The 72,089-nt window shown below is 38.8% G+C and overlaps 1 protein-coding gene across 1 annotated transcript; it reads left to right on the plus strand.

The window, feature by feature from the left end:
• The first annotated feature begins 258 nt into the window (after nt 1-258).
• Shprh (SNF2 histone linker PHD RING helicase) lies at nt 259-57,089 on the plus strand. The gene is made up of 29 exons (XM_051206192.1): nt 259-901; nt 3,302-3,431; nt 4,422-4,643; nt 8,399-8,477; nt 9,410-9,560; nt 10,908-11,016; nt 11,451-11,707; nt 14,328-14,981; nt 17,264-17,515; nt 18,207-18,285; nt 20,272-20,435; nt 20,544-20,800; nt 22,407-22,528; nt 24,371-24,459; nt 26,034-26,126; nt 27,440-27,547; nt 28,725-28,867; nt 29,650-29,823; nt 30,121-30,183; nt 31,152-31,377; nt 33,173-33,316; nt 34,554-34,655; nt 36,422-36,493; nt 38,652-38,840; nt 48,862-48,954; nt 49,615-49,701; nt 50,444-50,622; nt 54,130-54,210; nt 55,255-57,089. The coding sequence occupies exons 1-29, from the start codon at nt 287-289 to the stop codon at nt 55,349-55,351; spliced, it is 5,031 nt and encodes a 1,676-aa protein (XP_051062149.1). The 5' UTR covers nt 259-286; the 3' UTR covers nt 55,352-57,089.
• The last annotated feature ends 15,000 nt before the right edge of the window (nt 57,090-72,089 follow it).

Consider the following 72,089-nt stretch of genomic DNA (forward strand, 5'->3'; position numbering starts at 1 on the left):
ACATTTGGGTGACAAGCGTGAACTGTGCGGTGTTAATGTTTTTGTGTGAAAATAGCTCTTTATAGAAGATACATTATCTTTATGCTGGTAACCCTTCACAGCAAATGCATGTTGTAAGTGTGCTGGAGTTTGGATTTGCAACTGGTCGGAGGCATTAACCAGACTCTGCTGTGTGGGGTGTTCTTTTCCTGTGTTGCCGTAGTTTCCCAGGCTTTCTATCCTGCCTCATGTCCACTGTTCCTTATGTCATTTAGAAGTCACACTCACTAACCAACAAGGCGTGAAGATGAGCAGCCGGAGGAAGTGTGCTCCCCCAGTGAAGGTCGATGAGGAAAGGCGGCGGCAGCTTCACTGGGACATGCACGAAGACCTGAGGAATGAACCCCTGTCCTCGACTGTTGAGGAGCAGCCCTGCTCCGGTGCAGACTCTTCTTCTGATTACATCATCATAGACGATGACCCTCCTGAAGATGCGGTCCACAGAGATAAGAAGAGGCGTTCCGAGGCTGTGGGCACCTTAGAATCCACTGAAAGAGAGGCCCAGTTGTCTGTCAAGTTGAATGTTACGATTTCTCCCTGTGGTGTCGATCATTCTTGGAAAGCATTTCTGGGAGATTTTGCTCTTCGGCTTCTCCCTGAAGAGAGTTTAGTTGAAAATTTTTCTGAAAGGAGTTTTACATTGATGAATTCAGAGTCAAGCAATCAGTTCCTGATCTGTGTCCATTCAGAATGTAAAGATGCAGAGAAACAAGAAAGCGTATGCAGAGAACTGGACAATGTTTGTGGAAAGGGCCTTCGAGTGGAATCGTCCTTCAGTATCGACGTGTTACAGGATTTGGCCTGGCTGCAGAAGAAAAGAGGGATAAAACTTTATCAGAGACCAGAAGGAAATACGGTCAAGGTACTTAGTTTCTGTTGTGTCTTGTAAGGTTCTACACTGACGTTAACTTAAAAAGTCTCAAAACCCAGCAATAAGCTTCTCATTATTGTTTCAAAGAATACTTTATATAGGGCTTTAAACAACTCTGTCTCCCTGCAGTCATTTCTAGCCTAGGTGGCACTTTCCTAAGGAAGGTCCCCTGAGCTGTCCCTCCTGCCTCTGTGCTCAGTTACTTGCTTTGGTCCTCATCATCTTGCATCCTAATTCCTTGTGTTTTCAAATCCCTGTCTACATTGTTTCAGAAATGGTACGGCATGAATTAATTTCCTGATTGTAGAACTTAAGTATACCTTTCCTACTCTGACATACAGCTTTCTGTCATATGTCATCGACCCTTACCCCGCTTCACTTTGCTTTTTGTCTTGCTCCAGAAATTCCGAATTAAATTTGTTTCCCAAGAAGATTCTGTCTGTCTGCCTGTGCTTTCTCAGTTCCCTCTGCCCAGATTATTTTCTTCCCTATCTCTATGAACTATGTGCCATTCGCTGCTACTCTGTTCTCATGCATGGAGACTTCCCTTAAGCCCCAGGCGTGGTGGTGCAAGCCCTGACCCACAATATCTGATATATTGGTTTTTGTTCTGTTTTGTTTTCTTTCTTCACATTTTCTTTGGCTGCTTGAACTGCATTCACATTTTGGATCTTTCCTGCTTGCTAAACTGTGAAGTATTTATCTTCATTGCCTACTAAAGTGCCTGGTACCTAAATTATCAGCAAATCTGTGATTCGTTTCAAGATACGCATTCAGTAAGTTGGGTAAATATGTGAAAATCCGTCCGATGTTCTAATATCAACATTTTTTTCTTTTTGGTATGTATGTATACAATACCCATTCTTTTATGATAGATTATTCTGAAGTCAGTTGAGCTAACGTAAGTAGGTGTACTTTGAAAGGAGATATATATTTCTTTCAGCCTTATACTAAAGGCCGGAAGAAAAATTCTAAGATGTTTCTTCGTCTTTGTGTCACTGAAATGTTTCTTACGCGTTTCTTAAATTAAAAGCAATTGTATCAGTAGGTCTAATTATTATTTCTGGAGAGATCTGGTGTGTTCAGTGTGGAATGGCCATAGACATTTCAAAATAATCTAAAGAATAGAGAATGTTTGGGAACGTTACAGCAGTTAACTTTTCCCTGGACAGTGAAACTCATAACCATGCAACCCCCTGTCTACTGATTTTAAGGAACCGTATTTTGCTGAGTGATAGAGGGAATGTAAGAAATCATGGCTTGTATGTCTGTATTCCACCCTTAAAATCAAATCTTAATCTCTTGCATTTTTCTTGACCTTGACGTTTATAAAAATGTAAATATTTATCAATCACTATCACAGTAAGCCATCTCCAGGTAAACAAAAGGCAAACACATACAGTCCAGAAGCATAACTCACTTGTTACTGTGTCATGTTACTGGATTCTTCTGTTTCAGCAGAAGGAAAGGATTTCAGTCAGTAGGGAGTTTGGACTAGAATAGCTGGAGTAATAAAGAAAGTGAATTGTCTGCTGTAAAAAAAAAAAAAAAAAAAGCCTTAAAAATTAAACTATGTGTGCTGGCTCATATAGGCTTTCCAATTTACAAATGAGAACATTTGCGTCTAAATAAAAGTTATATTTCATAAATTCATTTTATTCTAATTATCACTGCCTATACTCAGACTTGAATATTTCAACTCTTAAAATTTAACAGCTACATTGTTTTACTTAACATTAGTCAAGCTCAATTTTCTTCCCTCTTTTCTTTCATGTTTAATCCGTTTATAAGGATTCCCAAACTTACCCACAAAAGGATGGACATGTGTGTTAGTTTTCTAGGAAATGCTTTCTTATAAGGGGCTTCCCTTGGTTATTCAGGCGCTCATTGGGTTTAGACACTAATGACATGGGGGTAGAATTGAGGTTTTCATAACATTCTCCTGTGTATGGTCCCAATGAAAGAAGTCTTTGTTTTTATTTTTCCAATAAATAATGTCTCAGAGACATTTACACAGTGTCTTTTTGAAATTAAAAATATATCTCATGCCTGTGGAGCAGACATTGTTTAAAAAAAAAATAGTGAATCTGGGGAGTGGAGAAAGAGTTCAATGGGTAAGAGTACCCAACTGTTCTTGCAGAGGACCCAGGTTGGTTCCCAGCACCCATCTGTCAGCTAACAGCCATCTGTAACTCCTGTCCCCGGAGATTCACTGTCCTCTCTTGGCCTTCATAGGCACTGCACACATGGTACATAAGCATACAGACAAAACATCCATATACTTAAAGAAAAGCTCATTTTTTTTTTCTTTAGGAATAGTGACTCTCAAGATGTTTTCTTTTGTCTTTATAAAGAATAGTATATTCTTAGTAAAACTTTAATTCTTTTTAGGTTGGAATTTATATCTTGGAAGCTGGTCTAACAAGACTAGACTTTATGAGTGATGCAAGTTCAAGAATGAAAAAGTTCAATCAGCTCATGAAGAGAGTGATGGAAAAGTTACATAATTTTATTATTCCAGGTAATTATTAAAGCAGACTTCAAAATTGCATTTTGTCATTGGTTTTCCTCAATTTGTGTGCATAACAAATTGAAAAATAAATGCTAAAAAATGAAGAGATATAAGTGATCTTCATATAGCACTGTATGACAGAATCTTATCTGGAATGTCCTCACTGATATTTATTTTTTTTCCCCACTGTATTTGCTTAGCATTGTGTCTAGCATTCAAGAAATGTTTGCAAAATTAATGCACAAAATCAAAAGGCAGTCAAAACACATCTGAACTGATTTCCTTTCCTCCCTTCCTTCCTTCCTTCCTTCCTTCCTTCCTTCCTTCTTTCCTTCTTTCCTTCCTTCCTGAGATTTGGTGCTACCAAAACCCACTCTTTCTTCTTAGCTTGATAATTTAATGAGAACCCTTGTCTTAATAAGCATTTTAAAAAAAGGGTTTTTTTTTTTTTTTTTTTTTTAATGTTAGGTTGTAAAAGTGAGTAAGTTAATTTATAAATCACAGATGAAGTATATATTCAGGTCTTCATAGTTACTAAAAACTTACGAGAACAGAACAAGTCAGTTTCTCTGAGCTTTGACAAATACATATACGAGATTGAGAAAGCAGATAGGTTACAACACATAGCTGTCGCCAAAGCATAAAAGCACACAACACTGAGAAGAACATTGGTACCGAGCAGCGTTTGAACTCTTTTAAAGAAGGCCTAGGCAGATATTTTGCAGGGAGGGATTTTCATCACAGAACACACAGCAGGACTGTGGAGATGAGTGGGTGCTTGGGGGTGTCCTGCAGTAAGGACTGGTGGCCAGAGGGCTTTGTAGCACGCGCACTTTCCCAGCCCTCAGAAAACTGAGACGTGAGGATTTCGGGTGTGAAGCCGATCCAGAAGAGTATGTGGTCTAAAACCCATGTGGGAGGGGAAGGGTTTGAATAGAAAAGCACTGCTTGTGACTTACAATGCGGACCCTGGTATGAGTATCTTTGTTGGATACACAGATGTGCTGGAAGAAGATGAGGAGGATTCGGAGAGTGAGCCAGAGGGCCAGGACATTGATGAGCTCTATCGCTTCGTGAAGCAAACACACCAGCAAGAAACACAGTCAGCAGTCCAAGTGGATGTCCAGCATCCTGCATTGATCCCAGTACTCAGACCGTACCAGAGAGACGCAGTCAACTGGATGCTACAACAAGAGCGTTTCAGAGGCGTCCCTGCTGGTGGCAAGTATCAGATGCTTAAAGAAGGGCTCGTTGATGGGGGAGGCACGATGTTAATAGTGGGATGTGCTGGGATGATGACAGATGATCATATTGGAAAGACAATAGTTTTCTAAGAAGTCTTTCAAAATAGAAATCTAGAAAAATATATGACTTTCCTCATTTATATAAGTCTAAACTTGTTTTTCCTTCAGCCTTAATGGGAATGTATTAGAAGTAAGAAATAAACTTAAATCATGGTCCCTACTTGTAATCTCGTTTTGGGAGGTAGTAGCAGGAAGATGAGGAATTCAAGTCATCCTGGGTCACAATGTGAATTTCAGGCCAGCCATTCCGGGCTGTGTGCCATGCTGCAGCAGCAGCAAGGAAGGAAGGAAAGGGGAGAAAAATCACGATTTTTCAGCAAAGGATTGCTTTTAGAACTTGATTAATTATGTGTAAGAAACTTCCTAATGACAATAAATGTTAGCAACAAAGCAGATTTGCAAATGTGAGTAATTTTCCTAGTTTATATTTTTGATTGCCCCACACAATAAATAAAACCAAGAGATTTATTGGAGGGTTGTAATATTTTTGTTTGTCTGCTTTGAGACAGTATCTGATTGCTGTCCTGGAACTCACTGTTTAGACCAGGCTAACCATAAACTCTACTGAGAATTCATGTTTCTGCCTCCTGAGTGCTGGGCTTAAAAGTGGATGCCACCAATGCCCAGCTTTGTTTTTAAGTGAGTAGACAAATTTTGAGATTTTATTAAATGAGTAGTTAAAGTTTTCGTTTTGGGCAGTATCAATTGATAGGCAATGTTTTTTTTTTTTTTCCTTATTCTTGATCCTTTCAAATATCAGTAAATTTATCTCCTTCAGAATTACTTTCCTCGCCTCTTTCACATTCACTCCCCCTGCCCTGAAACAAACTTCCAGCCCTGGAGTAGGATGCTCTCGGTCGAGTTTCCCTGTCAGTATGTTTTATTGCTCTTTCATTCTGTCCTTTCCTCTCAACTATTCCCTAAAATGAAGTAATTTTCTTCTGATGACATAGTTCCAGAAAGGTATAATTTATACACAACAACATGCTTTGAACTTAAAGGTTAAGTTTGCATTTTAGCACATCTGTATCCTTGGAGTCAGCAACCAATTTTTGTCGCCTTCCACCACAGTGACAGAGTGTCTGAGAAACCATTTCCATGGTTGAGAGGATTCAGTGCAAGATTGGCTAGCCTGATTGCTTTGGACCTGAGGAGAGATTAGATATTTGCTGGGAAGAAAATAACCCAATTTCAGAATCAGAGAAATGCTATCAAATGCATCTAGAATTTTTTTTTAATTGTAAGAATCTCTGCCAGCTATGGTGATTTAGAATTTTTTTTTAAGTATAAGAATTTCTGCCAGATATGGTGAAGCAAGCTAGTGCTTGGAAAGGAAACCTTCGAGCTTGCATATCAATACTTAATTATATAATCATTGAGTTGTAATGGTATGAATTAAGTGCATAATTATACAGTGTGGCTATGAAAATCCTGTGTGGCATTTTATACTGGAAATAATGTATAGATTATTCAGTGCCGTCTTAGTCATTGAGCATAGTTTTCATCATCGCAGTATCATGTGGCTGAAGAGCTCGTCATCTCACTGTAGCAGCCTGGAAGCAGAGACCATGCTATGAAGGGAGCAGGACTAGATACGTTCCCCAAGGGCAGTCCCAGTCGGGGCCAGCTGGCTCCTTTAACTGGGTCCTGTCTTCAGATCCCTGCCACTTCCCAGTGAGCCCTCCAGTTAACGAACCTACTGACACTAATCCGTGTATGAAGTCGGCGCTGCCGTGTCCATTCACTTTGCCTAGGCCCTCACCTCCAAGCATTGCTGTGGTGGCCAGCAATGAGGCAACACATGAGCCATTGGAGAACATATCAGATCCAAACCATGACACCGTTTAACACACAACTAGACTGGTGCCAAAGTAAATACTAGCTCCATATGGTTCTGGAGAGTTGAAATCCGACCTCCCAAATTGAAATCTGCTGTGAGTTTAAAATACACACTGGATTTCCTGTTGTACTGTAAAAAGGAGATAATGTAAAAACCCTTTAATTATTGTATTGGTTACATTTTAAGTAATATTTTAGGGTGAAGTAAACTGTTAAAATTATTTCATTTGCTTCTTATTTTATAATAAAACTGTAAATTAAAGGTTATATATGTGAATCCCATTATATTTTGTGCAATAGGACCGGTACAGACAATTCCACTGCCTTGAGACATTTGCTTATGGCCGAGTCAGCTCTGACCCACAAGAGGCAGCCATTGCCAGCATAGCTTGGCCTGGTTGGGGAAAATGAATTATTTTACACATGCACACAATTTGAACAAGGATTTTATTTCTTTTTATATGACATTTTTGAGGTGTGTCTATACTGTGTATATGAAGAACTCATTATTTTTTTAATCTATAGACTAGATTTTCGGATTAAATCTCCATGTGACATTTAGCAGTTCCTCTGCCCTGTGTGGCTTTCCCTGGATTGTATTTTTCCTATTATAAGCACTGTATCTTTTCCTATGGCATCTTTATTTTCTTAGAAACTGTTTTCATTTCATTGGTGGATAGAGACTGACTTTCTGTTTGGTAAATTAAAAGACTAAAGGGAAAGATTAGAGAGAAGGTTGAGATGAATGCAATGCTAAAATATTACAATTTGAGCATTCTTTTTCCTAAGTGAAGTGAGCCTTTCTTTTCACACTCTAGTCCATATAACAGGTAGGTTGCAGTTAAGATAAATGTTAGAGCCAAGTAGCATAGATGTATTGTATTAACTTAAAGTTGCCCATGATTCTCCTGTCTCTACCTCCTACAGCAAATCCTACCTTTGTGAACCACCACAACCCTGCTAAGTGATAAGCTGCCCAACGTGGGTCTTAAACCCCACGGCCCTGAGATTAAGAGTTACGTGCTCTACCAGATGAGCTAGTTGGGCTCCTGTAACTCAGAATCTTTCTCCGGTTGTGCAAATGAAAAATTAGTTTTCTCCATCAGAGTCTCAACTGGTATACAAAGCAATCTTAAGGGTGGGCCCTGTGCCTAGCAGTAGGTGGCGTTTCTGGAGATTCTTTGTGTGATAACATATAATGCTTTGTCACAGCTCCCCTCTGCCTTACAGGTCCTTTCCGTATATACTATGGTTTCTGGTTTTGTGCTTCTATGGGATTTCTGTGTGTGCAAAGGGCAAGCCTGTGTGCTTACTGTGCTTTTTCTTTGTCTCTTTTTCTTGTTTTTATCTTATTTGATTATTTTTTAGAAGTCTGATTCTAATGAGAAAGAAAGGGTGTAGATCCTGGGTGGATAAGGAAGAGCTGGGAGTTTGGGGAGGGGAAATCTTAAGATAGTGTATGAGAAAAAGCTTATTTTCAGCAGGAAAGAAGTTGTTCACCTCTCAGGCGCTTTGTTAAATAAAAGTAACCCTATCAGGCTGAGTTGCCGTTAGTTTTCCTGTTGACCCTAAGCGTTTGTTGTGCTTCGCTCTTCTGTGTTACTCCTTCCTTCTATGGATTTGGACCAAAGGATTAGAAGGATATTTTAAAAAGTGCACTGGAGGGAAGTGCTAAGTGAGAGGCAAATGTGTGGCTTCTCCTGAGTGAGCTTTCTCAAGGACTGGGTCTTCTGAGTCAGCATCCCACACCATTCCATTTGTTTCATTTTGGTATCAATATGTAACAGGAAGAATTCAAAACAAAGACTCTTATGTGGTTATACTTTCCTTTAGACAACTCCCTGCACTTCTTGTGGCGAGAAATTGTTACACCTGACGGTTTGAGACTCTACTATAATCCATACACAGGCTGGTAAGGCAAAATCTTATGATTTTTAAAATATGTACAGTAAAATCTGTGAGATTTTTAACACATGTTCACAATCTTGAAGAATGATAAATTACTATCTACTTCTATAGTGAGGATAGACTCAGAAGTAAAAGCTCTTGTCGTTTTTCAGTAAATGGATTTATCATGGTAGACAGAAGCTGCTGAGTTGTCAGACTGACAGATGGCTAGACATGGTAAGGCGTGTGCATTAATCCCAACACCTGAGGAGGCGTGCACAGGCAACCCTTTCCGTGGAGGCCAGGTTGGTCTACATATAGTTCCAGGGCAGCCAGGGCTATAGTGAGAGCCTGTCTCAGAAAGGGAAAAAATGAAGAAGTTAGGGGATTTATATCTCAGCTACTAATGTTATTATGTTTACAAAAGCCAACTTTTATATTTTCCATTAAATTTGTCAATTTATACATAAAAGAAATACAAGAATTTTTAATCATAATAGTAAGTCAGTAGTTATTGTCTTGTATTTTTCATCACAGGTTCATAAAGACAATAAAGGGTAAAATGCTATGATTACATCTGTTTGTTCTGTGGCCAGTGAAGGAAGAGGACAGTTTGCAGGAGTCTGTTCTTTCCTGTAGTTTGTCATGGGGCTTGGTGGCAGGGCCCTTCCCCTGCTGAGCCCTGGCCAGCCTGCATAACATATCTCTTTTATTACAGAAGAGATAACAGAGTTGACTATTTACTAGTACCATTCTTGTTTCTTCAGACCTAATTGTCTGCTTGGTTATTGTTATTTCACTCCTGTTACCTGTGACTTGCAAAATGGAATTGTTTTCTCCTAAATGAAGTTTGGATAAACTTCGTGTTAATTAATGCATTTCTTGTATTCTTTTGGGAATACCCATAGAGGACAGCATAACTTTCACTTAAATTCTTGGATTGTATTTTCCCCCTAGCATCATTCGTGATTTCCCACATGCTGGACCACAGTTGCTTGGTGGAATCTTAGCCGATGAGATGGGTCTTGGAAAGACAGTGGAGGTTCTGGCGCTGATTCTGACGCATACTCGACAAGATGTCAAACAAGATGGTCTCACCCTTCCTGAGGTACAAAAAAAATAGTGCAGTGCTCCAGAGGACGGGAGCACAGGATGTCAAGAGACCTTGCAGTGAACATTGACAGTTTGCTTGGCCCTCAGATTGACCTCTCTGTGCATTGTGTGGTAGTGGCTTGCTTTCGTGTTTGATTACCTTCACGTGACTGCAGAGAATGGGATGTTGGTCTCCCAGGTCTTTCTGAAGAGATACAGATGAATTAATAATGGGGTGTGTCTTCCCGCTAGTTAGCAGAGAACTGCTTTACAATACTTCCTACTGGTGCCTCAGATGCCATGTCAACATCGTAAGGTCCTTATTGCCACTGAGCATTTTTAAGAGCTGTCTATATTTACAAGTCTCAGATTCTGATAAGGAGAACTTACTGATTGACTGATGGCTTAGTAGTAATAGATTGTTAGATGAAATAGATTTTGTATAAGTATGTGAATTTCTGAGTTTACAAAAAATAAGGTGCTGTATTTCCCAGTAGCCTGTATTTATTTCCCAGTAGTGAAAACTGCATTCAGCACATTAAGCCCTGCTGACTTCAGCCCACTGATCAAAGGTAGAAGTAAGTAAGAGCCTTCAGGAAGTGCAGGCCCACAGTCTTAGCATGTGTGCAGTCTGCCGGAAAGTTCAGGTATAAAAAAAAAAATATATAAACCTTAAAGATTGCAATAGGAAATAGAAAAATGTATATATAAACACATTTTTATAAATGTCTATAAACATATATGACGGGGTTCCGGAGAGATGACTCAGTAATTAGGAGCTCTGAGCTCTGGCCTTTCTTCCAGAGGATCCAGGTTGTCTTTCCAGCACCCACCAACTGAACAACTACCTAACCATCTGTAACTCCAGCTCCAGGGATGTCCCTCCTTCTTTTGGCCTTTGTGGGCCCTGCATGCATGTGGTGCATAGGCACAGACATATATATGAACACAATGCAGTTGCACATAAAACAAAATTAAGTCTTATTTTTAAAAAAGACACTGTGTGAATGGGAGTATTAATAACTTCTTTCTGAAATGTTATGCTCATTACATATTTTATTTCCAAATGCGTTTCGTTATTATAAGTTTAATGTGTCAATTCTGTTTTAAAATGGGTTAAAAGTTACTTTTAAAATTTCCCTACATTTAGGTTATTTAAATAATTTATACAAATTAAAAAATGATGGCTAGTTGCAAGCTCCAAAGTTAAAAAAAAAAGAATGTATATAATGAATAGCATTTAGTTATCTCCTTTTATACTTATATAGGATGACTATTTTCTATTTTTTTAATAGAAGGGTTAATTATAGTATCATAATATTGACCACAAAATATTTTAATTACCAAATGTCATGCGTTTCAGGGGAAAGTGGTGAATTATTTCATCCCATCTCACTGTCCAAGGGGAAAAGTAAAAAATAGAGAAATCCAGGATACAGAATGTGAACCAAAAGAAAAAGTTCACTGCCCCCGTAAGTATGGTCTCTTCAAGTAGCTTCTTACAGTGATTGTCAATGCAATTTGTACTGTCCTCAGAAAGGTCTTAATCATCATGAATGGTTGTTTTTTTCAGTTGTGTATATTTAACATAAGAGCATGGTTACATTAACAAAAATAGAGAGTTCACCCCCATATTACTAATTCAGTCTATTATACTTAAAATTTCTTTGGTTTTGTTATTTTCAAGTGTAGCTACAATTTGTATTAACATATGAATTTTCTTTAGCAGTGGTAGCATAGCATATGTTAGGACATTCAAGAGTATAACAAATTCTTTGGAATGGTTCTTGACTGCCCTAAGTCTTTTCCTTACCCAGTACTTAATGCAGATGAAGACTGAGTTTCATTTCATTTGATTTATTTTGAGTAATTAGTGTATCCTTTTGTCTGCCCATCTGTACATTAGCTACCCGTGTGATGATCCTAACAGCTGTGAAAGAAATGAATGGGAAAAAGGGAGTTTCTATTCTCTCTATCTATAAGTATGTCAGCTCCATATTCAGATACGATGTTCAGCGGAACAGGAGTCTTCTGAAGCGGATGCTGAAGTGTTTAATCTTTGAAGGTCTCGTGAAACAGATCAAAGGGCATGGTTTCTCTGGGACTTTTACACTGGGGAAGAACTACAAAGAAGAAGATATCTGTGATAAAACAAAAAAGCAGGTAATAGCGTTATACTTAGGAACGGATTTTCTTTTCGTTGCCAGCTCACAAAAGAAGACACATAGACTTATTATTAATCATGAAAGCTTGGCCTAAAGCTTAAGCTAATCCCACTAGCTCTTACAGCTTCAGTTAACCATTTCTGCTCATCTGCTGTTGTCACATTCTTGTGGCTTGTACCTCTCCTGTATGTCTGTCCCCTGTGTGTCCACTTGTGACGCCTCCCTTCTTCCCAGAGCTCTTTCTGTCCAGAAGTCCCACCTATATCCCCTGCCTGGTTATTGGCTGTTTAGCTTTTTTTAAGCCAATCACTGTGTCACATCTTCACAGTGTGTGTAGGAATATTCCACAACATTTCCCCCTTTTTGTAAAAAAGAAAGAAAAAGAAAAGAAAGAAAGATTTTCACTCTCGACACAGTAAAACTATATACAATAAGAACAGTTATCAGGTAAGAATTACTTTTACAATGCCTAGTCCATTTGTATTTGGCAAATTTATAGAAAATACTCTCTTGATGAGTCAAAGCATTTTCTTAGATAAACAGTTTAAGCTTTTGTCTCGGTCAGCTTTATAAACTTACATCTCTTATGTAAGTTTGGCAGTGGCTTTCTTTTGTGTTCTGCTTGTCCAGTTGTGACAGCATACTGTCAGCAGTCAAGGCAAGGGCAGTTTCTTGATGAAATGGCTCGCTTTTGCCACAAAGAAAGTAAACCTGCATATGGATGTTCTTTGATGCCCATCATCCTTTTTTTTTTTTTTTTTTTTTTTTTTTTTTGGTTCTGGCAGACATAAACGTTTCTCAATGTCATGAAAAGTCTTACATTATTAAAACATTTTAAATGTCTATTCTTAGATCTTCCAAGTGTTTAAAGATCATCTAGCTATTTAAAATATATCTCTACATGGCCATGAAAACATGACTATTAAGTTTGATAATTTTACATAACTATTAACCTAAATAGCTTACATAGGCTAAAACTTTACATTTTCAAATAAGCTGTTAAATACCTTAGACAGAAATAGAAATATATATACAGTATGACAAAAATCTATTGTACAAAAATCTATACCAATATAAAATATTTGAGATCAGGGGTTGCTTAAAAGTAGGCTCAATAATCTATCCTTTTATCCTATAATTTCTTTACTATTCCCCCTTTTTCTCTTCAGAAAGATCTCTGAATCTAATATCATTTGTTTCGGTTTAAGAACTTGTAACCAACCCCCACCCCCAAAACAATGACAAAAATCCATAACCCACCAAATGACCAAAAATTACCCACCCTACTTCTTGCCATACACAATAAATGGGTAGATCCTACCTTCACACTAAACCTTTCAAAGTTTGCTGATAAAAATAAAAAAACAAGTGAATAAAAAGCATTATGATAGTGAATTATGTTTTCTACTTTCTGAGTGTAAATGTCACAAAAGTAGCAACTTTATTTCAGTTACCCTGGAACCCAGAGAAATATGGTTGAGTCATTAGAAATACTCAGTGGAATGGACTATAAAAATTAGTTGGTTTCATATGCCTTAGAGTTCAAGATTTCTTGTCTATTGATATGCTGTCTGCAGTTTCAAACTTGGCTCTCAACTTTACAAATGTTATATATACCTATTTATGTTTCAAGTTTTTTTTTATATATAATATTATGTTCCCAATGCAGTTATCCTATAAACTTTGTATTTTGGTATGAAATTGTTTTCACTGGGCCAGTAATTTCAGTTTGCTTTTAGAAAACTAGATACAGAGTACATGTAAACATTATCAAGGAAAGACTGCTAACAACAAACCAAATTATGAAAGCCTTTGTCTTGACTACACAAACACACATGCACACACACACACAAACAAACACACATGCACATATTACACGAGCAGACATGCACATGTACACTTCATCTCTTGGAATAGGGAGTGTCCAACTTGTGCCCAAGCAACACAGAAGACTTCAGTGAGCTGTGCTTTTGTAACCCTGCTGCCATCACAAGAGGAAGCTCTAGGCAGTGCCAGGGTTTCCTTCCGTACTAATATCCCGGCTCTTCTGTTTGCCCTTAGTTCTAACACCTTTTCCAGGGAGCTGTTCCTGTCACCTACCTTGTTGTCACACCCCATCTGTGTTACATGCCCTTTGTAATAACATGCTTTCGCTTTTTACTGTTCAGAGAGCTGTTGAGACCAGATACCAGATGTACTTCGTTTTATACACTGGCATCTAAGACAATGTCTGTCTGGCTCAGAACTGACATTCAAACCATAATGGCTGGAGACACACATAGAAAGGGCAAAGATAGAAATTTGTTTACTGATTTCTCTTTCTTTGTATTTGATGACTTGGAATTGTATGTACTCTTAAGTTTCTGTTACTTGATTGACTTAAGCAGACTTTAAATCATAAACTGTTACTAATGAATGGGTAATCTCCCTTTATCTTTCTGATCTATCTGAACACTAAACAATACAGGGATGAAGTGGAGCCTTTGCTTCTCAGAGGGTAGAGTGTGTTTGTTCGGAACAAGTCTCCTTGTCCGTAAATCATATACATCAAGTTTAGAGTTTGATTTCAGAGTTACAGCTCTATTGGCACATGCTAATTAAACCGTTCTATTTCATAGGTGGTGGGAAGTCCAAGGAAGATTCAGAAAGAGTTAAGGAAGTCGGTGAACAAGGACACAGATTCTGAATACCTGCCATCAAACACTTCTGACGATGACGATGATCCTTACTATTACTACTGTAAGGCCAGAAGAAACCGTAGTAAACTGAGGAGAAAGCCTGTTTTACTCACGAAGAAGGAAAAGAGGCAGCCTATCAGTCCAGATTCCCATGTTTACTCTCCTGCTGCTGGTGACTCTGCGAACACCGATGCTAATGTGTCGGAAAGTGCACCTGCCTCCGAAGACAAGCAAACCCAAGAAGCAGAAGAGCTTGCTGGGTCTCAGCCCGCTACTGATGAGTCGGCACATTCTCACACCGTGAGTCCCTGTGAGACCTCTGATTACCGCTTTGAGTGTATATGTGGTGAATTTGACCAGATTGGCCGGAAGCCGAGAGTTCAGTGCCTGAACTGTCACCTGTGGCAGCATGCGAAGTGTGTGAATTACGAGGAGAAGAATCTGAAGGTGAAGCCTTTTTACTGCCCCCACTGCCTTGTTGCAATGGACCCAGTGTCAACAAGAGCAACTCTGATTATCTCTCCAAGTTCCATTTGCCACCAGTGGGTGGATGAAATCAACCGCCATGTGAGGTCATCCTCTCTTCGAGTTTTGGTAAGACCCTGTACCAAAAGAGGGGAGGGAACGTGTAACCTGCTTCTTCGTGATAGTTTTCATTGTGGTTTTTGCTTTCAATTTTTTATAATTGTTTATTAGTTTATTTACTTGGAGGGTAGGGCAGGGTTTCACATAGCCATGCTACCTTCAAGGATGACACTGAATTCTGATCATCCTGCCTGTACTCCAAAGTGCTAGTATTACAGGTATGTGTACCACATCCAGCTTTTTATTATGTAGGATTTTACTTTTCTTTTAAAGATTTTATTTGTTTATTCTACCTGCACGCATGCCTGCAGGCCAGAAGAGGGCACCAGACCTCATTATAGATAGTTGTAAGCTACCATATGGTTGCTGGCAATTGAACTCAGGACTTCTGGAAGAGCAGCCAGTGCCCTTAACCCTTGAACCATCTCTCCAGCTCCGATTTTACTTTTGCCTGTGGTTTTATTTTCCAAAGTTCTTTGCTAATGTTTTTATACTTTTTTTTTCCCAGTAAATTGAACTGGAGGCCTTGAACATGTTAGGCAAGCACTCTAGCACTGGTCACATTACCGTCATGTTTGTATAGTCCTAAAATTACTTGTTATGAAACTAATACTAGCTGTAGTCGAGCTTGAAGAGAATAGTGAAAAAAAGAAACAGAACAGTAGACTATATTCTTTTCTGACTTCAAATTTTCAGAAGTTGAAAATATGTTAATATGAAGACTTTTTAAAAAATGTTTGATTATCAAGATGAAAATGAGTTGGTACAGGCACTTGTAATTTCAGAGCGATGCATTTCCAGGGTAGCATAGTTTCAGATGCCCATTCTGTAAATCCATAATTATCACCTTGTAGATCCATAATTATCTTTTGGTACCTCAGCTACCTTATTAGTAGAATAAAAACATTCAGCAGATATTTATTTGGTACATATCATTTTCCAAGTATTCAGTTTGTACCTGAGAAGGGGGTGCAGATTGAGGAAAGAAACAGGCTAGAGACAGAAGATAGATTCGGGAGGGCATCCAAGGAGTACTGGGATCTGCCCTAAGTTTATTGGTCAAAGTTTTTGTATACCCTAACCAAAATAGGGGAGAAAGGCAAAAGAACGTCCTTACCAATGATACAAGGAGCAAACAAATGTAATTACTTCTTTGATTCTCAAAGCTCCCAGTAATCATGTCCTATTGCTAATCATCCTGCTGTTTGGCCTTGAGGAGTAAAACATTACTACCACACCAAATCAAACATCCTGTTATTTGGCCTTGAGGATTAAGATATCTAGTAACCACAGCTTAGATCAAGTATTCTGTTATCTAGGGAAGACATCCAGTGACCTCACCTTAGGCCAAACATCCTTCAGGAGCCAGTCTTTAGACCTTAAGGTCTTAGGCCTTTAACCTTGAAAGAACAAGGATAGGTTCGACCTCTCTGACCTTAAGCCAATATGGAATGGAGCCACCTCTGTGGGCCCCACCATCCAGAAACTATACTGAATTCTGAAAGTGGTCTCTCACAGGCTTGCTACGTAGATGAGATTAGTCGAGTACTGGCTCGTGGTCATTGGGTGTTACTATTGGCCACGTTTCTTCTTTCTCCCATAAAAACAGTGTGCATTTTCAATAGTCAGCCACTGTCATGGACATGGAGACTGTAACAATGAATAAAGCATTATCATCATCATCATCATTATTATTATTAATATTTGCCACTAAGAAGCTCTGCTGTGTTGTATGGGATTTTCAGTCTTAGCTCCTTCAGTTTTGAGCAGGTCATTGTTTCCTCTGTGGGAAAGAAGTAACGCATAGCAGGATTGCTGTTCAAGTTTGGAGACAGGGCTTTGCATAGTATCTGAAACAGAAATGGAACTTGCGAATAAAGCTGTGATTGTTCTGCTTCCCCACACCACTGTGTTTTCACACCCATCCCTAGTGAGTCCGTCTACAACCTGCCTGCATTCTCTCCTCTATTTTTCCATTTGAAAGAACCCTAAGCACTGCTTCAAAGTGTAACCAAAACATTAGGTCCCCTGAGTCACCATCGCCTGCACAATTGCTCTTTCCACCAATGCTGTCACAATTGCTGTATAAAATTTCTATCACGTTGTTTATGTCACTAGATTCCCACACTAGAACATAACCTTTCTTCAGACAGTTGTGCAATCTGTCTATAGTACGTGTGATCAAATGCAAATTTAGAAAGGGCTCAGTTCAGGAGGAATACAAATAAATGACTATTTCTGCGGCTTTTGCCAAGGTGTCCTATAATAACTTGGTTCTGATTATTTCCCAGGTATATCAAGGAGTAAAGAAAGATGGCTTCTTACAGCCTCATTTTTTGGCAGAACAAGATATAGTTATCATTACGTATGACGTCCTTCGTTCAGAACTAAACTATGTCGATATCCCACATAGCAATAGTGAGGATGGACGTCGCCTGAGGAACCAGAAGCGCTATATGGCCATCCCCAGCCCCCTGGTAGCGGTGGAGTGGTGGAGAATCTGTCTTGACGAAGCTCAGATGGTTGAATGTCCCACAGTAAAAGTAAGAGTCTCTACAACATCTTTTGCGTGCCAGTGAAGGAAGGGAGAATGTGAATAGTTCAGTAATTGCAATTTAGTTAACCCTCACTACTGATATTGTTTGAACATTTGTTGCTAACCACTCTTGTGTTATGAACTGCATGGTCCTTTAAAATTACTGATTTAGCCAGACTTCCAGCCCCAGGGACCCTCCTGCCCTTCGTCTTCCTGGTGCTAGGATTTAACTGCTGCGCGTGTTGCTTCTTACTTTGGTGCTGTGAATCCAACCTAAGGCCCTAGATTGCGTAGCAAGTACTTTACTGGCTGAGCCATCTCTCTAGTCCTGTGTTACTTATATTTAGTCTGTCTCCAGTGACCAACCTGTAACCTGAACTGAATTGATGAATCTTATGTCGTCATACAGAAGCTTATCCCTATAGTAGGCAGTGGTGAAGGGGATGCATTCATTCAGGATATCTTTTCCTTCTCCGCATTCTTGAACTACCCTTACCTCTCAGGATGGCTCATAGTAAGCTCCCACTGATGGGGACCACTGTCTTGGGTCATAGCTTATTGAGTGTGACATTCAGCAGTGACTCTGATAACAAATAAAAGCAGCTGAATCTTAACTTAAATGCAGCTGTTAGTGGCTATTTTCATGAGGAAATGTGTGGCTGATTTCTGTGTTTTATTTCGTATTTGTCTTTGATTAGGCTGCGGAGATGGCCCAGCGTTTGAGCGGGATTAATCGTTGGTGCATCAGTGGCACCCCAGTGCAGAGAGGACTGGAGGGTAATAGAGGCGTCCACAGTACCTTACTTGTTTGGGGGAAATGCTGCCGTCCTTAACTTGTGTCAGAATCTTTATTTATTTAAGTATATGTGTACTTAAAGTTTGCTCCTGATAGTTGAAAGCATTTATCTTTGTGAATTGAATTTGGGTGAAATCTTGAGATACATGAGACAGATTTGCTTTAAATTGGCCAAATATTGTACCCATTCCACAGTATAGGTACAGGTCTCGAGTCAAGATCTAGAACCTGAGAAGAAAGGAAAACATGAGGGAGAGAAAATTGAATTTTATAGTAAGGGATCCCGAAGAAAGTGATGGCCAGTTTGAGATCTCTAACCCTGATAAGTGAGTAGGAGAGGAAAAGATTCTCTGTAATAGAAGAACAAGACAGTTGAAGGTAATATGGCGGCTAAAGTACAGAGAAACCATGTGCATGCAGAGACTCAATAGATAGGTATACAGAAAGCAAAAAAGGACCTTTTAGACCATGATGTATTTTTATTATTCTTTTATGAAAAAATTGAAAGCTATTAGAAGAATTTAGACACAATGATTTATGCTCATATGATTTATGCTCGTCTTGGAGATAAATTTGTATTTCAAAAATTCCCTCATTGTAATGTGGGAAATGATTTAGCAGAGAACAGAGTGTATACTAGGATATCAGCCGATTGTCTCTAAAGATTGCTGGAAGCAGGCAGTACAAACACTGTGAATCTGGGTTAGGGTTATCTTAGACAAATAAAAAGAGTGGATGAGGAAAATTAACAGGGGTAGTGTGTTGACACATTTCTAACTCATACATTTCTCTGTAAATAATACTAAAGGAAAAACATCTTTGGGTAAGAAGATTGTTAGTTTGTCTTAGGCAGATAAAACTTGAGGGTTTTAAAACCTCAGTGAAGTAGACCATAAACAGTTGGACTGATATGATCTGAGCTATAAATCTGTGATTCTTGCAGATAAGCACATGTTAGTAATTCCTATGTGCTATCACAATCGAGTACTTAATAATTCTATCGCATAGCAAAGCCCTGTCTAAAAAAAGTAATTTCAGCCTACAATGTTGGTCATCTTCAAATGATGCTCTAGGTAGTTGTGGTTTTTACATTTTTATTAGTTCCCCTAGAGTCTTACCCAGTGCATCTTGATAATACTCACCTGCCTCCCCGAGTTCTTCCCCAGCTTTCTCACCAGACCAGTTTGTGCTACCCAATTATTTTGGGGTGTGGTCTTCCACTAGAGATGTGGTTAACTTACCAGGGGCTGAACTGTTAAATAAAAGTCTCTTCCCTTTCCCAGCAGCTAACAGTTGCCAGTAGCTCCAGGGCTGAGGGTGGGACTGTGTTCCCAGCTTTGCTCTCCAGGTTGGACTTCCTCTGGCTTGGAATCATGGAACTTTAAAAATAATTCTTACTCTTTTTGAAGAGGACATATACTGTATTTTTTTTTCAACTATTGATAGACAAAGGTGTAAAGAAAATTAGTGTTTAGGAGTGGCGGTTCACTAAGTAAGTTTTGTATTTCATTATTGTCTTAGGTTAGTGCCCTAGAAATGCGATTAGTGTATCATGAGGAACAGTAGGTCAGAGCATATTCTCCATATTGCTTGAGATCACCTCATACTTTTTTTTCATATTTTTCTCATTTGACAAGTCTTACTTTGATGCATGCATCTTAACTAAGCAAATCCACTGAAGACGTTTTCACTGCCAGGCTTTTGGGTTAAGTGCAAGCTTTGTATAGTAGTAGTTACATTTTTTTAAGTATCTCAGCAATTTGAGTAGAACCTAAAGTACAGTAGATTCTTAGAAGTGTAAATTGACCTGGAATTAAGTGTTCAGATTTAAGAGGCTGCAAGATACATTCTACTTCATGACAAGCTCTGTGTGTGCTTTGTTGGGTCTGTGGGTGATCTTACGCAGAAGAGAAATGAAGAAGTCGAGAAGAAATCACCCCTGGTATTCTGTGGTTTTTCCTTTGTAGATCTTTTTGGGCTGGTGGTCTTTCTTGGGATTGAGCCTTACTGTGTCAAACACTGGTGGATTCGACTTCTCTATCGCCCGTACTGCAAGAAAAGTCCTCAGCATCTCTACAGTTTTATTGCCAAGATACTGTGGAGGTCTGCCAAGAAAGATGTCATTGACCAAGTAAGTCAGTGTGCTGACCTTTTACTACGGATATTACAAGGAGGAAAGGCCGGGAGGAAAAGTTCAAACCTGAGGTTAAATGGTTCTGTGTCCAACTTCCCATTACAGATCCAGATCCCACCTCAGACTGAAGAAATGCACTGGCTCCACTTTTCCCCCGTGGAGAGACATTTCTATCACCGCCAGCATGAGGTGTGCTGCCAGGACGCCGTGGTAAAGCTCAGGAAGATCTCCGACTGGGCCCTGAGACTGAGCAGCCTGGACAGAAGGACTGTGGCCTCCATCCTGTATCCTCTGCTCCGGCTCAGGCAGGCCTGCTGCCATCCACAGGCTGTTCGTGGGGAGTTCCTGCCACTCCAGAAGAGGTTTTACCATCAGTTCCCTCCTCCTGTGGGGCTTGTGTTGCAATAGTAGGCAGTGTTGAAGCATTTTTGAGCCCGTTTTATTCAGGGACATCTGGCTAAGTATCAGTTTTTGTTTTGTTTTGTTTTGTTTTGTTTCATTTTTTTTTCCCCCTATGGAGCCACATTTGTCAAAGAGTCATAACAAAAGATTTTCTCATGGTTTTGAACATTTCTTTTAAGTTTTGAATAGTTACAACAGGCTTTTATGATTGCATTTTTGCTTTGGAGAGGTGTTTTGTTGTTGTTGTTGTTTTGTTTTTTTGGCTTGAACTTTTGTCCATCCCACCCGCAAGACCTGCCCTTCCTCGTGTTTATGCTCTTTTAGACCGGGTTTCTCTGTGTGGCCCTGGCTGCCCTGGAACTTGCCCTGTAGACCAGGATGGTCTCAAATTCAGAGATTCTCTAGTCTCTGCCTCCCAAGTACTGGTGAAATTTTTTGTTCTTAATGTACTTCTAGTTTCCCGTGTGAGGAAGCAGCTAGATCACTAAGTATTTTCTCAATAATCGTGCTAGTTATATCCTTTGATATGTCCTGTTGTTCCAGAATCCTTTTGTGTATTGGACTACACCTCAAAGTCTGGCCTGTTTTCCATACCTGTATTTATAAGAGTGTTAGCTGTCAAAGAGCTATAAAGAAGATTATGTTTGGGGCTTTTGAGTGGCTCATAGACAACTAGAAATAGCAAAGATGATAGTAACACACAATATAATCTGAACTGATAAAAGTTTTAAGAATTACAGATTGCTATGGAAACAATTTCTATTGGAATGGTAGTTTATGACATCCCCCTAATAGAAATGACATTTGGCTTGACTGTGGGAGCATCTCTTTTTATTTTATTAACTAAGAATTAATTTTACATTAAAACATAAATTTAATTAATTTGTAGTGGTGAAATTGATTCAGACCCAGCCTTACATTGTGATCCCTGTATTATCTCAAATGGATCATATTGTACTATGAACTTATGAGAAACTTCTAGTTCCTTTCTCTCATGAATAAAAGTGAGAAGTTAAAAGAAGGGAAGTCAGATAGGAGAATAGTTAATTATTAGTAACAATTAAGTAAAAGCAATAGCCGTGAAGTGGAAGGTGAAGGGACTGCAGATGGCCCAGCAGTTCAGAGCTTTTGCTGCTCTTCCAGAGGACTGCGTGAGTGTGCTTGCTATTACCCATGTCAGTGCCTTACAACAGCTCATCACTCCAGTGGACACACACAGGCACGCACACACGCAAATGCACACTCACCCACTCCACACACGCGTGCGTACACGCACGCACACAAATGCACACTTACCCACTCCACGCACGCACGCACACAAATGCACACTCACCCACTCCACACACACACACACCGCGCACACACACACACACACACACATATATATATCACGCGCACACACGGACACGCTCATAAGCCAAAAAAAAATTTTTTTTATAAAACTGCTGAAGACTTGTGCAAACACTGTTGAGAGCCCTGTTTCTGTCAGCTAGTGCAGCGTGTCTTTCCTGCTGTGATAGAGCCTGGAAGTTCCGTGCTAGTTTTGAGCTCTGTCTTCTCTTTTAGCACCATGACAATGGAGGAGCTGCTGACGTCTCTGCAGAAGAAATGTGGAACAGAGTGTGAAGAGGCCCACAGGCAACTAGTTTGTGCCTTAAACGGCTTAGCAGGCATCCATATCATTAAAGGTAGAAGGTGATTGCTCTAGTATATCTGACTCTTCCAGCACTTTTTGAGTAAGAGTAATTACAGAGTGACAATCTCACACACTATTGAGATGAGTTAAATGGGTTGGATTATACAGAGAACACATATGCAGAGCATGTAAAAACAATTGAACAATCAGGGTACATGGACCTTAAGCAAACATCTTCACTTACAGAAGTTAGAAAATTCTGGGAAATTACACTAGGAAAAAGATTTTGTCATATTTATATTAGTCTTTTATAGTAAGTAATCAAGCAGAACATTTAGAAATAGAAAAACGAGTAAATTTTAACACATTTAATACTTCATTTAACAATGAAGTATTGTTCATTGATTTTTAAATAATGAGACTTAATTCATTTTTTTATGCTGTATGCCAGGAATGATGTAGAAAGGAATATGCAAAATAAAACCTCAAATCTTGCATAGACAACTAAAACCACTGTTTCCAAAAACCACAACAGCAATTGATAGACCTGTTATGAGAATAGACAAATCTGTAATGGAAGTCGGAAGTGCCAGTGCCCCCTGCGTTACAGAGCAAGCAGGTAACACTGTGTCAGCACTTAACCACCAGAACATAGACTGGCTGAGGTGACCTGGAAATGGCTTGGTGAGCGCTGCACCCAGCCACAGAGGAATGTATGTCCTTCAAGTATACATCCAGGGTAGAAAGGTGGTCAGTAATCATAAAGCTTCAAGATTTCCAATGCGTGTTTTATTACCGCAGTGGAATCTCTACCAAGGGCTGGTGAGGGGCTCTCCTCAGTGGGTAAAGGCACTGCTGCCAAATGTGATGATCTGAGTTCAATCCCTGGGACCCACATCTTGCAAGAAGAGAACCCACAAGTTGTCCTCTACCTCCCAGTATGCGCCGTGTCATGCACCCCCTCCTAACTCACAAATAAATAACTTAAAAATACATATCAATAAGAAATAGCTAGAAACACTTCAGCTATTTCGGGGGGAGTAACACTGAGTATAAAGAGTAATTCAAAAGAGCAGCTGGGAAGTGTTCGGAAGTGAATAACAAAATATCAAGATTATGAGGTATAGCACATCAGTTATTAAAGGGAAGCTTGAAGCACAAAATATGAAAAAATGTATTTACAGTTGTTCCGCTACCTTAATCTCTTGTGACAATTTATATGCTAAACTTTCCCATAGGAATATATCCCTAAGAAGAAACTGTAAACATAGGGCTCAGTAGTGTACACTGTCACGCATTCACTGGGTGTCTTGGTATATAGCCCCTGCCGATGAATGAGAGGAGATTAGCTTCATAGTGATAGAGGCAGGGAGCCATCTTGTGATGAATAGCATTCCCTTCAATCCTCCACAAGTATCCCTCTTCTGCACCATCAAGTACCATGATGGTTACTAATATAGTGGTCATGGGAGATTTTACAGCTTTTAAAAGAAATCTATACTTTGAAATTCTAGAAATACTTGCTTATATTATAGAAATGTGTGATGATATATAATGAATACTTCCAGACCCTCAGTCAGTAGAATACCCTGTGGAATAAAAGAATGACAGTCACCTAAAAAAAAAAAAAAAAAAAAAAAAAGCCGGAGTAATCCTAATACAAGGTCAGATTGTTTAACCTACAAAAATAATGAATTACAGGGTTGGGACTGTTGGCATGGTGGTAGGGAACTTGTCCAGCATGTGAAAAACCCTGAGGTCATCCCCAGCACTGAAAAATCAATAATAATAGCCATAAGAAGAATTAGAATTGTTCTTTTCTGGTACAGCATTTTAGATTACAGGTGTTACTGGTGTGTAACTTGTGTCCGTTCATTGCATTGTAATTTCTCAGGTGAGTACGCCTCGGCAGCAGAGCTATACAGGGAAGTATTACGCTCCTCTGAGGAGCACAAAGGAAAACTCAAAACGGATTCGCTGCAAGTAAGTACAGCCTGAAAAGTGCCAAGTATGCATTCAAATTACTCTCAACAATGACTTTTCACAATGTTAAAGGGTAACCGTGAACTGAGTTACAATTACTAGCGATGGAAGCTGGGATTCCTTCTCTTAATACAGTGGAACTAAGTAAGATAAATGTGACCATTGGTCTGAGTTTGACTTGTAGAGGTCTTTTAGGAGGGTGTGCAAGTTTGGGTTATAACACTAACTGCTCTAGTTAGTGAGAAGTAAAGACACGTTTATCAATCTTGGCAAGCTTGGGCTTGACACCGAGGTAAGCTGACATTGTCATTCACAATGAAGACTTTAGAACGTGTATATTCATGTGATAGAGTACACATTTGGAAGCGTGTGTAAGAGGGGGCAGGGATGGGGCCAAGGGTAACTGAGGTTGGACCTTAAGCACGCATGGGCCTCATGGGAAAGATGCCCCATTCTTCAAGAAATCAAGATAGAACGAGGCAAGAAGACAGCTTGAGTGCCAAGTTTCTTAATTCAGAATCAAAGGATAAGTAATCAGCTTGCTTCTTGCTTTTCATTAGTTTTTATGTCTGCTGACTGGCAAAGGATTGATCATTGATTCCTTATTCTGGCCAGTCAAGTCAGCAATGCTATTCTGGGATAAAATACTACTTGTATCTTCCCTTCTAACTACTTATACAAAAACTAAGAGATCAGTTTCCACAAGAACACACAGAGGTAATGAAACACTTATCTCTAGTATCATTTTCACCTTTATTATTATTATTATTATTATTATTATTATTATTATTAAATCTGCTATGTGTTGTTTAAGGAGTCATGTTGGAAAGACCGAAGACATTTGACGTTGTGTAGAGTACACAGAGATTTATACTTTGGCTACTAATCTATACCCAGATAAAGTGAACCCTGAAAGTCTCATGTCATATTGCTAGAACTCTGTCCAAATCATCTTCAAGTTCTAGCTATCTTCCAAGATAAAATGATAACTTATCAGTTAAACTACTGTGATCTCACTTCATTTCTGCTCATTGCCTCTAGCCTCTAGTCAATGCTGATTCAGTATCAAGGTGGGAAGAAATTATGCATAATACAGAAATCCTCCTTCCTCTAATCTCTTCAACTCCAACTTTTCCCTTATCCTATTTCAAGCTTGGTGTGTTTAGATAACAACTATTTTCATTATGTTTCTTTTGTCATAATACTGTTGGGCTCGTTCAGACTCATTTGTAGAAAAAAAATCAAGTTAGTAGTTAGCCTTTGTAATTACTGTGCCATCTTGAGACTCCTGCATTTCTCTGTGTCGACTGTTGCATGTACAGTAGAAAAGGTATACGTATTTACTCTGTGCTCTGCTGAGTACATAGCCTATTGCAGGAAAATATATCTTTAATTGGAGAAAATTCATGTCATTATGATTTAAAACCTTTGCTGTTCAGTTTCCTCTGGGGGGGTACTCAAACATTTTTAGAAGAAAAGTATTTGCCAGTAGAAGCTTCAAATTCATGCTCAGTATGCCCCACGGTAGATCCACTGATTGCATCATAGCTTCTTCACCTTTTCTGTGTTTATAGAGACTTCATGCCACACATAACTTAATGGAGCTGTTGGCAGCCAAACACCCAGGGATTCCTCCCACCTTAAGAGATGGCAGACTTGAAGAAGAGGTAATTCTTTTCATTCTATTTATAAAAGTTTACTTTTTCAAACATTATACTTCATTTAGTTGTTAATTTTAGTGTATAACATTTAAGTAAGTGTAGCCAGCCCTGTTTTCCTGTTGTTTTGATGTTCCAAACTCTGCAGTGGTGGCAGAGAATATTGGACTCCATATTATTTTGTTTGTCTGGTGGTCTGCTCACCAATGTTACATGGCTTGTATATACTGTATTAATGATAATTTCATGGCAGGACTATAAAGTGTGTCGTTCAATAAACAGCAAACTTACAGACGTTCTTCCTATCTTTGTTTTTACCTAAGAGAGCTCAGAAACTCAAATTTTCAGCTGCATTTCTCTCCAGAGCATTGGTTCTCAAGCTTCCTAGTGCTGCGACCCTTTAATACAGTTCCTTGTGTCGTGGTGATCCCTAATCATAAAATTACTTTCACTGCTACTTGATAACAACTGTTAGGAATTGTAATGTAAATATTTGTTCTCTGATCTTAGCCCACCCCTTTGAAAAGGTCCTTTGACTGTCCCCCCAAGTGGGTCATGACCTACAAGTTGAGAACCACTGCTCTAAGAGGTTCCTTTTATCAAAAGGAATAATACTGTGTTATTTTGCTAAACATTCCTAATAACTTGCTATACTAAATCTCCCAAGGACTTTGGCCTTTTTTAAGATCAAAGAGAAAGAATATGACTAAATTCAAAAGAATAGATATATTTGAAATATATTGAGCCTCAAAGGAGAGTTTTTATTGGAGTCAGCAAGATAGAAAATTGGGATTTATAAGTACATTTATCCCTTTGTATTTGTTAAAATGAGTTAATTTTTATTGACAAAATTGCATGGAGTTTTAGTATACAAAATGATGTTTTGACGTATGCAGATATTGTGGAGTGGCTAACTCAACATAGGTAATCTATTCCCATTACCTCATGTGCTTAATTTTTAAAGTGAAAATATTTAAAATCTACTCTAGGTATATAGTGTGGCTAAAATCATTGTTGTATACTCCTTTGGCCAGTATCTCTTGCCTCACTTGTGAAATAGTAATGTCTTTTTTTTTTTTTTAATCCTATAAGGGATAAATCTTTAGGATTTTAAAGTTTTTGTGGCCGAGACATACGCATTTTGTTCTTTTTCGTTGTGTATCTTAGGAATTTCTCCAATGAATATATTTTATTTTTTTACACTATGTTTAAATCAAGGCACTAAAAATGTTTGGAGTGACCACATTGGTACTGAAACATCGTAGTAAATTATGTTCACGCCTTCAAGTAAAAGTTCATACTGACTTTGTATTTCCACACAGGCCAAGCAGCTCAGAGAGCACTATATGAGCAAGTGTAACACAGAAGTTGCTGAAGCCCAGCAAGCTCTGCAGCCTGTGCAGCAGTCCATACGGGAGCTCCAAAGGAAGGTACCAGATGTGTGGGCTTCTTTCTTGTCCTTGTCCCTGGGTAACAGCTTGGATCTATTTTGCTTGCGGGAAATGTTGAACTTCTTGTTCCCCTCTGAATTCTGAGCACCGTGTTGAGTGCTTGTATCAACACAGATGTCTTAGTTACTTTTCTACAGTTTAATCAAAACACCATGGCCAAGGCAGCTAATGGGAAAGACTATTTAGTCGGGATTGTGGTTTCAGAGGGTAAGCACTCCATGATGGCAGAGCAAAGACATGGGAGCCAAAGCGGTTGAGAGCTGTGTCTTGATCCACAAGCCTGAGGCAGAGACACAGAGCATACAGGAGTGGAGCGAATCTTGTGAAACCTCCCTCTTGTGACACCTCCTCCAACCAAGTTACACCTCCTAATCCTTGACAGACGCTTCTGCCAGCCAGGAACCAAGAATTCAAGCATAGCAGCCTGAGCCTGTGGGGGCATTCTCTTTCAAAGTCTCAGTTCACGGTGTCTGTCTGTCCCTGGAGCGGACAGATAAGGCTCAGCTCTATTTCTCTAATCTCCAGTTGATTCCTTTCATGTTGGGTAGACAATAGTTTGTTCCTTGGAGAAAGTATAAAGACTTCGAATCTCCTTTTGATCTCAGCCAAGTCTCTTCCCACATTTAGAATCACGAGTTTCATCCTTACAGACTCGTCATCATAACACCAGAGCAGAATCTATGTGGAGACAACACAAATGCATTCATTCTCTTTTTCTTAGAACTTTCTATCAGTTCTTCTACGTGTTATGCTTCCTAATTCATTAGTTATTTAGTGCCCAGTCATAATTTTGTTTTTATTCAGTGGAACCCAGTTCAGTATTCATTGAGTGTGTTGCCTTTTACACTTAAGGAGGGAGTTTTCTTTTTGGTAGAACACTTTTTAATACAGCTTTGATACACAAGTTTTATATAAAGTCTCATCCAGAGTATTCCAAAGAACAGCTCTCCTGTTATGAATACAAAAAGAGATATTTGCCAAATATATGCAGAATTTGTGTGTCTTTCTGTGTGGTGTGTGTGTGTGTGTACGTATATGTATAATATATACGTACACACACACAGACACACACATTTATCTGTTATTGTCCTTTGAGAGCAGAACTTAACGATATTTTTCATATCACCTTTCTCAAATTTGGCCTTTTTTTTTCCAGATTCATTCTAATTCTCCTTGGTGGCTGAATGTAATCCAGAGAGCAATTGAATTTTCTATTGATGAGGAACTTGTTCAGCGGGTGCGAAATGAAATAAGCAGTAACTACAAGCAGCAGACTGACAAGCTGTCTATGTCAGAGAAGTAAGAAAATAGTACAAAATAGAGTCACTATATAATTACCAGTGTTTAGATCATTTAGTATCAGGAGGTGCAGTTCAGTGTCCCACATGTACTTAGTTAGGAGCATGTAGATTTTGCACATTTTGTTGAGTATTTCAAACAAAAGTACTCTCGATATTAAGTCTAAACCAGAGACTTTTTTCCTTGTGTTAACAATTTGAAATGTGTTTCTTTTAGAGCTTTTTGGGGAGTCTGTTCTTGGTTGTTGTTGTTTCATACTTACTCCTTTTGTTGGTTTGAGACTGAGTCTCTTAGTAACCCTGCCCTGAACTCATTGTATAGACCACGCTGTCCTCCAGCTTGAAGATCCACGTGCCTCTGACTTCCTGTGCTGGAATGAAAGGCTTCCACCAATGTACCTGGCTTAATTACATTTTTATAATATGTGTCCATTTTTATTCTGAAAATGCCTTAGCCTATAGCCTCTACTATCCAAATAGGAAAAGAAATGTCAGAAGTTACAGGATATAGGGATCCAACCTTTAAAATTTAGTATGTATTAGTTCCGATCTTTGAAAGAAACTATTCTTAGTTCCCAAGAATAGAATCATCAAACTCTTTGGTATCTTTTTGTCACAGGCAATGCATTTTATTGTACTGGCAGGTACTGCTGGGTATACTCTGACAGGAAGTCTCAGCCCAGTGTGTGAACTTGATAGTGTCTACTGTGATTGATGAACACGTTCTAAAGAAACTGACTTGTTGCTCTTTGTGTTATGTGCTGTGCTGCTAATGGGAATAAGGTTCCGTGACTGCAGAGGTCTTCAATTCTTACTCACAACACAAATGGAAGAGCTCAGTAAGTTCCAGAAGCTAGTGAGAGAGGCTGTGAAGAAGCTGGAGAGACCTCCATCCCGTGATGTGATCGAGTCTGCAACCATCTGCCACCTGCGGCCAGCTAGACTCCCTCTGAACTGGTGGGTGATGGGGGAGTTGTACAGGGTACAGCGTCTTCCAGGAAGACTCGTTTGGTCTGAGGCAAGAACTAGTTACTCATAAGATGAACCATTTTCTCTTAATCCAGACAGATAGACAGATGTAGAGATGTGTTTTTAAAAATAAAGCAAATCAAGGATTATGTTGTTGACAACCATGTTAACATTTTTTTTAGTTTTGTTTGTTAGAAAAATAAAATATAAAATGCTAAGCTTTTTTTTACAAATTATCTTACCACTGGTTGTATTTGTGAATATTTCTCTGATAATCTCTTTCAGCTGCGTCTTTTGTAAAGCTGATGAATTGTTCACAGAGTATGAATCAAAGCTATTTTCGAACACGTAAGTTCACTGATCATTACACATGAGAAAAAAGGAAACATTTCAAAGGTTTCAATGTCTGATCATGCATGTGACTGTATTTTCTGTTAGGATCTTTATTAAATTTTCCTGTATTAAATCAATATAATGACCATTTGGCACTTAAAGTGCCCATTTCTTCTTTAGAAGTAAACCCTAAATGTTCATGAGGAACAGTCTGTTATTATTGTAGTTGAGGAGAAATTGAGAATAGTAGTAAGATCCCAGGCTCAATAGTCTGATAGATTTGAGTTCAAATCCCTGTCCACTGACAAGAACAAATTACCTCTCTGACCCCTGTGACGTGAGGGTAACAGTTATCCTACATTTTTCTAAATATTATTTAAGAAAATGATAGCGCTTGTTAGTTTGCTTTATCAGAGACCCCATCCTGATGCTGGGATTGCTGTACTTAGGACATGTCGACAAGTCTGTGTTCTGAGTGTGGCCTGCACTCTGTTGCCACGTTTTCTTCACTTTTTAAACCTGGTAGTGGTGATGGCTCATAATTCTCAGACTGTGATTTATAGGGTGCAATTTGGAGATTTATTTATTTATGTATTTACTGCTGGTGTTGGGTGGCTTTTGTTTGTTAGTTCTTGTTGTTATCTGGATTGTGCTCACGAAGCAGTAAGCAAAAACACTTAACACCTGAAATCTTAACCTTTGAAAGTTGAATGAAGGACAATGAGGATCCTGTTCAAGACTAGCCTCTGCTGTTTGGTGAATTTGAAGCTAGTCTGAACTACGTGAGACTCTGTCTGAAAAATATAAAACAAAACAGAAACAGCACAAGACAGTTTTCAGAATTATTTTTTTCAGAGATGTATGTACAAGTATTACCTTATTGATGTGAAAATTGCCGTAGAGCTCTGTTTGTTCTGATGGCATCCCTCTGCTAGTTACTCACTGGAAGCAGTTAGAATTCCTTGGTTCTGCTGTCTTTTCAGAGTCAAAGGCCAGACTGCAATCTTTGAAGAAATGATAGAAGATGAAGAAGGACTTGTGGATGATAGAGTACCTACTACTACCCGGGGCCTGTGGGCGATAAGTGAGACAGAGCGATCTATGAAAGCAATATTGTCATTTGCAAGATCACATAGGTTTGATGTTGAATATGTAGATGAAGGAAGTGTTTCAATGGACCTCTTTGAAGCATGGAAGAAGGAATATAAGGTACAGTTATTATAATAAAGGATAATAATACTTGGCAAATTCTTTTTATTAAATTACTAAACAAAATTTATTAAATGGACACTTGGCGTTAATATTCGTAAACCTTTTTTAATTGTATGTTTCATTCTGTTATTAGCTGGATCTTAATAGATGCTTTATTTCATTTTTGCACGGGAACTAACAACCAAATATCAGTATCAACTTTGAATATTGGAGAAGGTAGTAGATACTTTAAGCTAGAAATCTGGAAACCATTGTGATGGTTGTAGCATAAGTTGGTCTTTAATTTTATACTTTACTGATTCCATTGCTCTATATATGAGATGTGCTTCTGGGAGTTTTTTGATTATTAAATAAATTTTCATTTTAAATTGATGATCTTTGATCTTCCCATGTGAGATGGGTATGGCCTGCACTCAGAGGAGACAATGTATTTTTCAATTATGATGTTATATTTCCATAAGGTACTATTTTTGTAATTTTTTTTTCCAGAGGCTCGGTTTGCTAATGTAGCTTTGGAGCCTGTCCTGGAACTAGCTCTTGTAGACAAGGTCGGTCTTGAACTACAGAGATCTATCTGCCTGCCTCTGCATCCTCATTAAAGGTGTGCGCCACCACTACCCGGCTCTATTTTTGTAATATTTTAAGGTAAAACAAAACATTTGATGTCAAACAAGAGAAGATATATTGTATAAAATGCCAGTCCATACATTTGATAAACTGAGTAATGATACTATTATAAATTTGAAGTCATTAGTTCATCATAGTTGCTATTATAAATGTAAAGCACACGAACACAATTCATTGTAGTGTACTATGGAGGAAGACACTGTTCTTACAATGCTTTCTCGTTATTATATTGTATTCTGTAGCCTAGTCTTGCCATGTGCTCTGTGTTTAGATGAGTACTTATCATTCCTCTCTCCACCTTTGTACTTTTTTTTTTTATAAATGAAAAACTCATGAATGAGCTACTGCTAGATTCATCAGCTAATTTCTACTTCAAAATGTTAGTGAAGAAAGCTTATCAAAATATTTATGTGATTAACAACATTTTTATAAATTTTGGAAAAATTGTGTAAGTACTTACAGTATTTTCTAATGAAAAGTGAGATTAATACTAATTGATAGTAATTAATATTGCCTGTTTGGCTTTCAAGGAGGAAGTAAAAGGAAATAATGATACTATTAAGACTTTCTAAGGAATTCGTCTTATTAACTCTTTAATTTGATGGTGTATGCTCAGTCATTTATTTCTGTAATCTCATTACCAGATATACAAATTATTTTAAATATGTGAATATAATTAAAAATATTTTAAGACAAAAACAGTGGCAAATACATAAATCTGGTACTAGTATCGGTTTATGTAGAGCTTTGTCTCACCATGAAATCTGTAGGTCTTCTGTCCTGGGAAATGCAGCAGCGTCAGCCTAGGTGGTCATTTTCTCCTGTGTCCTCATCCTGAGTTACTGAGTTAGCCTAAGGAATTGCATTTCCTTGAATGTTTATGGTTTTTTTTTTTTTTTTTTTTTTTTGGTTTTTCAAGACAGGGTTTCTCTGTATTGCTTTGGAGCCTGTCCTGGAACTCGCTCTGTAGACCAGGCTGGCCTCGAACTCACAGAGATCCGCCTGCCTCTGCCTCCTGAGTGCTAGGATCCAAGGCATGCGCCACCAATGCTCGGCTCCTTGAACATTTAATGAAAGCCTTTTGCTCAAGGTGTATCTTGGTGATTTTGGGCAGTTTTAATTCTGTTTCTGCTGCTTTATCTTTGTCATTATCTTTCCCCTTCAGTTACTTCATGAATACTGGATGACTCTGAGAAATCGTGTGTCAGCTGTTGATGAACTCGCAATGGCTACAGAGCGACTAAGAGTGCGCCATCCCAAGGAGCCAAAGCCAAACCCGCCTGTCCATCACATCATTGAACCACATGAGGTAGTTGAACGTAGATCACAAGGAAGGCCACAACAAAATCCACGATGTACAGGAGACATAAGTCAAAGCAGTGATGTCATCTAGAAATAGTTGCTGCTATAGTATGAACTGTATGAAACTTTTTACAGGTCAGGTATGAGCAGTCGCTTCATATGTGATACATGCTTAGTATGTCCACTGTTTGGGTGCATTTTGTTTGCATTCACCTATTTTTGGATATTTTCTATGCATCGAATCTAATATATTTTTGGTTACTTTTTGAAGTTGTTTTTGTTTTGTTTGGTTTTTCCTTTTGATTTGTATAGCCTTGGCTCTCCTGGAACTCCCTCTGTAGACCAGGCTGGCCTTGAACTCAGAGATCTTCCTGCCTCTGCCAAGTGTTGGAATGAAAAGGCTGTGCCACCCCTGCCTGGCTTAGAGATGGAGAGACGGCTCAGCTGTTAAAGGCTAGGCTCACAACAAAAATAGAAGTATTTTATATAGCCTCAGTTTTACCAGAATTTGAAAAGCATGTTTTTCAAAAAACACTAGAAGCTTTTTTTGCAGGTTCTTCCTCTTACTAATAGAAAACACTTACAGTGTGTACACTGATAACCCTATTTGTGTCAGGATTCAGTCAGAACTCCACCACTTTTTATTTTTATCTCCTGTGGGGGTCTGATACTTTAATTTCTTTTTATAAAACATATAGACTATAATTTTGGAAAAAATTAAGATAATTTATGAAGTTATATGCTATCATAAGTGTGAGTTCTTGGTGATTTTTTTTTCTAATGTGTGTTCAGCTACATTGATAGTACTACACACAAAAGAAATAATAAGGAAAACCCTCCATTTTATCCTCTCTTTCTTCTGATGTGTTGTGGAAGGGGAGGAAGAAAAGTCAGGGATATTCTTCCTGGATTTCATAAAATCACTTTGGACAAGCAATGTGTCTTGTCATGTTTTTTTTTTTCATTCCATTCAGGTATTATTGAGAAGTGGCACAGAATTGGAATTCAGATTGATTTTTATCCAATTTTGCTGTATCATGATGCTTCCATTTAAAAGACCTTCATGGATTTCTGTCTTCTGTAAAACAAAGAAGCCCTTTCAAAATGTTTTCGGCAGTACTCTTGTAAAATTGAATTTAATGTGTGAATGGACTTTTATAGGGCAGGACATGGATTTGCGTTGTTCAGAAGAATTATGCATGTTGAACCCTACTTTAAGAATAAAGTTTCTTGTTTGTTTCCAGGTTGAACAAAATCGTATAAAACTGATAAATGATAAAGCTGTTGCTACATCACAGCTCCAGAAAAAACTCGGACAGCTTCTTTACCTGACAAATTTGGAGAAGGTATTGCTTTTTTAAATGCTATTTCCTCATACTGTATTTGAAGAACCACTTTAGTGATAGTTTCTACTTACAGTATCAGTCCTGTAATGAACAGTGCAAGCGTTTTGTTTGTGTTAGGTGAGTCAGAGCTACTTTTGCCTGCAGTGACTCTACAGGCCCTCTGCTAAACTCCGTGCAGCCTCTGGTCCTTCCCCTGACCAGCTAGCTACCTCCTGTCCAGTTTTTGTTTTGTTTTGTTTTTAATGTTTGACTATTTGGTTAGTAAAACCAGAAAGAAAATTTGCAGTGATCTGATATTCAGTGTGATGTTTTGATGTCCTCAGCTTTAAAGCTTGCTGACTTTCTCAAACTTGAGAATTTAAGGAAGTGTTTAAAATCTATTACAGTTTAATAGAATTTTTAGGCACAGGGATCGCAAGTCAATTGTAGATCTGCTTTCCAGTTATTTGCTTAGTGAGATACAAGCAGAGATGCTGAGAAGCAACAATATTAATACAGAACTGTGCTAAGTAACAGCCTCTTCCGTACCTGTCCTTGTGCTACGTAAGCTTTATAGTGCACACTTCCACATATGCGTATAGTGCACACTAATACATACACAGTATAGTGCACACTAATACATGTGCGGTATAGTGCACACTAATGAATACACAGTATAGTACACACTAATACATGTGCGGTGTAGTGCACACTTCCACATACGCGTATAGTGCACACTAATACATACACAGTATAGTGCACACTAATACATGTGCGGTATAGTGCACACTTCCACATTCGTGTATAGTGCACACTAATACATACACAGTATAGTACACACTGATACATGTGCGGTATAGTGCACACTAATACATACACAGTATAGTACACACTAATACATGTGTGGTATAGTGCACACTAATACATACACAGTATAGTACACACTAATACATGTGCGGTATAGTGCACACTGATACAACATATGCAATATAGTGCACACTGATACATACACAGTATAGTGCACACTGACACATACGCAGTATAGTGCACACTGATACATACGCAGTATAGTGCACACTGATACACAGTATAGTGCACACTGACACATACGCAGTATAGTGCACACTAGTACATTGCAGTATAGTGCACACTGATACATACACACTATAGTGCACACTAATACATGTGCAGTATAGTGCACACTAACACATATGCAGTATAGTGTGCACTAATACATAGGCATTGTAAGTGCATACTTAACCCTAACCCTGACCCTACTACTGTGACATAAAAAGAGCCTTTGTTTTATTTATGAAAAGAAGTGGATGGCCTCATGTACTCAAGAGCTCCATCAGGGTACCCTGAACTCCTCATTCACTTGCTCTATTTCCCAAGTGCTAGGATTAAAGTTGTGTGTCATTGAACCAGTAATTAATTCATATTTCTTTATGGTAAAATGTAGTCTGAGAATAAAATTTCAAAGATTTAGCTACTTGTATTTTGATTTTAATGTTGCTTTCTATTGTAATCGTAAACATAGTACCATAGTGCTTTAAGGTACAGTAAAAAAAAAAAAAAAAGGAAAAATGGTTCCTTTCTTTGTGTCCTGAATAAATTATAGAAATAATAGTATTGGGAAATACATAAAATATTAGGTCATCTCACTAGTTAGATAATTCAGATTGAAACAAGCAACACATACTTGTACAAATGAACTTCAAAGCATGCGTCAAGCTCTAAATATAAAAACATAGCTAACATGTTTTGGAATTCTTTTTTCCCTATAGTCTCAAGACAAAACATCAGGAGGTATTAATCCAGAGCCTTGTCCAATCTGTGCTCGACAGCTGGGAAAACAGGTAAAATTATATTAAGCAGTACATGAGTACCTAAAACACCTTACAGTTTGTAAGGCTTCTAGCTGGTCAGCCTTTGTCTGCATCTCATTCACGTTACACATGAGTGCACTTTCTCATGACTGTGAAAGAGTATATAGTTCTCATCTTAGAGGTAGGGCCAAGGCTTAGCTGAAATGCTTAAGGCTTCAGATACTTCAACAGTCTTTTTCCTAAGTGAAAACTTAACCCTAGAACAATCTTATCGTTTTCATTAAAGATTCATAGTTGTGAATGTATTTACAGACAAGACATTGTTTCCAAGTAACTTAATTTTGCCACATTAGCGTATTTGGTAATTAAACAAAGTAAAATAAAACACAAGTCTAGTGGAAAAGGCAGTACACAGGAATAGTTGAACAGCTCTTACCAATAGGAAAGTCTCGATGGATCCAGCTTTAAAGTACTGATTGATAGCTTCTCCTAGCAGAATTTAGTTATGGTGTTTTTGGTTTGTTTGGGCTTTTTGTTTGTTTGGGTTATTGAGATGGTTTGGAAGAATTAAGCACAGTCACTTGTGCATGTTAGTGTAAAAATGCCTGTGGACATGACAGCACCATTTTATTCTCCAAGAATTGATATTTCTGTCCTACTACTGACTTAATATCAGAATTTGAGTTACTTTTAGAACATTTGAAAGATCAGCCTGTTCTTAAACAATAGATTTTTCTATTTATATTTACAGAGGAAATTTCTAAAAGACACTTTATAAATCTTAAAAGGACAGCTACTGCATTAAACATTGAGTGGCAGAATAAAAGTGTATATAAGTGTATTATAATAATAATGTCTAATTTAAACAAAAACTATATTCTTAAGTAAGGGGTCTGGTCTTGGAAGTTGTTTAGTGATAATGAGTGTGCCTAGCCTGCGGTTTGCCCTGGGTTCAAGCTTTAGCACCAAAAAAAGTAGAAAGGTAGAGTTGGATCAGGTCAGAGTAGTATCTTTCTAGTTTTAGCTTTAGTGAAATTCAGTTGTCTCTGAAATTTTATTTTGTCTTATTAACAGTTTTTAAGGTTTTCTTCATTTATATATTTTTTTAATCCAATTCTAGTATCACTAGGGTTTCCTGAACTTAAAATTGGGTTACAAAACTAGTGATGAAACTCTAGCCCCACGCTGAGGGACTCTGTGTCCTACATCTCTGCTGATACTGTTGGAGATATTGCCATTTGTTCTCAGAGCCAATTTAGTGACTGCCCTGTTGTCCTGCTGCTCAGGTGACTCAGTGATTTCTTCCTGTTACAAAAGAAGGTGGACCTATCTTGCTCTGTGCCTTATCAGTTGAATTTCTGTGAGTCACAACAGCGCTGTCTGTCATACAAGTATACTGCATTTCCAGTGTCACTTGAGGTCCACAGGGTACCGAACAGTGTTACAGTGTGAAGCAGACCCAGATGACACAGGTCTGAGAATTTGCAGTTAACCCCTTGAGAGCAAAGATGAAACAAGGGAGCCATAGGAAAAGTGTCACCCAACTGAATCAAATTAACTTCTTTTGCAGAGACTGTTTTAAAACCAAGCTGTCTGCCCCAGTTCGTTCTACCTCTAGTGTGAATTGCTTTCCAAGGAGATTCCTGGACCCCTCTCAAAGAATTGCCTGTCCCTTTCAGTATAAACACAGACATGTCCAAATCCTGGACAAACCAACATAGCTGAAAGCCCCCGGACCCCACTGCACAGAGCAGCAAGGGCCCCACAAAAGTTGGATTTCCTGTGTCACTCAAAACAGCTGAAACATCAACTCATCTCAGTTTCTATATAAATGTGTTAGGGACTGAAACTGTAAACTAATTGAGTAGCAATGAGTGTATCATCTGCAAATCGATGTTCCTCTCAGTTCTTCATCATCTGCTGTCAGAATGCTGAGAAAGTAATCCATAATGTCTTTTTCTAAATCTGAAACAAGAACACTAGCTTCTTATAAGGCTTGAGTAACTAAGGTAAGTGAAGGTGAGAATTATGACAATGTATTTCTCTTAGAATGAAAATAATCTGAAAACATATCCTACATGAAGTACCAGGAAATTGAAGTTGTAAGTCGTCTCTCTCTCTCTGCTTATGTGTGTGTGGATAGGAAGGCCTCACTGACCTTCTCACCAACCATATGTGTTCTTCTCAGTGGGCGGTGCTGACCTGTGGACACTGTTTCTGTAATGAGTGCACGTCTATCATAATTGAACAGTACAGTGTCGGCTCTCATCGAAGCTCCATCAAGTGTGCCATCTGCCGCCAGACCACGTCACACAAAGACGTGTCCTATGTCTTTACCTCGGAGAAAGCAAACCAAGAGGACGATATCCCTGTGAAGGTAACATAGGTCAGGGACACAGGCAGGCAGTCAAGGCGGGGCCACCGCGGTTAGTGTCTAATGCGGTAAAGCAGTAAAGGGATTGGCACCGAGAGGGGTAAACCACTGTGCGCTGGACAGACGACCTGGAGGCCTCAGCTTTACCCCACCACCCCCTTGTGGGAGAGAGGGAGAGAGCTCAGCACCCAGCAACCAACACGGCTCTCTGCAGTCATGTCACTGAGAGCCGAAGCCCTCTCCTGTCTGGGCTTCTCTTCACTGAGGTCAGGCCCCGGGCCACCCTAACGGTGTTCCTGGAACACTCGCCTAGCATCCCCAAGACCCTGGGTTCACTGTTTAGCTCTAAAGAACAGTTTAGTTTAACCCAAATGTATAGTTTTTGTTGAAGTATTTTTTTTTTAAGCTTTCTTCATAGTTAGTCCAAACTAAAGGACAGTAGAGGGTTCCTGGCTTTAGTTAATTATCATAAGAGTGTCACAGTATGCTTTAAAACACTGTGGACTGACATTTCAGAAGATAGTTAAACTTGAGTCTATATTCCTAACTTTACCGTGTTTTATTCAGAATCTTAAAACATTACCAATGCAATATACAAACAAGATGCACTAGAATTTCTGCTCAAAGTATGTGTTCACTTAGTAAAAAGCACTTATTAGGTGTTTTGTTAACTTGATTTTCTTATACATCCTCTTAAAATCTTTCTAACAGACTTGGTTAAAAGGCAAATCAGTGTTTAAATGTAATAGGCACTGGGGGCCAGCTGAACAGAGAAACAATATAGGGCTAATGCTTAAGCAGGAAATTGACTACTCATTAAGTCCTTCTTCTGGGTTCTTTTTAGGAATGTGTTTTCTGAGCAGAGTTGGAGGCAGCTTAAAATTACTGACAGAATTAGGTATTCGTTAGAGTGTTCTTCCTACTAAGAAACCTACAATTCAATTAAATAATTGGTAGTTGTTTTTTCCCTTCTTGATATTTTTATAAACTTTAAAGTGTCAATTTCATTGCTCACTGTGTGTTTAGATAAACAGAATCCCAGAGTTGGGACAAATTTCCATTCTTTCTTGCCATGTATACTTTTTGGATATCTCCTATGCTCCAGGAAGATGGAATTTTAGGCCTTGCAGTTTGAACTGACGTCAAGATGTGGTTGCTGTTCTCACAAATTATGTAGTTTGGTGGCAGGGGTATGGAGAAGGAATTTGAGCAAATTAGAGCAAAAAGTATAGACATGATTTTTTTCCAATTCTAATAAATATACATAAAGTAAAAGCCAACCTGAGCTTTTCTGAAGTAATGACAGGATCTCGATGATGAGATGGCTTCAGAAGGAACGCTCAGTGCAGTGAGTGCGAAGAAAAATCAGAATAGGAAATCGGGGTGTATACGGGAAATTAATAAATAAAGAGTGAAAATGGCCAACTGTTGATAATCTTAGAAATAGAAAAGCCAGAGTTGTGAATGAGATGCCCAAGTGTTTAACAAATTAAAGATGCTGTTTAGTAAACGATAACCGAATTAGCGGGTAAGTGAACTACCTGAGGATCATGAGAATGCAAATTTATTTGTGTTAGGGACCAAAGAAGGCAATGCTGATGCCTAAATGCAGAACACACACACATAAGCATTTTCTATTTCAGAGGGCTCAGAAGGCAGCTATGCTCTAATAACAGAGAAAAAGAACAGGGCTTCTATGAGTCTAAAACCTTCATATAACTGTGTGTGTGGTGGTTGTGGTCTTAAAGCATTTATTCTGCCAGTAAAATGTCTAAGAGTGTAAGACGGTAACGGGAAGGGTGAGTACAGAAGCATGAACTGCAGTTCAGTTCCAGAAGGATAAGTGAGGAGAAGACATCATGACCTAAGGATCACCTAGTCTGTCGCTAAATCCTTTGGATGGATGTGTGTTTAAAGGATGCCTCAAGAAGCTGTAAAATGAAGTAGATAATTAGAGCAACCCAATTGCCAGCCCTGAGGCTTTGGTGGTCACTGTCCTACTCACTACTCCTAGGACTGTTGTCCTAGGAGTATGCTCTTACTCTTCTCTGTGCTCCTGTATTTCTCTCCCCTTCTCCTGAGGGTAGTACTTGTTTTCTCTTCTCTTTCTCATTTCAGCTGCGTGTATGCCAATAGCCACAAGTGGCATTGGTGGGTAAGAGGAGGCAGCTCATCTTACCGGGGGAAACATAATGACAGCGTCATGAACCAGTGTGAGGCAGAACTTCTGTCCTGCTTTGTTTGTACAGGGAGTTTAGGAAGAGGTTGCTCTAGCTGCCAGTAAACTGCACAGCTGTGGCACTGAGTCACTGGACCCATCAGAGGCAAACACCTGTTCATTTGTGGCAGCTTTCCTATACCCAGGACAGTTAGGTTTGCTGCCCTGGTGGGAAAGGGCTATCCGTGTTGAAACACTGTTGCTGCTTGCCTTTCATGGGTATTGGGGAATACGCGAATTATAAACTGTCTTATTTAGAAAATGGATTAGAGACTTTAGTAGAGATAGTTTCTTCCTACCATTGACACAGATATGCGTGCATTTCTTTTGTCATTAAACATGACTATTTTACATATTACATAAACCAATCTCACCCGTCTTCCCCTTCTTCACGTTATTTCTTACCACATGTGTGCTTGTTTCTCTCTGCTTTTTCTGTCGCCGTTTGTGTCTGACACTTCTGCCTTTTGTTACCTGTCACCCCTTTGACTCTGTCCCATTTATACCCTACTGTCTGTCACTTGCTCTTCCAAGTGTCTGTAATGTTTTCAGAGTTCACCTACTCTCTTACTTTGTTCATACAACTTCTAGACCTGAAAGTTCTTGTCTTTTATTGTCAAGTTTTTGGCACTTAAATATTATAAATGACCTTAAGGGTTTTATTTCAATCTAAATATTCATGATAAAACTTTCATACATGGCAGACAATATGACAACATACATAGTGCTTATTTATATAACTTAAGATCATATAAAAGCTATTCAGAGAATGTAAAAATAATAATAAATCATCTTTGGCATTTTTTTTGCTGATGATATCTTTGGAAACTGGATAAGGCACCCTGTTAGTTAAGCATAGAAATAAGATATTGAGAGTACCAGTAACCCTTTGGTGTATGCTCTTAAATAAAAACTGCATCACCCATAACAACAGTGTGGCAGCATTCCTAAGTGACCTTGGAACCTACTGGGCATTTCACAAAGTAAACAAAATTCCCCTTGCAAGTTCTGACAACTGCAAGGCATTTTGGATGTGAAGTAGGTCTCCTGGCAGGACATAGCCCCATGTGACTTGTTCTCGTGTCCTGTGTTTGGCTAGGTTTCATACAAAGCACTTCTGCTGCTGTAAACCCAGCCCTGTACTCAACAGGAGTCTTGGTCCATAAGTTTCTGTTCAGTACAAAATGTTACATGTAGATAGCCACAGCAAAATAGCACCTGTCCCAGCCACACATGCACTATTATTACTTCATCATCTTAGGTTTGGAGTATCTCATGATCAGCCAGGGTGCTTTTAATAGTAGGCTTTTCAGGCCTGGTCTCAACGAGTTAGTATTTACTGCAGATGGGATATGACCCAGGATCTTTGGTTTTAGTAAGTACATCTATTAACCTTAGAGATGACTTACGGAACTTTTCAGAGAAAATACTGCATTTACCTTCTAATTCCAAGACGGTCAGTACAGCGACAACATACAGAATTCTAATGAGGTTTTTTGTTTGTTTGTTTGTTTGTTTGTTTGTTTTGCTTTTCCAGTTATCAAGAGCTGGCATGACTATACCTTCCAAAATATAATTAAACATCTGGATAGAAAAGACTATAAAATTCTGAGTGAGTTTAAAATAAGCATACAATAAGCTGGTAAATTAAATCTACACATAATTGTATTTATATATACGTCTGAATACCCTATATGAACTATCAAATATGTTATACATCAGTGTTAACTGATAAAATGAAAATGATATTGATGTTTTTGTTAGAATGGGCATATATGTGTGTGTGTGTGTGTGTGTGTGTGTGTGTGTGTGTATGTATACATATATATATATAATATATGTAATTCTGTTGTCAAAAGAGAAAAAGTTTCCATTCAGTGACCCAGTTACCAATTGCAGTTCTGAATTATTAGTCATTCATGCTGAAAAGCAGCCATGCCGTGCAATACATTGACCACACAATAGAGACTTTGAAGACATAAGTGTAAATTGCCTTCATTTAATTATCTCTTTGTAAACAGTACTTCTTGGACCGTTAACTCATCAGATTGAGTTGAGACATGATTCTCTGCTGTACCCTAACCCTCTGGCGTGGCATGCAATAGGCCCTCAGTAAATGTCTAGATTGGAGGTTATACTGTATCCCTTTGATCCAAATATGACCTGTAACCTTTTTAAGATAGTAACTTAAATCTGAAATCATAATGCAGATTGTTTTAAAAAGCTGGAAAATAATTTGGAGGCCTACCTTATACATAAGATTGCGTACAGCCTGGAGAAAGTTTCTATTGCGCTTTGTAAAGTAGCACACGAGAGTGGAAAACCTAGCTCTCGCTGCTGGCATAGGCTGGAAAAGTATCCCTGCTTCGTGAGGTCACTCAGAAGCTTCAGAACTGGGCTGTGCTTTGTGTGTCACAGCAGCATGGGTGAACGGGTGTGAAGGGAAACAACACGACAGGTTGGCACGAGGAAGAGCTAGCCTTATTCCAGATGGAAAAGTGCAGGTACCAAAATAATCACTGTTATTCTAGTGAATAATTGCAGGAGCCGTTGAACATCCCTGTACAAGTTACACACCTCTAAGGTACCACCCCGTACCATTCCAGTTGTTCATACTACTGACTAAAGTACAGCCTTTTCTTGATTAGAAAGCAGAGCAAACCACGCTGAGTGAATTTGTCACCTTTGAAATTACATTTATCAGAGGAAAATTTCAAAAACTGCAGTCTTAGGACATTTAATTCTCATACTATCTTATCTGTATGTTACTCTAAGTAATGACTACAAGAATAAAATGTTACTGTCCTGCTTCAGATGTGACGGACCCACACCTGGCGTAGGCACTTTTCTTCTGTGGCAGGTATCCGTGGCAGTAATACTGTACATACAGCGGCCTATGGCAGGGGAATAGGGATACGATCCAGAGACAGCTCACTGTGGTAAATGAGCACCTGTATATCCCTGGACTAACACATGAAAAAGGAAAAGTAACTTCAAAATGTCACACAGTGAAAGCTGATGTTTATCTCCATTCTCTTTTTACTCTGTTACTGTGAATGCATTCTGATTTGGTTCTAGGGATAGCCTCTATAACTTCCAATACATAGACTTTTTCCTTGAGTGCTAGCAGAGGTCAGAGTCCACTGTCTCTTCTTTGTAAAATATGAAGGAATGAATGCATCTATTCCTCTTTCCTTCTCCCTCATTAGTATGTTTAATTTTTATTGTATGACTATGTCATAATATATGTGGTAGCCACATTTATTATGCAATTATAAGCTCATCTATATCCAGAACAAAAAAGCCAGTAGCATGTGCAGTATTATAATGTAATTTTTTTCACCATAGAATCAAATAGAATGATGTTATAAAGCAAAGAGTATCTTCCTAATCATCTGTCACTGAGCTTTGCACGTTTTTTTGGTGTTTTTTTTTTTTTTTTTTTTTGGTTTCATTTTTTGAGACAGAATTTCTCTGAGTAGCCCTGACTGTCCTGGAACTCACTCTGTAGACCAGGCTGGCCTTGAACTCACTCTGTAGATCAGGCTGGCCTTGAACTCACAGAGATCCTCCTGTCTCTGCCTCCCAAGTGCTGAGACTAAAGGCGTGTGCCACTACAGTCTGGCCAGTTCTTTTAGTTTTTATTAAGATATATTAAGTGTATGGTGGGATTCATTGTAACATTTTTTTCATAAGAGTATATAGTGTAATTTAATCATAATTCCCTTTTGTTCTGCTCCTCCTCCTCTCCTTTCAAACAATTTTCTAAGCACCCAAATCTGTTTTTTCCTAATTATCTTCCTTTTTTCTAAAGCAACTTGGTATTTATTTATCCATAAAATCCTTCATTCTCCATTAGACAGCTTTAAGAAATTTTGCCAGAAAATATGAATGGCCAATTTTAGAGTTCTCGGTGCTTCTTACCATGAATTCATTTTGCCTTGTGCTGGTAAGTTACTGTATCTCCCCTAATAGAGAACTTGACAGGCTATGTTTCGTGTACACTACACTGTGCATTTCTTGTACTTGCGTAGCCTATACATTAATATATAATAGATTAAAATCTCTGAAAATATGGCTTTTTTATGCAGGTATTCTAACACAAATGTCCTTTCTTCTGTTTGTTAGCAATTAGACTGGGTTGGCTTTCTCTGGTGTTCTGTAGGATTTTGACCTGTAATTGTACAAGTGGACCTAACAGAACTGTTGGAATCCCCAGAAAATAAAATAGTAGAACTCTCTCCCCTCCCTCTTTCTCCCTTCAAAAACCCCTCCCCCCATCACTCATTCTCTGACTACTCGTGTAGACAGAAATAGGCTGGGTACAAAGGGACATACTAGGCAGTGTGCTTCCTTTTTAGAGTCGTAGATTACTTCCAACTCTAACCCACACACACACATTTACTTTTATTAAAAGTTATTAAAAATATAAAGCAATGATTTTTTTCTATTAGCATAATTTCATTTATTCAAATCAGGTCAAGTAGTCTATTGTTACTGCAGCAGGGAGACTTGACTATCTCCTACTTCCTTGTCTCTCTTTTAATAAGGGGTCTCAGCAGATGGTAACTGATGTGAAGGAGGAGTTAAGCCAACTATGATGTGTCTTTGTGTCCCCTGCATATTTTCTATTGCTGCACTCTCTTCCCCACAGAACACATTAAAGCAATTAAAGAATTGCTTTAATATAGCAGTTTTGTTCTAGATGGGCAAGGATGGCCAAATTTCTAAGCCAGATGCTCCCTGTTTGCTTTAGGTTTATAATAATTCTTCTAGTCCACCAAACAGATGGAAAGAGAGACTTCTGTCTATCCTTTCAGCACAGTAAAAATGCTTAACCCAGAATTTAAATTCTTTGAATTTTGCAGCAAAAACGTATGACTACTCTGTTTTAATCTGATTAAAATAAATTAGTCACACCTATTAGAGTAAGACTCCACTGGGCATTTCTTATTTTGCCTTATGCTACTGTATATGATATAGGCCAGATTTCATAAGAAATATCCTTTGTTGGACTTTGGTGCTGATATATTTCTGCTATTTTTTTAAGTGTTGACTTCCTATCCAAAACTCTAGTTTATTCTATGTTATACTTAAGGGAAAGGTTTGAGTTCATTTCTTTATTAGCTATTTTAATGTTTACCTGCCATAATAGATATGAACAGAGTACTAAAACCCTTGTCACAGTTCATTGAAGCATTATTCATTCGCAGTAGTCAAGGCAGAATCACCCCGTGTTCACAGACTCATAACTGCATTAAGAAAATATGGTACCCAGTGCTGGGGGCATGGCTCAATGGTCATAGTGCACACCACACATGAGGACCATGGTTCACATCCCCAGAACACACATATATGTCACGTGGGCATGGCAGCTGGCTTCTCATTCCAGCATTGGAAGGTAGAGAAGGGAATACTCTGAGTAAGCTGGCTAGTAACTCTAGCTTTATCAGTGATCTCTGAGTTTGACTGGGAGACTTGCATACACACTTGGAGAGATCATGTGTTACTTCTTTTTCTATGTGACTTCAGTAATCCTTTATTATCTAAAGCATTTTCTTTTCACTTAACAAATTTCGGTCTTTTATCAAGATAGGTTCCCAGAGGCAATGAATTTTGAACATAACATCTTATAATCTGAGGGAAAGGGCTAGAAGTGTGGCTTATACATTGAGCGTGGGTAGCATGCACTTGCCCTGGGTTTAGTCCCCAGCAGTACTGTGAAAGCACCTGTTGCCCTAGAGCCAAAATTCCTGTCCTAGTTGTGTGATTTAGACAATAGAAAGCATATACCGATTGAGAATCAGTGACAATTTGTAAGTGAGGCCCACGAGGATTGTTTTGTTTTGAGAGCCAACAAAATTAGATACCTGGAGAATGTGCTGATCTTTGCTTACACAGAGTTAGCATCTCATTTGTTACTTACAGAAGATGATGGTTTCTCTTGAACTTTTTGTAAGGAGCAGCTCTGTATATTGAAGGGCTTGTGTTATCTTCATTTGAGTTGTGTTGCTTGTGTGTTGACATGAATGTGCATGTGGAGGTTAAGAGGACACTTGTGGGGTTGTTGCCTCTTCTACCGTGGAAGTTCAAAGGGTAGAACTGAGGTCAGCAGGCTTGGCAGCATGTGCTTTTACCCAGTGAGCAATAGCAAGTGAAATGCTTTCAAAGTAGCACATTGCAGGGGACAGGAATGGTTCTATCGAAAGGCCTCAATTGTCACTTTGTGTTCATTTCTTGTTTTTATTTCTTTGTTATTTTAAATCCATAGACTGAGATAGGATGGTGCCCTTACATTTTTTCTAACCTTGTATGTATAATTGAGTCTATCTATCTAAAAGAGTAATTATTATCAGGAAGATTTAAAACATTTTTTGTCATAACCCTGTCTGGACATTAAATTAGGGTAACTTCTTTGTTTCTTTGGTTACCTGTCTGTATTCTTTTATGTGCAAATACATGAATTGAGAGCATTGAGGAGAGGACAAATGCTGCTGTGGAAATACTTTTGCTTTTTGGGTTTGTCTGGCTCCTCCCCCACACGTTAATTTAAGTCATTATGGTGTTCATATTTAAGGTCTGAAAAGATTAGTTACTGATGGTTTATCTGCCAGGTGTTAAGTTAAACAAACTCACTACAGGTTCATCATTTGTTTATTTCTCAGGTTTTAAGCCACTTTTCCATTACCATATTCCTTTGATTGAATAGCTCTGAAAGATGAAAAAAATCAGTCTCTTATATAGAGTGAATCTATCTATCTGTGTGTTAGATGACATCATGTGTGTGTCTGTCACTGGTCATGACATTGCAAGGAAGTTTTACTCATTGGTTGAATACTTCGTTTGGCAAAGTTCCTTGGATTTTGACTCTTTGTATGCTTGCATTTCTATATAAGAGGAATGAGAGTGGTGAGGACGGGTTTTGAATACATGTTACGAGCAGTTTCCCGCCAGCCTGGTCCCACGGCCGCACCAGCCCCAAATAACATGTAGAGACAGTGTATTAACCTTAAAGCTGTAGGCTGGTTACTAGCATTTCTTACTGGCTAGCTCTGTCTTAAATATTAACCCATTTCTATCGATCTAAGTGTTTCCATGTGATCTTATCTTACCGGAGAGAGAGGGCCCGGACCTCTTGGTCCTACATTTCAACTCTACTACATCTCCCAGAGTCATCCTTGTCTCTTAGTCCCGCCTGTCTTGCTTTCCTGTAGGCCAACAGGGCTTTATTCATTAACCAATATAAGAAACATATTTACAGAATGACATATCCCATCAAATACATACTCTGTTTCTTTGCTGTAACAAAATTTAGTAACTAAAAATCTAAGTAAAAAGTGTTTGGTATCATTACTTTATGACTTTCTAGTATGATTTTCTGTCCAATTAACTAGATGTAGATTCTTTTAGGAAATGCTTTTTCTTATATTTGGAGGTCAGGGAGCATATCAATGACATGGCACATTATATGGAGTCAGAGGACATGTAAATGTTGGTTTTTTCCTACCATGTGGGCCCTGGGAATCAAATTCAGATCATCAGGCTCATGCCAAGGATGCTTACCACTGAGCTGTCTCTTACACATCTTGAATATAAACTTTTTCAGTTGTACAATTAGAGAATAAAGAAAATTCTCAACAAACAAAAAGACTAAGCACATAAATATTTGTGAAGTGTCTCTGTTACATATAATTTGAATGAAATGTTTTATGCCAAATTTTTTCCATTCTCTTTTTTTTTTTTTTTTTTTTTTTCATTCTTAACTAGGTTTTTGGTATTAATGTATTTTCCCCTTTATGTTCAAAGGGTAGCCATTCTACAAAAGTGGAAGCTGTGGTCAGAACGCTGATGAAAATACAGCTTAGAGACCCAGGGGCCAAAGCACTCGTTTTCTCTACGGTATGATCAAGGCTTCTCGCTTCAGTCCAGCTGGTTTTCTGCCTCTCCTTAGTATTTATCTGGGAACTATTTTTAAATGCTTACTGAAATGTAGTTAAGATTCAGAATTACTGTTGGGTTTTTCTTCCTATGCCCTTTTATATTTATCTTTAGAGAAATGTTATACTTTATAAAGACAGTTTCTATAAGATTTTATATTAATTTCAGTAAGAGACTTTATTTTGATATTTTAAAAGTGAGAATCTATAACCTTGAAAGATTCATTCACAAATTAATTTGACTATTTAAGGAGTGTTAGTTAATGAACTACAAAGTATAATTTTGTTAGTTAATGAACTACAAAGTATAATTTAAAAATATAAATACAGTAAAAGCCCTGATTTTACATTTAGAAAGATAAGAAACTATATTAAATAGTCCATTATTTTGTATTATATATTTTAACTATTTTCAGTGATGCTTATATTTTACTACACTACCTTTCAGCTAGTATTTTATGGGGGGAAAAGCTGTTTCCCAGCAAAGCTAACTAGTATTGTAGGTACTCTATCTGAGGGTTTGGGTTTGTTTTTGTTCTTGTAACTGTTACTGTGGTTTAGTTATTGTTTCTTCTCAAACCTTCTGTGTGTAAACACTATTTTCCTCACTTTTATGTTCTAGTGGCAAGATGTATTAGATATTATTTCAAAAGCTCTCACCGACAACAACATGGAATTTACGCAAATCAGTCGCATTAAGACATTCCAGGTATGTTGAGTTTCCCTTGTGTTTTTAACAGATCAGGTGCTAACTGAAACTGCTGTTTACTTGCTGACTTAGTTTATCTTCTCTCCTGAACCCTGAAGGAGAGTTTAAGTTCTTGATTATCTACAGAATTAATGTTTTAAAGCAAAGTAGAAAAACTATAGACACTTTTGATGTATTCAGTAATACCTGAAAAGAAAATCTTAAAAAAAAAATGTTTTGACTTGAGATCCTTTTTCTTAATGTAGAAAAATGGCCTTGCAGTATCTCTTTTGCTGTACCCTGGGATTATATTCTACACACATACACACCACATATATCATCAAAGTACATGTGGTTAAAATTTCATTTATATCACATTCTGCACAGTCACACCCACATACTCTGAGACACACCACACGTAAGCACTACTAAAATGTAGTGGGATTCTGTCTTAACTCACATTAATTCTTCCATATTTTTTTCTCTTCTTCATTTTCCTCTATACTCATATAATTCAGTTTTCATGTATCACATATATCTATGATATGACTTTTTACTGTATGCTATAAAAGCAAAAGTGTTTGTATGATTTTCTTCTTCAAGATCAAGAAAAACAACATTCCAGTTTCTAAAATTCGCGGATTAGTGTTGAGTTTTCACTGCCATATTCATCTTGCGCTATAACAAACTACTCTTATTTTAATAGAACTGGCTAAAATTAAAATGCATCCTGTTTTCTTTTTTCTTTCTTTTTTTTTTTTAGGAGAACCTCTCAGCATTTAAGCATGATCCTCAAATCAATATTTTGCTGCTGCCCCTACACACGGGCTCTAATGGATTAACTATCATTGAAGCCACTCACGTGCTCTTGGTGGAGCCCATCCTGAACCCTGCCCATGAGCTTCAGGCCATTGGAAGGGTACACAGAATTGGACAGACAAAGTAAGGAATGCAGTTAGCATCAACCACTTTGCCTCAGGTTATAGAAACTAACTCAGCATTTAAATTCTTTATTTATGTTCAATGTGGCCTGTTTGTTTACCTGAAATGTTTAGGACCAGAAATGTTTTAGAGTCTGATTTGTTGTATTTTGCCTTCTAGAGTATGTACATACCTTTAATGAGATATCTTGAGGAAGGTGTCTTAAGTCTAAACATGAAATTGATGTATATTTCACATTATACATAGTCTAACCCTCACATGAAGTCAGGTGTGGGAATTTCCACTTTGCCACATGTCCGCATGGGCTCCCTGGCCCTTGCATGCATGTGCACACACACATGAATGAAGCAATAAGTCAGGGTAGTAAAAAATAATTAGATTTACTGTGGTACCTGAACAAAAAAGTAATCATGGTTATTATGTGATAGGTGCTTCCTTTATTCAAGTAACAGATTATATGGGTATCTGTAACACAACTCCCTAGTTATATTACCTCATGGATGTTAGAGACCTTGAAAATTTGAAGACCTACACATACTGAGCACCTAACATATCAGGCGCATACTACATACTGAAGATTATAATCATATATGACAAAAATCGTTCCCATCTAGCAACATACATAAGAGGCTACTGTGTACCACAAGGAAAAGATGGTTGAGAGATTTGTGAACAAAACCACATGCTTTGTGCCCTGAAGAACAAAGAAAGGCATTAGGCGTAAGGACTGATTATTGTAAAGTCAGAGTAGAAAACAGACATGGAGCCTTGCGTGTAGAAGTGGAGGGGGAATAGAAAGGGGGGACTGACATTGTTAGGGTGGTGAGGGGTCTAGAGCTAACTGCTGTAGGAAAGCATGAGAAAGGAGTAGTAAGTCAACATTGCTTGTCAGGACCTGACAGCTTTAATTTTAAATGGGATGGCATAGGTTCTGTGTTTAAATGACGTTTCTCGTTGCTGTGTCAAACTCCAAGCACAAGCAGCCAAGGAAGGAAGTGTTTATTTGGGCTCACACTTTGGTGAGTAGAGTGGGAAAGTCAAAGTGGCAGAGACAGGACGTGGCTGGTCATATTGCAACCAGAGTCAGGGAACTCGGGCAGATAAATGCTGATTCTTAGCTTGCTTTGTCCTCATTCGGTCTCAATCCCTGTCTGTGGGATGTCGCTGCCCACATTCAGGGTGGATCTCCCTTCTGCACAGAAGTCTTCAACGTTTTTGAAATTCCCCATGCAGATGCACTAAGAGTTTTGTTTCCGTGGTAATTTTAAATTTCATCCAATTGATGACCAAGATAAGCCTTTGTGTTCTTCCAAAAAAAAAAAAAAAAAAAAAAAAAAAAGGCAACATAGTACAACCATAACCAATACACAGTTGTGCTAAAGTACTTACAAATGTCATTTATAATGCAGTTAAGTTTAGTGTCTGTGTAAGTGAGGTGTCCACATGCCACGTTGTACATTTAGAAGTCAAAGGACAGCTTCAGAGGTTAGCGCTTGCCTTCCGTTTTGTTGAGGCTATCTTACTTGCCTTTCTTCTGGTTTCCATACTTTGCAGGCTTACTGGCCTATGCTTACAACTGACTTTTTTAAGGAACATGAGTTCTAGGGATCAAGCTCAGGTTGTTAGACTTACCATGTGCTTTTATTAGTTGACCGTCTTGCCGGCCCTGAACACTGGCTTCTTGTTATACCTGTATTATCCTAAAGCATAGATAGGACTTGTCTCTGCTTTAAGGCCATCTCTGCCCACTAAACAGATGTTTTCTTTTGAGAGACTAGCTGAATCTTTGTGTCCTCCTCCCCTGCGGCAGTCTTGCCTCATGGAGTTCTTTCTTTCCACTATCTACCTGAGCAGTCGCGTTCATCAGTCCCCACACGCTTCTTTCATTACACTTTTACTGAACACTTGCCATGTGTCGTGCGTAATTTTAAGAATTTTAGATGTCTTCATGCAACTTACAAGCAGGTTGGTCTAGCAACAGTTAGTATGCAACAGATGTAAGTAAAGAATGTGTCATGTTAGGGTCTGGAAATGCTGAACAGGGTGGGAAGATAAGAGCAGAAATGACTTGAAACCTGACCTTACTGAGAGGTAACATCTGACCAAAGCGTGAAAGAAATTGGTACAGTCACGCTAGTATCTTAAGAAAGAACGATTAAGCAGACAATAAAATCAGTGTGACATCTGTAAGTCAGGAGTCTGTGGTGATATTTTGTTTAAGATCAAACAAGTAAAGCTTGCCTGAAGATCCGAGTGCAGACCTAGCAATGGCGGCACACACCTTTAATCCCAGCACTAGGGAGGTTGAGACAGGAGCAATATGGCTGCACTTAGAAAGGAACATAAGGCAGGAGGAGTCAGGAGCTTGGGCAGTCTGAGGGATTCACAGAGTCAGATGTAGTCTGAGCAGCAGTCTAAGGAGGCAGTCTGAGACAGGATCGCCCCCTTGGTCAGAGTATTGGTAGAGGTTGGAACTCTCTAGTGGCTGAATACTGGCTGATCTTTCAACCCCGAACTACTAGACTGAAACAGGTAGGAAATAGAGTCAGGGATCATATTAGAGCCTAATTGGGAAGCTGCAGAAGTTACCAGCTTAGATCTAGTCAGGATCTGTATCTGTACATGTATCTAGGAAGTTTACATCTCTCCCAGGATATAGACTAGATAGCTCAAGTTTGACATAAGTAAAAACAAACTGCACCCTTACTACTCTCAGCCAGCCCAAGCTTTCCTCACATTTAAATGTGACTCTCCTCATCTGTTCTTGCTCAGACAACCTCGGACTCTCCTATATATTTCTTTTTAATGTCTTACGTTCAAACTGCTTCAGCCTTGACTCTTGCGTCTGTCTCACAGATGCCTCTCATCTTCTGACTACTTCTTACCCCACTGACCCGAAGCACAGTCGGCCTCCTCCTGCCAGGGCAGCTGCAGATTTTATCTTATCTCTGCCTCCGCAGTAGCAGAGGCATTGCCAAAGTACAGTCGAGTGTAAACAAATTCTGCATAACCATTGGCCATTACTGGGATGAGCATATGCTCAGAAATAGCGAACAACGTTTCAGGGGCCAACAGCAGGCCAGCACAGCACAAGTGTGTTGTAAGTGAAACAGGTGAACAAGAGGTTAGAGGTGGAGAGGGCTCAGATCATATATTGTGGTTTTGCAGGGCCTGACCAGGAACTGCATTTTGTGGTTATAAAGGAACATGCTTTGTCTTCTGTTTGCTGGCTCTTCCTGCTGCTTCTGTGCTTAGCATCTAACTCCCTTCTCTCATTCCTACTTCTCAGGGCATTATCTGTCCATGGACCTGATTTTCTCATGTGTTCACTATGTGTTCCCTCGTGAAAGTGTTAGCTCATGAAGACCACATCGGCGGTCTTCACTACTGGCCTGTCCCCGAGCACATTCATATGTACCTGCCATAAATGGGCACCCATGGACCTGGGAATGTAGCGTGTGTGTGTAAAGATGATTTTTAAGCTTACGATTATTATTTACCTTCTAGACCTACTATTGTACATAGATTCTTAATTAAAGCAACAATAGAAGAACGGATGCAGACGATGCTGAAAACTGCTGAGAGGAGGTAGGAGACAGCATATGGGTGGGGTCCCTACCGTTTGACAGTGGTAACCCTCCTCTGCTTGGAGAACAAAGATATAAACACTAATGCTGTTTTTAAACCACAGAATAGCATTTTATCCAAAGCACTTCCCGATTAATGCTTTGAACATTCTGTTTCAGGTAGTGTTGTGATGTGCCAAACTAGCTGACTTTGACACATTAGATGACTTTTTCAATGAAATGTATTGTTCTGTCTTACCTGTTGTCCAATTTGTGTGAAAGGAAACCGTGCACAGCTGCTTTATAGTTCACAGTGGCCATCACGGGTCGATAGGAGAGTTTGAATTTGCAGTCTCAGCTGGTGGATTGTGTCAGATTCACAGGCATCAGAGTGGCAGAGTGGTCAAAACCGTCTGAGCTTTGAAACTTGGCCGTGCAGTCATTAAACGTCCTAACATTTGCACAAATTAGGAATTCTTCTTTAAAATCATCTTTGTACCTCCCTGCCAGATGGGATGGGTTGGATTTGCCCATGGAGGAAGTGACAGCTTTTCAGAAGGGGCTGCATCTTCAGGGTGCTTTGAGTACCAGAGTCATTTTCAAACCAGAAATTCCCATACTCTGGTGATGTACAAGGACAGATGCCAGCCACCCCATGGGCTCTACATCTAGTCTTTTTGTTCATGTCACCCCGTGCTGCAGGCTGCAGTGTTTTTTGTTTCAGTTACTTAAAGTAATGAAAGAGCTACTGAACTTCTCTATTACAAGTGGAAAAAGTAAGTGGTGAATTTAGAATCTTCTTAGCAACAGTTGTCAGATGTCTTTTTCTGGTTGTTTTGAATTTTTATTAATTTTTCATAGAAAGCATTTTCCAGCAGAGCCTCAGAATTATTTTGGCATTTTCTCTGATTTCCAGGAGGTGTAACACTTCCGTTATTACAGGAGTCGTTCCCTGTGGCTCAGTTATGAGAGCAGAGGAACAGACTTGTGTTCTCCGTTTACTGCCAAGCATGCAGTCACTGACTCCTCGCCTTTCTTTCTCCCTGTGTTTCTTGAAATCTTGCAGTCACACAAGCTCGTCCGGGAAGCATTCTGAAGCCTCTGTATTGACCGTGGCTGACCTGGCAGACCTATTTACTAAAGAAACGGAGGAGCTGGAATGAAGTGCTGTTTAGTCATTTCACAGACTTTGATATAGGACTTCACTTTCACAGTGATAAAGCCAAGTTGTAAATATTAGTAAATACTGTTTCAAATTGAATGAGTTTTTTTGTTGTTATACACTAGCCTAGTGAGAATTTCAGAACATGTACAATGAATTTTAATTTTACATTCCTACTGAAGCCCTTTTGTTCCAGTGACTATCTATAACTGATAAGGCAGAGGGATTAGGAAAGGTATTGAAGACTCTTCTTTTAATAGGTAGACATTTCTAATAACAAGTCAGAGTATATAAGAGAGAAAATAAACCAGTCTAGTTTTGTATGTCCTGATAATACCCAATCACCGTAGATCACATTTTTGAAAGGGCCTTCAGCATCTTTCGCATATGAGTCACCATTATCTTGTCAGTAATATTTTAAGAAAATACTGAACTATAACAACTAGTTATTTGCATGAATTTAAACTGTAACATTGTCATTGGAATTTGAAGTAGTATAGCTCCTAATGCTAAATCATTAGGCAGTTACTTTGCTTTTTGTGTTTTGCTACTAAAAGTTAAAATACAGAAAGTTCATTTTTCTATAATGTGTTAAAGTGGTATCAGTGTGGTTTTACATGTACTGATAGTTACCTTACAGTGGTGTTTAATTCTCTTAGTAATTTTCTAATGTGTTTTAAGGTGGATGTATCTGCACATATTGCTGTTTTATGATTTGATATCTTATTATAGCATAGAAACATGGCTTTGTTTCTTTATCATCATTGTACTGACATCTTAGACAGTATTCCCTTCCTGTGTTCCTCTAATTAGCCATTTTAGCTACTAGTTTCTAAATTTACAATAGTGTGTTCATTTCAGTTACCCTGCCCTTAGGAACTTGTGTTTGATCTTACTGCAGGAGAGTGCTGTGTTCACTCATGCGTATAACTAAGTGATAAAACTGTCTCTTCTTCTGTGAAGAATTAATGGATGGCCTTGAAATCACAAAATAAGAAGTAGCTTGTATCCTAGCCCTGTGATGGGATATAAAAATGGTCTTGTTTTCTTTCCTTTAAGCTTTTGGGGTGTCACGTGACCCTCAGGATTCATTAGCTCCTACCTAACTGTCCAGAAAGCTGTACTGGACTAGTTCCTGGGCCTCCTTCATCAGTGAGCTCTGGTGCTTAGCTAAGGTGCATCTCCTACTCCAGGTTTACAGGTGACAGTTCAACTGAAGACGACACATTGTGGGTGCTTATTCTTTAGTTGAAGGGAGCTATGCATTGATTCTTTTATATGAAATTAAACTATTTTTACAGCTCTTTTACATATCACGAAGAGCTTTCATGTATATTCATGTAGTTAATATTCCTAACAGTCCTGTGAAGTAGATGTAATTAATATCATTTCTATTTTAAAAGAACTAATGCTCAAAAATACTAAGAAATTTGCCTATGACATGTAGCCCAGGCCCCTGGCTTCCCATTTGTTCTTCCACCGACTCATACGCCATGCAGAGATTCAGAAGCCTGGTGGCTCTAATTCTTTAATAAGGAGATTGTTCAAGTAATGATTTTTGTGTCCTAGTATTGCTTTATGTGCTATGTTCCAGGGAAAACAATTTGATGTACTTCAATCAAAAACTGGTATACTGATATCTTCTATACTTGTATTCTATACCAGTATTAGAGGAAAACTACTCTTATTTATTCCAGTAAGATACCTCAATTAAATAAATACTTTAGTGGAAAATTAAATTGTGGCTTGTTTAGTTTCTAAGCTGTAGATCATATGGACTTTGGTTTTTATTGACTTGCATGAAATTGCCAAGCTGCAGTATTCCATATTTTATTTCCTTTGTTTTTTTATTGAAATTGTGATAATTCTCTTAGTTCAGAACTAAGCAGTGCCATAATCCCCACGTCTCGGCTGCATGCAGAAGAAAGTTTAGTTCCCCTTCTCAGTTCTTTACACTTTCACTGTACTTTTACCTGTGTGGACACTGTACTAGCAAACCACTGAGAAAAAGTGACATTGCCCAACCCTTTAAATGCATTTATAGCTAGGGAGTAGTTTTTCAAGAGATAAATGTACGAGGACTGAAGATTTATCTATGTAAATTGTAAGTACTGTGTTATCTAATTCCACAGACTTGGCTTCAAACCCAGATAGCTTTACTGTGTTTATTGTAACATTAACTTTCTCTTTGTATGTAACCTTAAGGTAGTGGGCAATGCATTTATTTTTAGAAATTAGTCCTTTTGGAGAATATAACTCAGTCATGTTATATGCATAGTTTGCACAAATCTCTGGAATTCAAGACATCCCCTTCCCCCTGAAAAATATCTCCTTCACATCATTAATAACATTAAAAGTCTTAACACAAGGTTTCAACACAGAACTAATACTTAACAAGCAATATTAGTTTATAACAAAAACAACTACTTATCAAAATATTTAATAGGCATTGGCTTAAGAGCTCTTCAAGGGGACTCAAGCAAAAATGTATTTCAATTCTTATGCTAACTCTCCCAAAGTTAATATGATTGTCTGTGTTTACATAGGATAACTTCTTGGAAATGCAGAAACTACTTGTGTTAACAAATGACCAAAATTCTACTTAAAGTGAATATAAGACATTTTCAGTTTTTGTAGCATTTAAACAAAATCATACAACAACATGCCATTTTACATATATAATTCCTGTGCTGTCTGTGCTGGATAGTTTTTATAGTCATCCACTTCCTCTTCCTGAATCCCTGAACATTGAAGGATTAGGGGAGTGTATGACAAATGTCCTTAGGGCTGAGCACTCTGCAGTCTCTTATGCCGTGAACCTTGGCCAGTTGTGAGTTTCTGTGTTAATTGCCGTCTACTATAAAAAGAAGTTACAGTTACTTAGTATAATAGTATAGGTCTTTCCTAGATGACAGTTTTGTGAGACACCACAGACTAACAAAAAGCCCAGAACCATGGGTTGGTTGACTCTCTTAGAGTTTTGGCCATGAGAGATCCTACATATATGTTCCAACATGGCAGGCCATTTGCCAATGCTCCTGGTTAGCCTATAGAACTTGACAATGAAACCCTATCACTGAAGACACTGCATTCTTGAGTCATAAAACACGGTGAAGTCAAGCTGCCACTGACCTGGATGCTTCATCCCTACTGTGACCGGAGGTGCTATGCATGCCATCAAAGGAGAAGAGTAATTGTTGATGTCCCAGCTGTGAGCCCGGGGATGCCCAACCCTTTTAACGTTTTTATTTAATTAAAATCTAATTATATTATTTCCCCTCCGTGTGCAATTCTCCTCCCAAATTGACAGCCTCCTCTTCTTTAACCACGGTTGATACAAATGAATAAACACATACAACCTCTTCAGTGTTTCCCTCCTGTGTCTGTTCTAGGGTTGAGTGCTTGGTATTGGATAGCCATTCAGGGCTCATCTCTCAGGAAGATTACTTCTTCCTCTCAGCAGTTCTTAATTCCTTGTAGCTCTTCATATAAGAGTGGGTGTCAACTGTGGTTGGAACTGTTCAGGTTTTGTTTTATATCATAATCTTTGGATCAAAGTTATACAGGAAATGTAGGCAAATTATGCTGAATAATATATTTCTTCCCTGTATTATTAGAAGATAAGTTCATTCCAAAAGTCCTTGAACTAATTTATTCCTAATTATGGGTGACTTATTCCCTCATAGTGTTTTTGATAGGCTTCTCAAGATGACATGAGGGGATTCAGCAATCAATATTCCATCTTTAGGAATTTAATTCTGTGTCCTCCCTCTCTGATGATTTTCTATGCGTTCTACAGATCGGTGTAGGAGTAGCTGTTTGGTTGTCGTTCTTGGTTTAACATCACTAGCTAATGCTGTCAGGGATACAACTGCCTTCTCGGTTTGTCCTCACAAGATCTCCCTGCTTGCTCACCCCGGGTGTTTATTTTATATGGACCAACCAGTTAGACTGTATAGGGGTCCCTTCCTAATCCCTTAGTCATTTCTCTAAAAACCGTCCCTCTAGGGCTGAGGACATACCTCAGATGGTAGAGTGCTTGCCCAGATACACATAAACCTGCCATGGTTACTGGTATGTGTAATCCAAGCACTCAGGAGGTGGAGGCAGAAGGATCAGAAGTTCAAGGTCATCCTCAGCCACGTAGTAAGTTAGAGACCAGCCTGGCATATGTGACACTTTTTATTTATAAAACGCTGTCTCTAAACTGAGGGTTATAAACTCAACACATGTTCATAGCATTGGTAATATACATTTCAGGTACAGTAGTACCCAACAAAGAGAACACATACTTCCAGTAGAACATCTGAACATGAAAACTAATGATGCAACATGAAAAACCTTGGAAACATGCTAAGTGAAATTTTTCAAGAGACTGCACTTCTGTTTAGGAATAGTAAGCGTGTTCCTGTTAGTAGTTGCCTGAGTCTGGGAAAGGACCAGTGTGACTGTTTGCTGATAGATGCAGGGTTTTGTTATGGAGTTAGGAAGATGTTCCAAACTTCAGATTGCAATAATAGTTACATCTCTGAATATACTAAAATTCTTTACTATGTACACTTCAAATGACTAGACTTATGTAGGGGTTATAACTCGGTAATATTTTGAAATATTTTAATGTTGCGTAGTTTTGCCTTTAAGAAAATCATTAGGCTTGTACACATCTTGGCTTAACTTGTTGGAAATGAAAATAAGACAGATGGTCATGAAAATATGAGGCATCTGCTGCAGAGAATATTGTACCTGGGGCCTCTCAGTTAATAACTGGCAGCCACGGTTACAATGCTGTTGTGTCTGTAATTGCTAATGGTCACACTCAGCTAAACTGAACAGCGTGTCATATAGCTAAAATGACCAAGCAATGCACAAATGAAGTTCTTAGACATGGGACAAATCAGATAATTAACTTTTAACTCTCATTAACTCTCTTTAGATATCTAGTACTTGCCAGTCTTCTAAAGAAAGAACCTTCTAACCCCAGGAGTGGTGAACAACAAAGCATACATCCTCAGAGGGCCTTTGTCTTATCCCAGAAGTCCAACCCTATAGTGCTGATCTTCCTTCAGCAAGCCAATATTGAGTTCACAGGCAAATTGTAAGGTTCCAGTGAAGAACATATTGTCAAATGTGCCTAAGTCAGAGTCTCAATTAGCATTGCCTTTTGTTAGGTTAGATAATTCTTACACCCTGTTGTGCATTATTACAAAATGTTGAGTAGTATCTAGGGTTTCTTCCCACTAGATTCCATTTGTAATTACCACGCCCAGTTTACACCAAATAAAAATGTTCGCTAATATCCCTAGGGCAGAGGCTGGCAGGATTGAGAGTCAGCCTTTTCATCACTGATAACGAAATATTCAGAATACTGTGTAAAAAAAAAAAAAAAAAAAAAAAAAAAAAAAAAGGCAGTTTAGTTGATCATAGCAAGTTTAAGTGGCATATGGCATTGAATATAAAATGCCCCCCAACTCCTAGGCTTGCATATTTGAACAGTTGGTTCTCAGATGGTAACAATATTTGGAGACCTTGTAGAACGCTTAGGGCCATGGCCCAGGTGTCACAAGTGGACCACGAGGGTAGGCTTTTAAAAGCGGTTATCTTCTTCTGGCCACGAGGGACTATTCACTCTGAACGGAGCCAGAACAAACCCTCTCTGCCACATACTGCTTCCGTCTGGTTCTTGGTTACAGCAACAAGGACAATGACGATTCAGAAGATTTTTATATTTGGCTTTAAAGTTTGAAGCCAATACTGAAATTGCAGCTTGGGGCTGTAGATACAATGAGGTGTTGGTGTGATATTTCAGACTTCCACTGTTCATTTGTAAATGGAAAACTTTGAAAAGGATGAAAGCATGACTTTAGAGCCAGTTTTGCCAGTGTAAAAGATTTGCTAAAACTAACTAGGGAGTGACGAGGGTGTTGATTAGCTTGATTGTGGACATTATCTAATAACATGTAAGTATTTCAAATCATTACCTACCTGGAACATCTTAAACATCTTAAAGCCATGGTTTTTAGCTATCAGTTATCAAGGGTGCGTGCCTGAGAGAGAGACAGAGACAGAGAGGCAGAGAGAGAATATGAGTTTGCTCTCTATTGACAGAGTTAGGTAGGGGATCTTACTGCAGTCCAGACTGCTCTCGATCTTCATGCCTCAGCAGCTGCCCAAGTAGCTGAGATCACACATGTATGGTACTGTATGTACACTAACAGTTTTCAAGTTCAGTTTTCAGTGACCTTCTGATTAAGGATACCAGTCAGCATGACAAAATCGTATTGTCCTCTAGTCCTCCTAAAAATGATACTGTCAATGTTCTGTCCTGTGAACTTCAAGGGTTTAACATGTGAACTTAATGCATTCTGAAGCTGGAGAAGATGACATGCACAAGCACAAGAGGACATGTAGTAACACTAAAATATGCCCTTGCAGAATTAATATTGTTGCATTGAAAGGTCTCCACCTTCATCAAGTGGGCCAAAGCAGTCCTCCTATCTCTGCCTACTGCTACAACTTACAATACAGCTCATTGTCATTTCTACCTCTTATTTCTCTTCTCCCAAACATAGATCTTAATTTCTAACTCTTTTGACCATATCTAGCAACACCTGAGCTCTCATTTTATTAGCAGTCTTGGTCTTATTGAATAGGTCACTTAGTCTCTGGATCTTGTCAGATGTAAAATAAGAGTTGAGTTACAACAATTAGCATACTTCAGTCATTTATGGGAAGTTCAAATTAGACAAGAATTCTGTGATTAACCAAAGTGCTTTCTATACCCTGAACAGACCAGAAGAATTGAGGAAGCTAAGATGAAAACAAAAGGAAGATTTGAATAACAGTTTTTCAGTAGACACTTAGGGATACAATTAATAGAATTTATGTAAGGATGAGAAATAATGTTTATTAAAAGCCTGAATCTTGAATGAAAGGAAAGAACAGAAAACCCATTCATTTCTCCCCCCAACCTTGGACATAACTGGTAGCTACCTCCATCTGCTTTTACGTGTATTTGGGGAGATTTTTGTCTTTGTTGTTTACTTTTGATATTTCTGGTCCCGCACATTAAAACTGCAGGTATGCCTTTTCCCAGATAATTATTTTTACTACCCCAAGCAGAAGCACTAAGTTTTGACATAGCAAAGAATTCCATGTAGTGTAATAAATATTTATTATGGCTCTTTAATATTTGCTAATTTAATTCTGGCTTGTTAAGTCTTAGGTGTCCGACTATGTAGCTAATAGCATGCTATTATGTAGAGGATAAAAGAAAAACCACTTGTTCACACAGATAGGCACTGGAGAAATCAGGAAAGTTCAACTCAGAGGCATCCTTCAAAGGAAAGAGTTTTTTAACCTGTTCTCTCCTGGAATGCTGAGAGTCAATGTAGTTTACAACCTGGTGATTCTTTGTTGTCTGATGAGCCAAGTTCTGCCCATATCTTCCAGAATGTATGTTTTTCTTACCCCAGACCTTTTTCCCCTAAAACCTTGAGCATTACTTCTAGGCCATGGAACTTGTGAAAGGTGTCGATTGTACTTTACAAGATCCTAAGTGACTTCTGTGTGATCTTAGGGCTAGGCCAAACCCTGATTCCCACGGGTATGTTTACCTCAATCATTCTCCCTAGACCCTTATCTTGAGCATTGTTTCTAAGCCAACAGAAACTCATCTTGAAGCCATATTTACTTTGCAAAGAGCTACAATATAAATACGTCTTGAGCTTTGTTGTACTAATGTGGCTGAGTTAATTGTTATCTGGAAACTTTTCCTCCAAAATGTCGCGATGCTTACATATGGCAGAAATATTGTAGACATCCTGGCCCAACACTAGTACCTAAAATTAGGGCTGAACTGAGTTTCATTCTTGTCTCAAATCATTCCCTTGCTGTCTGTAAAGCATGTGGCAACCCTCCACATCATTAAACTAACATTCTCTGAAAAGCAGCCGTCCCCATTAGGAAAGTGACTCCAGGAACTTTTTTCTAAAACTACTGCTTCTACCAGATAGTTTTCCCATGTTTAATCCTTTTATTTAAACCTCTTCTCTCAAACAACTTATCACTTACCGATTGACTCTTAAAAAGAAGGCAGGAAGTTAACCAAGATGAAAGGAAATACAAACGTCAGTACCATTGCCTTTTTCTTGTACTCAGATTTGCATCAGACTTCCAAGGGTTGAGTGTCTAGCTGACTCGTCTGAATTAATAAAATGTCCTATGTCAAAGGTTCTCAAATCATAACTCAGTAGCTTGAAACAGAAATGCCTAAGGCTTCATTGAAATTCAGATTGTTATACTGGCCCCTAGATCTTCTAATACATCAGGTGTATATGAGTCATTTCTAATAGTTGTGTTAGGGATGCTGCTGGTCCAGATAATATTGTGTGCTCTCTCTCTCTCTCTCTCTCTCTCTCTCTCTCTCTCTCTCTCTCTCTCTCTCGTGTGTGTGTGTGTGTGTGTACATGTACATGCAAGTTGAGGACAGAGGTTGAGGTCAAAATTTGATGCCTTCCTCTCTCAACTTTACTTTTTAGAAAAAGTCTCGCTTGACCTGGAGCTCATCAATTCAGCAAGCCACAAAGATCCTCCTGTCCTAGCTCCCTGTCTCTGATATGTACCATCATGCCTGGCTACTTCTTGAGTTCTGGGGATCTGACCTCAGGTCCTCATGGGTGTGTGGCATGAAGCACTTGTGATAGATGAAACATCCCAGGCCCCAGAGGATACACTGAGAATTCATGTTCTATAAATAAAAGCTCTATAATAGTTTGTTTACTGTAAGTTGTAAATGCCCGAGGTAGGGCAGAAATGTGGTACATCAACATTGTCGTACTCAGTGAGGTTATATGATGTTGAAATAAACACAGAAGTTTCATTTGCTTGCCAAGCACTTTAAAGGATCAATACATTCCTTCGTCTTTCATTGCCATCAAAATAAATACCACTTCAAAGTGTCCAAGTACTCAAACAGGGCATGATAGCAGAAAGAAACATCTACAAAAAAGGCAAACACACTTTCAAGTTAAGCCAAAGTTTCCCCCAGAAATCTTGGTTAGTCTACTTGCAGAGATTAATTCAAATTCTCTGACAGCAATGTTTAAAAAAAAAAAAAAATGATTGAGGTATAACCTCACGTGGACAGACCCTGAACCAACAGGATGGCTGCACTTAAGCAAAGAGGTCAGAACACAGGCAGGTACAGAGGGAAGACCATGGGAAGGCTCACAGAGAGGACAGCCATCCACAAACTACAGAGACCCTAAGCGAAACCAATGTGGCTGACCTTTGATCTAGAGCTCCGAGCCTCTGACATGGAAGTCAGTTCTGTGGTTTAACCACACCGTTTGCAACCCCCTATAATGGCAGCGCAAGCAATCTTACACATTTGCCAAAGTTCTTATTTTGAGAAAGCAGAAGCAATTTTCTGTGGAAGGACCTATATTTGACCATTGCGTCTGCTGTAACAAATGACCGTGGAAGGAGCTGGCTGGCTTCAAGTAATAGTAGTTGACTGTCTCGTATTCTCAAAGCCAGACTTCTAATGTTTCACATGGCTCAAATCAAGGTGCGAGCAGGTCTCCAATTGTCCCATGAGCTCTGTCGGAGAGTCTCCTCCTCTGTCTCCTCCATCTTCTGGTGCTGCTGAAATACTTAGCTGTGGGATGCTTGCCAAATACCTTTTCACCTCAGATCTTTTACTGAACCCTTTTATATGACCTCCTTTATATGTAACAATTATGGGTTCCATAACTAGAACCATATACTAGTTTGTATCTTCCACGTGTTAAAAGCTAAATTTTGAGCTTTGTTCATTGTAGTGAGATAGTCCTTCTGTGGCACTGACCACGCCCATTGGGGGGTGGAGCCATGGGCGGAAGTGACCTGTGGAAGGAGTTCGGAGAGCCGGGAAAAGCTCTCTTGCTGGCGTGACTCGGACAGGAGAGCATCGGGTGGAATTTCCTGGTGTTCATCTGTCTAGGTTGTAAGTTATTTCTCCCTGAATAAACATCTATTCGGCCTATTTGTTTATTCTGATCCTTATTTAACCGCAAGAGTTCATTTGGAAGGAAAGAAAACCTCTGACCTAGTAGGGGGCCTTGGGTCACTAGGATCTTGCATTTGAAGGACCTAGTAGAATATAGATCCTCCCCTTCCAGCACATTGCCTGACAGCATGAGTTGAACATTTTGCTGTACTGTGATCCTATCATGATATAACTTTTTGCCACAGGCCCAAAAGTAACCGGCCAACCGTGGTCTGAAGGTTTCAAACTTGTAAACTTGTGAGCTTAAACAAACCTTTCCCCCTTATAGGTTGATTTATCTCAAACATTTGTTAGAGTGGAAATCTGGTTATATTATTTTTTTTAACACTGACAAAAATAAATAATAAACACTGAGAGGAGCAATTTAAGGGAAGACACACTTAGTTTGCCTCTCTGTCCAGAGGGAACATTCTACGATGCCAGAGAAGGCATGACTACTGATTGGGTGGGCCAAAGACAGAGAGCCAGGCCCAAAGCGTAGCGAAGTTGAAACCTTCAAAGACCCCCTTCCCCAGTAACATACTTCAAGACTAGCCAAACCTTCAACCCCAATGATTCTACAATCGCCAAGAATTGTACCCCTTCCCCCTAATCTGGAGATACGTATCTAAACACTTGGACCTGAGGGAGTATATTTCATATTCAAGTTATCACCGACCTGATATGTTTAGGGTTATACATCCCACTACATTTCGGTGGGTGAATGAGTTCAGATATGGTTGCCGAAATTTAGTAATGGTTCATGTTTAGTGTGCCTGTTCATTTAACAGTAGGGAAAGGTGAAGAGTGGAAAAGTAAAATTAAACACGTTGAGTAAAAAACCATGACAGAGTATTACACAATGACCTCAATTTGGAAATTTAGCTTCCTGTTTTTCAAAGTTGGGTTTTACGTTTGGCAACTGAAATAAGTGTTTTGACCATAAAAAGTAGAATACAGGTTTAGCTAACCAGAGTAGGTAACTGAAGTGCCTTAACAAGCATTTATATTCTCTAAGATTTTACACCCTAGAAATGCTACTCTCTACTTGCTTCTGTCTTCTTACTTTAGCCAGCACAAAGGCTAAGCACAAGTGTCAAGTTGATTGTGTGTTAGACAAGCTAATGTCTGTGTGGAAGCACCTTTGACCTCTAAATCCCTGGTGGCATAGGGCCTACAAAGAAACAGGCTACTTCTGGAGTCTACTTTAACCTTTCTCTTCTGCAAGACACCTCCTCCCTGAAATCAAAAGCCAGGGCTCAGTGTCCATGGCCCCATTGACCCAGCATGTGACTTCTGCACGTCTGACTCTTCAAATGCTACCTAAAGTGAACCCATTAGCCATTTTGAAGTGAGGTCAGAGATTGTGGTTCTTGTGTTATCTGTGGTATTTATCTGTGGTATTTACTATGTTTGATAGTAATTAGAAGAACTCCAAGTAGTGTAATATTTTATAATAAAAGCATCATGATACATTCTCTCAATATATTAAGAGCACAAAAGTAAATAATACAGTCTCTAAGGATCAGCCCTTATTGATGTTTAATAAGGATCAGGAGAAACAAATAGGCCGAATAGATGTTTATTCAGGGAGAAATAACTTACAACGTAGACAGATGAACACCAGCAGGTTCCTGGTCCCAAGGAAGCCTCCGGATGTACTCCTGTCCCCATGCTGCAAGCCAGAGCTCTCCGAGCCCTCTCCTCAGACTTAGTTCCCCCAGGTAATGTCCGTCCCCATGGGCGTGGTCTGTGCCACAGGTGCGGACAAAGTGAATATCTCACTACAAGCCTTGTTGACTTTGACTCTTGTAATCTTTAAAGTATATGGAGGGAATAAGGTGAGGGTGTTATTGTCATCACTGTGTCTGAATGAGAAGTTGAATGTTAAACGATAATATTCAGAAAAAGTGTAAAAACATGTCATTAAAAATGAACACGACAAAAATTTTGTCTCAAGGAAAACAGATGTCAAAGAAAGAAAGATACACACACACACACACACACACACACACATACACACACACATATATATATATATATCTGGTACAAAAGAATGTTGAAGTTAATGGTAAGTGGAAGTACTTCCCTATAGGCTTGGAAGAACTCAAAGAGCCCACAACAGAGAAGCCAGAACCAACCCTGATCTGGTGGGTACCATTCGGAGCTGTAATACAGCTGCCAGGTAATCAGATAACCTGAGCAAGAATGTGTAAACAACACAATCTGGCACCCAATTCAGAATTTGTCCAACTCTGTCACATTCAAGGACACGACCTTTGAGTAAAGTCTTATCTCTTTGATTATAGTACCCAGAGTTACAAAAAAAAAGGCAAAGCATAAACAGAAAGCAGAAGCGCCCAGCTACCCACAGAAAGTTCTGTTTTGCCTTTCCTTGCGATGTTCATGGAGGCTGAGAGGAAATGGTTAAGCTGAGCCCAGCTCTGACGTCACTCCTCAGACCTATAATCATGCTGAGGCCCAATTCCTAAAATGATAAAGCCTCAGACCAGGCCCAATTCCTAAAATGATAAAGCCTCAGACCGTGTTCAGATGCACCTGGCTTCTCCTTGCTTTTGGAATGATAGTTTTGATTAGGATCAACCTCTGATTTTACAGCAATCACATTGGCACTTAGCTCAGAATGTCACGGCACGTTACCACAGCCTGGAAGCCTTTATTGATAGGAATCAATTTGCCATAGTTCCAGAGGCTGGAAGTTTAAGGTCGGGGTCTAGCAGAGTTGAGTTCTGGAGAATATCACTATTGTTTCACCTTCTCTTATGTGTCCCCCACACATACACCCATGGGAAGGGAAAAAGTGAAAGCTCTTTGCATCTCTTCTGAGGCGCTGAAGCTGTCATGAAGGCTCTACCTTCACCACCTGTTCAAAACCAGTTTGTCAACCAAAGAATCCCATCTTCAAAGACCATGTCACCGTGAGCTAATGGTTTCAATGTGTGAATTACAAGGGGACATAATTCATTCCCCACCAACATATGAACTCAATCAAGAGATTACGCCAGGACCCTGAGATGGTCACAGCTTTGGGGAAGGAAATAAGCCAAAAGTAATGTTGTAAACTATAGCAGTTTACATTGTGACAATTTGTGGTCCTGAATATTCTGCACTAGAAATAAAGGTAGTAGTCTCACAAAGTCCATATGTTAAGTTTTACTTAATAGGTTAGATTTACTGGCTGAATAAAGAACATTAATAGTATGATGATAACATTAACAAATTTGTCTATGGCGAATGACCTACAAATGTGACAGCTCAAAAGAAGTAATTCAGTTTAGGCTGTTCCAAAAATCTAGGGCATCATCCAGCCTTGAGCCTCTAGGGCTTTTTACTTGGAAAGAACAATGTGTGTGAGGTAGGGGGGCGGGGGGGGAGGGTTAAATCTTGACATTATTCTCAAAATATCTTCAAATCCTGCTAATGAACTATATCTTACTCTTAACCTGAGCAGCTTACAAAACTACTCTTTCCTTTGCACTAGTCACCAAAAAGTCAAGTACACTCTTCCCTCGGAATCTTTTTCAGTGTGCTTGGCCCAAATACAAATGGGACTTATTAGATAACAAATGTCCCCAAAGAAAAAAATGTGAAGATCCCCAAATTTAAGGCCTAAGTCGAATAAAGGAAAGAAATAAGATGAGACCACCGATGATAACCCGAAAGGACTTATCTAGAGGCGGCATCCAAGAGGAGGAAAAGAGATTGTCCCAGAATACAAAGTACTCTGACCAAAGCAACTTATGCAGAAAGGATATGTTTGAGCTCACAGTTTAAGGCACATCCTACCATGGCAAGGAAATCAAGGCAACCGGAGCTTGAAGAAGCTGATCACACTGCACTCAGCCAAAAAGCAGGAACAGATGTGTGCAAACTGCCTAGTCCCCTTCCTCCTTAGCTGAAGATCACCTGCCCAGGGAAATGACCCACTTGCAATTATCATGGATCTTCCCACAGCAAGTAACAAGATAATTCCCCATAGGCATGCCCAGCAGCCCATCTCCCTGGTGACCGAAGAGCCTGTCAAGTTGACCGTTAACACTAAGCATCAGCAACGACCTAATTTGTGTGTCTCTTCCAGTTTTTTCATAAGCATCATTTATCCTTTGGTTATAGCACTTACAAAGGTCAAGCTCCTTCAAGGTGGATAAAGATTTTCATCTTAATAGCTCAGCACTAACATAAATCATCAGACATTGTTGTTGTCAATATCCAAACTGCAAGTCAATGAAACTCTACATTACATGAGCGCTTGCTGTTAATTATTCTTTTGTCCAACATTATGTAAGCAATTACTGTATGCCAGACTTCCGGAACATAGACACTAAAACAGCAATAGTGTCTGCCTAGTGATGAGATCTAGGAAAAGGAAACTTTTTTTTTTTTTATGGTTTTTTCAAGACAGGGTTTCTCTGTGGTTTTAGAGGCTGTCCTGGAACTAGCTCTTGTAGATCAGGCTGGTCTCGAACTCACAGAGATCTGTCTGCCTCTGCCTCCCGAGTGCTGGGATTAAAAGCATGTGCCACCACCACCCAGCAGGAAACAATCTTTTGACATAATTTTATTTGACAATGTTCCATAAGACTTTACAGAAATGATTTAATAAAGTATTAGAAAAAGTTTTCTGTACTTTTTATTAGTCTTATGCAGATAACATCATTCCACATAAACAGTTTTAGAGAAGGAAGCACCTCATATGTTCATAGCACTGTTTGATAACTGAAACACAAAAGCTAATGATCAACACTACTATGTTACTGGCAAAATACCTGCAAATAAGCACACATGATTTTTGTTGTTATTGTTTATTTTTGGGTTTTGGGTTTTGAGACAGGGTCTCTCTATATAACCTTGGCTGTCCCAGAATTCCTTCTGCAGTCCAGGCCAGCCTCAGACTCAGAGATCCACCTGCCTTTGCCTCTGAAGTCCTGGGATTAAAGATGTGTGCCATCACCACCTGGCAAGAACACATATTTTTAATATGTGTGTGTGTGTGTGTGTGTGTGTGTGTGTGTTGTGTATACCCATTAAAACATCACATCATAAAATTCATTCCTCCAAAATTATCTGTCTTCTTTAGTGATTTTGTCTTACTTTTATTAGTCATTGAGAATTTCAAAAAATGTTTTTAATATATTTTTATTCTTTGAAATTATAGTTACATCATTTCCCCCTTCCCTTTCTTCCCTCCAGATTCTCTCCATTCTTATTCAAATTTATGGCCTCTATTTCTTTAATTGCATATTCATACTAGCGCTGGGAAGTATATGTTTAGTATGCTAATCATAAATTCCTGTTTCGAAGGTAGTGTCAGCAGAATAGGTAAGTGTAGTCACACAGAATATTTATATTCTAAAGGATGGTTATTGTTTGGAGATTAACACTGGTTGCACAAAAAGCTACATGATAACTACTTACTATGTGCAGGCTGAGCTGACAGCCTCTAGCTCCAGGGATTTCAGAAGCCCAGACAACTCCCACATGACCTCCTAATGGCCATCTCTTCCTAATGCAGGCCTCTTGTCAATCTATGTGGAGGACCCTCCTCCTGGTTCGGTCAGTGTTACTATACTTAGAGCCCTCTGAGGTTGTTCCTACCTAGTCTCCTCCTTTCTGGTCTCCTTTTGAGGGGGCAGACCTGAATCGTAGCCTGGGCCTTTCTCCTTAGTTTCATTTCTTTCCATTACTTTTTTTGGTTCTGTTTTGTTTTTCTTTTCTTTCACTGCTATTAGTCCCAATATAGTTATTATATTTTCCTTGGAGTATCTGAATTGAGGAAATTATACTCAGATTTAGGAACAGGAATCGGGCCTATGTAAGCATAAGACTTAGCTCCACACTATCTCCATTCACCATTAGACAGAAATAGCATACTAAGTATAAATGTATTTTATCCACTAGTTTCCGTTTATTTTTAATAAAAACATTTGTTTTACATGGAAATATTTTCTGGAAATGGAGGTAAATTCAGTTACTGCCAACTATTCTCCCTGACCCCACTAATACCAAAAAGTAAGACACATGCTGGGTCATGCTCCATTATGATAACGACCTAAGTAGGACTGTCTAATTCCATACTAATGAAAAGCAACCAGGACTCTGGTTTGCAAAAACGGGAAGAATAAAGAGAAATCCATATAAATATGGAAATATTTGTGAGTCTGTCTTGTAACATCTGCTCTCACTTAACCAAATACAGATTTGGATGAAGAAAACTATTCTGGAATTGGTCTTTTAGAAAAAGGCTATATGAATTATTTATGCTAAGGCTGAATACATCTTCCAATGCAATCTCCTCTAAAATTCTTTTGCTGGTTGTAGGCACGACGCAAGTAGTATGGTATTTAAAGTTTGACTTCAGTGAGATCTTGGGTGTTACTCGGGATTAAACCACAACACTCTGAAGGTATTATACATTGTATAATGCTAAATGAGATTCCTTTCATGTGTTAAAACAAATAACTTCACTAGCATTGAGTAATTGGGTTTCCAGTTCCAAGCATTGTTTCCCTCCTGCTGAACAGGTCCAAAGACCAATTAGAGAGATGTTGGTTACCAACAAGGTATCATGCGGTTACTGCTCCCTTAGGGTTAGTGTGCTATGCTTGTCATTGATGTGGTTCATAGGCATCAGAGCTAGACAGGCATCCTTTGGAAGGCTGCAAGGTGCCTTCTAGTACCATGAAAACAGCTC

The sequence above is a fragment of the Phodopus roborovskii genome, unplaced genomic scaffold, assembly GCF_943737965.1.
Source record: "Phodopus roborovskii unplaced genomic scaffold, PHOROB, whole genome shotgun sequence".
Lineage (NCBI taxonomy): Eukaryota > Metazoa > Chordata > Mammalia > Rodentia > Cricetidae > Phodopus > Phodopus roborovskii.

What these genes read in the sequence shown, in the direction of transcription:
- Shprh (XM_051206192.1), top strand. Translation starts at nt 287, where the DNA reads ATGAGCAGCCGGAGGAAGTGTGCTCCCCCAGTGAAGGTCGATGAGGAA. An exon ending in TATAATCCATACACAGGCTG is followed by an intron (nt 8,478 to 9,409) that starts GTAAGGCAAAAT and finishes TTTTCCCCCTAG; the next exon opens with CATCATTCGTGATTTCCCAC. An exon ending in GCTAGACTCCCTCTGAACTG is followed by an intron (nt 29,824 to 30,120) that starts GTGGGTGATGGG and finishes AATCTCTTTCAG; the next exon opens with CTGCGTCTTTTGTAAAGCTG.